This window comes from Muscardinus avellanarius (assembly GCF_963383645.1).
Source record: "Muscardinus avellanarius genome assembly, chromosome: 2".
In the NCBI taxonomy this organism is placed as follows: domain Eukaryota; kingdom Metazoa; phylum Chordata; class Mammalia; order Rodentia; family Gliridae; genus Muscardinus; species Muscardinus avellanarius.
In genome coordinates, this window is record NC_137787.1 from 141,218,489 (window position 1) to 141,290,244 (window position 71,756).

A 71,756-nucleotide genomic window follows, 5' to 3' on the forward strand; every position below is an offset into this window, starting at 1 on the left:
CCCAAACACAACAAAATGGATCATTTCTTCTTCTACCTAGAGAATATATATGCTTTGCATCATGACACCCTACAGGTAGTTTGTCAACTTGATCTATTTTGCCTCAGCACTTTAATTCAAAATTTTCAAACCTACAAAAATTGCAAGAATAATATAGTGAACACCTATATACTTTAAACACAGGTTCATGATTGGTTATCATCTTACCAGGGTGGATAGCAGAATAAATTTTTAGTTAATGCTTGCTCTTGTGGAGGAGGAAAAAATACGCCAGTGACACTAACATTACAATAAGCCGATTCGTGACTTGTACTTTTTTTTTTTTTTTTTTTTTTTGGTACTGGAGATTAAGCTCAGGGGCTGTCTACAACCTCTGAGCTGTATCCCTAGCCCATTTATTTATTTATTTATTTATTTATTTATTTATTATTTATTTATTTATTTATTTATTGTGGTTCTGGGGAGGATTCAACCTCCGAGCTACACCAGTGCCTTTTTTTCTTTTTTTTTTTTTTTTCGTGGTACTGGGATTCCTGGAAACCCTTCTATCCCTGGGCTATACTCCCAGACCTATTTTTTTTTATATATACTTTTTTATTTGGAAACAGGGTCTCTTAAGCCAGCACGACTGGCTTCAAACCTGCGTGATCCTCCTGTCTCTGCCTACCAAGCGCAGGGGTTACAAGCGTGTGTCCCCATGCCCAGCCCAGTTCCTTTTTATCTTTTTATTTTAAAACAGCATCTCAGAAAGTTGCTGAAGATTTCCCCTATTTGCTGAGGCTGGCCTGGAACCTATGATCCTGTCTTAGTTTCCCAAGTATTGGCATTACAAGCATGTATCATTATACCCAGCTTGTAAATTTTTAATGTTAGTATATTTTTGTTATACAGACTCATTTTTGACTAGTTAGTATGTTTAATTTCTATGGATTATGTCAATGAGTGTAACTTGTAAATTTTTAAAAAGAACACAATTCACCCATAAATGAAGTAGTTTAACCAAATATTCAGCAATTTAGTCTTATTTCTGCTTATCTTTAGAAATAACTAATGCACAGAAATGTAAACTCTGTGAATAAAGATTTTGGTCTGTTTGTTCACTGCCATATCACATTGCCTAGAATAATGCCTAGCTTACTTACAACAGACTAGTATATTTTTTAATGAATAAATGTCAAGTTAATGGGATCGATTATTATGGACAGAAATTCCTTATTTATTTATTTATTTATTTATTTATTTATTTATTTATGTTTGGTATTGGTAGTTGAGCCCAGGGGCATTCTACTTCCAAGCTATGCCCCCATCTTTTTTATTTTTTACTTTGAAACAGAGCATCCCTAAATTGCTAAGTGTCCAAGTGGCTAAGGCTGTCATTTTGCAATCCTCCTGTCTGAGCCTTCCAACTACTGGGATTACAGGTGTATGCCACCATTTCTGCCTTCCTAATTTATTTAAAATGGGGATGTTATATAACCAAATCACTTTTTAGATGTAGTTACTTTAACACAACCTGGGTGATTTTGTTGTTATATATATAAAATGTAATGAAATAAAAATTATGAAAATCACTTATGGTACAGTTTTTCAAATAAAAGTGCCCATATGTTGTTTAATTACAGGAAGCGGTATGGTTCCTTTCCAATATAACTGCAGGAAACCAGCAACAAGTTCAAGCAGTAATAGATGCTGGATTAATTCCTATGATTATTCATCAGCTTGCTAAGGTCAGTCATATTATGATTTCACCATGTCACTTAATCTGTGATAACCAAGACTTTTTGAATAAAGAATTCATTGTATGATTTCTCCTTTCACCTTCAGGGGGACTTTGGAACACAAAAAGAAGCTGCTTGGGCAATTAGCAACTTAACGATAAGTGGCAGAAAAGATCAGGTAAATTTGAAAACATTTTAACTGTCACAATTGTTAATATTGGAAAGTACACTACTTCTTAGATTTAGAAGTTGCTTATTGTCTTAAATCTCCATGCTGTTGTTTTTGGGGAAATATAATTACAAAAATAAAAATACTTCTTTTTTTGTTGTCTAGGTTGAGTACCTTGTACAGCAGAATGTAATACCACCATTTTGTAATTTACTGTCAGTAAAAGATTCTCAAGTGGTTCAGGTGGTTCTAGATGGTCTGAAGAACATTCTGATAATGGCTGGGGATGAAGCAAGCACAATAGCTGAAATTATAGAAGAATGTGGAGGTAAGAGGGGATTGAAGAAAGTATTTGAAGAAAAGTAGCTGAGCACTGGAACTCGAAAACATTACTTCCTTTGAAGTAATGTGTTAAAAAGAAGATTCCTAGGGTATATTGTTATCAAATAATCAAAATATGTTGCTCTTCTTCATTTGCTGTGTTAATATTCTAAAAATATTTTCCAGAAAATATTAATTCATACTTTGCTGAAACTGGTTGTAAAACATCACCTTCTAACAGATTGATGTTATTTTTAGGAAATGCTAATACTCTTTGTATAGTTTATTTTCCACTGTTATAATAAAAAAAAACCTGCTGGATATGATGGTGAGCACCTATATTCCTAGTACTTGGGAAGTTGAGACAAGAGGATCACGGGTTTGAGGCCAGCCTCAGCAATTTAGTGAGACCCTTAGCAACTTTGAAACTTAGTTTCAAAATAAAAATTAAAAGGTCTGGGGTGTAGATCAGATGTAAAATGCCCTTGGGTTCAACCTCCTCCCTCCCCCCAAAAAATCTTGAGGCTTAGATACTCATAAAGATAAAAACTTTATTTAGCTCCTGGTTTTGGAAGTTAAAAGACCTTTAAGACAAGTGATCTCATTCATTTGGCGTGTGGTAAAGGCTCGATGGCAAGTGTCATCATGGTGGAACACCAGTACAAGAGATCATGTGGTGAGTTAGGAAGCCAGAAATGGATTCAAGGTCTTTTATAACAAGTCAATCTCCCTGGAACTGACAAAGGTCCCATAAGAGCTATGTTAATTCCTTCTGAGGGCCATGCCTCAGTGACCTAACCACTTCCCAATAGAACAACCTCTGAAAGGCTTCATCAACTCCCATTAGCACCACACTGAGGACCAGGCCTCCCAACACATGAACCTTTGGGGACAAACCACATCCAAGCCATGATACTCCTCTTGAAGTTACGATGGGTGAGAGCAAAGCCCAGAACCACTACCATAGATAAAAAGCTTTGTTTAATCTAGCATTTTTCAAACTCCTAGGAAACAAAACACTTTATTTGCTGTTATACTATGTGGTGATTCTGTAGACCCCACTTTAGGAAATGTTATTATTCCATGTTGTTGGAAAAGGTTAATAATGATTTCTTAGTTATTAATATATTTTGTTTCAGTCCTATCAGTTGTATTTGTTCTTGTTATTGCTTATAGAACTACAAGCTGAGGTTATTAGAGAAGTTGCTTTCAAATTTTAATGACAAAGAAATTTGATTTGATATACCATATCTTTTTTTTTTCTGGTAATGACATATGAAGCATATAGTTTAGAATTCTTTTTTGGGGGGGGAGGGTGCTAGGGATTGAACCTAGGGACATTGTACTTTTTTTGTTGTTTGTTTGTTTGCAGTACTGGGGATGGAATCCAGGAATATTCTATTTTCAAACTATACCCCAGCCCTATTTTTTTATTCTTTATTTTGAAACAAGGTCTAAGTAGCCGAGGCTGGCCATGAACCTGCAAACCTCCTGTCTCAGCCTCTTAAATACTGGGATTACAGACATATTCCACTATACTAGCCTGGGATATTGTACTTCTGAGCTACACCCAAGCTTTTTTCTCTTTTTTTTTTTTTTTTTTTTTTTTGGTACTGGGGATAGAACCCAGGGGCAGAGTTCCATCCCCAGCACTGCAAAATACATAAATAAATAAAAGTACGTGTTGAATATGTACACAACTGTCCAAAACTTAGATGACCATAATGTGTGTGTGTTGCTGGGGGATTTAAACCCAGAGGATTGTCTATCTCTGAGTTACACCCCTAGCCCTATTTTTACTTATTTATTTTTGAAACAGGGTCTTCCTATGTTGCTGAGGCTGTCCTTGAACCTGCGATCCTCCATCTAAGCTTCCCAAGTACTGGGATTACAGACATGTGCCACCATATCTGAGTTTACTTTTTAAGAGAAAATGAATGCAATAGCATCATAGATTACTCAGACTGGCAGGTTGGTTTTTTTTTTTTGGTGGTACTGGGGATGGAACCCAGGGGCATTCTACCTCTGAGCTACAGCCCCAGCCCTATTTTTTTTATTCTTTATTTTGAAACAGGGTCTCACTGAGTTGCAAAGGGCCTCACTAGCTAGTAGCTGTGGCTGTCTGCCAACCTAGATCCTCCTGTCTCAGCCTCCCAAATACCTATTCTTTTTTTTTTTTCTTGGTGGTACTGGAGTTCCTGGAAGCCCTTGTACCTCCGGGCTACACTCCCAGACCTATTTTTACATTTTTTACATGTTTTTATTTGGAAACAGGGTCTCCTAAGCCAGCACGCGCGGCTGGCTTCGAACCTGCCTGATCCTCCTGTCTCTGCCTCCCAAGCGCAGGGATTACAAGTGTGCGCCACCACGCCCAGTTTACCTATTCTTTTTTTTAAGGAAAGTTTTTCAGAATAAAAGTTTTATCCTGTATTTGTATTAATAATTATGAAATTACTAAAACTTATTTTCCTAGTTATATAAAATAATAACATTCACAAAGCAAAGAGAAAGAAAAATACTATGAGACAGTATGATTACATTAAAATGGTCTGGGGAACAATACAGATCTAATACTGTCATTGACTTGCCACATAAATTTAAATAAATCCCTTTTCATCTCTGTGCCACACAATTCCTCATCTGTCAAATGGAGTGTTTAGGTGTTTTTTTAGACTGCCTACCTCAGGGACCAAAAGGCTTCTAAGGAGTAATAAATTAGTGGGGTGCTGATCAGGGTTTTTTTTGTTGTTGTTGTTTTGTTTTTGCGGTACTGGGGATGGAACTAAGGGGCATTCTACCTCAGAGTTACACCCCCAGCCCTGTTTTTAATTCTTTAGTTTGAAACAGGGTCTCACCAGGTTGCAAAGGGCCTCACTAAATAGCTAAGGCTGTCTGCAAACTGCAATCCTCCTGTCTCAGCCTCCCAAATGCTGGGATTACAAGCGTGAGCCACCACACCCAGCTCTGTTTTTTGTTTTTTGCGTTACTGGGGATTGAACCCAGGGGCATTCTACCTCCAAGCTGTACCCCCAGCCCTATTTTTTATTCTTTATTTTGAAACAAGGTCTCACTAAGTTGTGGAGGGCCTCATTAAGTAGCTGAGGCTGACCAAGAACCTGTGATCCTTCTGTCTCAGCTTCCCAAGTACCGGGATTACAAGTGTGTGCCTCATTGGGTGGTATTTTCCCATAATTAGAGTGAGCATAGTTTTGGGTGTTTTTGTTTTTGTTTTCGGTACTGGGGATGGAACCCAGGTGCATTCTACCTTCGAGCTACACCCCCAGCCCTATTTATTTATTTATTTATTTATTTATTTATTTGTACCAAGGATGGAACCTAGGGGCATTTGTACCTCTGAGCTACACCCCCAACCCATTATTTAGTCTATTTTTGAAACAGGATCTCAATGAGTTGTGAAGGGCCTTGCTAAGTAGCTAAGGCTGTCCGTGAACCACAGTCCTCTGGTCTCCAGCTTCCAAATGCTGGGATTACAAGCATGAGCCACCACACCTGGCCTCCTAGCCCTACTTTTTATTTCTTCTTTTGAAACAGGATCCCACTAAGTTGCAGAGGGCCTCACTAAGTACCTGAGGCTGTCTATGAACCATGATCCTCTTGCCTCGGCTTCCCAAATGCTGGGGTTACAAGTGTGCAGCACCATGCCCGGTTTAAAAGTAGTTTGGATTAGTATCTCCTTAATTATTTTGATTTTTTTTTTTTTTTAGGTTTGGAGAAAATTGAAGTTTTGCAGCAACATGAAAATGAAGATATATATAAATTAGCATTTGAAATCATAGATCAGTATTTCTCTGGTGATGATGTAAGTATATATTTATTAATATGACTTGTTTGTACTGTTCTGTTAGATATTTTATCAATCATTTCTCTTAATACTCTATCCAAATTTAATTATAACTTCTTTATGCATTTGTAAACTGTTAACTGGGAAGAAATAGTAATTATAGAAATGATATATTTTCTGATAGGTTAAAAAAATCTGCACATATAGAAACTTAAGAAAGGGACAGTATTTAAATGTGTATTCAATTTAAAATTATCAAATTTCTCCCTAAAAGTATTAATGATTTACCCAAATATTTCGGTAATTAAAGTAATTTATACAAGAATTCTTTTTCCTAAGAGGTAAAAAATTATTTCAGATGACACCATATGGAATATCATAACCTAATAAGGTTTTTTTTTTCCCAATTGCTTTTTGCAGATTGATGAAGATCCTAGCCTCATTCCTGAAGCAACGCAAGGTGGTACTTACAATTTTGACCCAACGGCCAACCTTCAAACAAAAGAATTTAATTTTTAAGGTCATTTGAGTGCAGCATCTTTCTCACATTCAACATGAAGCACCACCAGATGGCTACCAAATGATAAGAACAACAGCAACAAAAGGCTCCAAACACACATGCCTCTTCGTTTGATGCTTCTAAAGCAAGCCATGTCTCAGTCACTTTGCAGTTGCCAAAAGTCACTCTCACATGGACTGTAAATGCATATGCATGATTTCCTGAACTGTTTTAGAATTCTTCTTAACAATCTCAACTACCCTATTTTCCCCTGGTCCCTGGTGCCACATGCTGACAACTGCAGTCTCCAGTTTAGAACATCCCATAGTGGTGGCGGGTCAGCTGCCCGTTGGTATTCCTTTGGAAAATGGTGCACTGTGGATCAAGACACTTTGGTATGATGCATATTCACGTTGGAAGACTAAAGAGGTGCAGTCTGATCTGAGCCTCCATCATTGTCCTCCACAAACATATTTTCATATTCTTTATGTGGAAGAATAGATTTTAAAGTACAAGCCAAATGATTTTCATTGGTGGAACTGACACAAAAAAAGTAACTTAAAAACAAGAAACTTGGTTATTGATTAAACAGATAAGTTTTAAAAAACTGTACTTCATCTACCAGTAATTGATGTGTTTATTATCTGCCTCAGAAGCCAGGGTTGGAGGAAGAACTTTAGATACGGATGGTAATGCTTTTCACCATTATACCTAATTTTTGAGAACAGCAAACCCTATTTGCCCACTCACTTCAGCCTGTGTTCCTGCTGTTTTGAAATAATCAAATGCTGTGCATGGTATTTCACCTGAGCTGCAACCTGTTAAGGACTTGAACTTCTGTTTAAGTTGAAAGCAAGAGTCCCTGACTACAAAGGAAACAAAGAAAAAAAGAAAAGAAAAGAAAACGACAAAGGTCTAAAGTACTCATTGGTGATGTTTTAAAAAACAAATCTTGCTTTCAGCTTTCAGGAGTTAATATTTTTTGTTTTAATTTGATAATTGGATATGGTTGATTTATATTGGGTTTAAACTGTGGAGCTTTCATGTTTACTGTAATTTAGTCTTAAAACATTTTTTACTTAGTAACCAGTGCTTTTGATAATGTGGTTGGCAACAAACCAGCAACTCTTTAGAAGTGTTACAAGGCTTCACTCTTGGAGTATTGGGAAGATTTACTCAGATCCCACTCTCAAAGCATCTGCCCACAGTAAGGGTTTCAAACAGGGATCTGTGCGGAGGAATACTCTGCAGTTCTTTAACACAGCCTGATTTGCAGTGAGCTGTAAGTAGTTCTGCACAATCAGGCAGTACTCTGTAAAGTCATTGCTTTTGGTATATTGTCTGACCCAGTTATTAATGAACAAATATGAATTTGAAAACCTTTTAAACTAAATAATTTGTGGTGTCACAGAAATGGTTTTGTTGCTCTTGTTTACTGGGTATAATTTCTCAATGCATTGATGTGAAGGGATAGAATATCTAAGCTAATCTAGTTATCCGATGGGGGATGTATTTACTGTGATGAAGATAAGACAGATGCCATCAGAGCTGGGGTGTTTTCACTGATAAACAATACATAGCAGGTGTGCATTCATTACAAATATATGTATCTGCCAAGGTGGAGCCACTTTAAAGAGTGAGTTTTGTCTTGTATCCAAAATGGATACAAGCGTATGTTTAAACTGCAAGATTTTTACTTGCTAGAGAATCTGTTTTAATATAGTGGTTTGGCCTCTGATTATTTATAGGTTTTATAAATTTTAGAATCAATTTCTCTTTAAGGTGGCTCAGATTTTTCAACTCTTGTGCACATAAAATTGAGTTGAAGTTCATTGTGCCTTTTTTTCTTTACCCAATTTTTGAGTTAAAGCTTCATATGGTAACTGCATCCTGTTCAGACACTATTGTCTAAATTTTTCAAACTGTGTGGTGTTCACTAAAAGTGGAATAACAAAGTCAAAGCAAATTAAGGTCACAAATTTCAGTGAAACCCTTAAAATTCCAAATCTTCTTGATATTGTGAATTGTCCCCCTTCCAGTTTAGTTTCTTCCAGATTCTCCATACTTAACTGACAGTTACCTTTTAAGTTTTGCACACATTAAGATTAAAATTGGGCCTCTACTATGATTCCTATTTCCTCTTGTGTTTTAAGTGCAAACTAACATTTAAGTGAACATTAGCATCAAGTAGTGCAGACATATGTATGCATTTGCTTGATTCAGTTTGTTGTGACCTTACCAGTTTTGAATTGGAATTGCACCATTTCTTAGATAAAGAAAAAACTAAGTTTATTGCTGCACTTTTAAGTTTTCAAAACAGTGTTTAAAAATTGCATTGTTTTTATTTTTTTTAAACTCAGTTAAAATAGACTAAAACGTTCTTTCAAAAGAGGCATCTAAATGTGTTCCTAATTTTGTATATGGGCTTAGGTTTTGTAACCAATAAAAAAAAGCTGCTATCAAATATGATAAAACATTGAAAGACTTATTTTTGAAAATAACTAAATTGCTTAGCTTTGTAGCTTTGTTTAATGTATGGTTAAGTTTGAATTTGGGATTTTTCAAATAACAGTGAGATGACTCATGAATTACTTTCATTGTACTTTGCTATCTCCTTCCCACTATAACAAATGAGGATAGCCAATCACTATGCTAGAGAATATTTCGTGGCAAATAAGAAGTATCAACATCTATATTTATTTTTATTCTGCCCTAACAAAGTAACACAAACCAGGTGACTTCAAATAGTAGAAATGATTGCCATACAGTTCTGGAATCCAGAAGTCTAAAACTAAGTTGACAGCTGGACTGCTGACCTCTGCCTCGCTTCGGTGGTGGCTGGAGCCTTGGTGTTTCTTGGCTTAAAGTGGCATCACTGTATTCTCCACCTCTGGCATTACATAGCCCTCTCTTTATGTATCTCAGATTTAAACACTAACTTAGGAAAACACTATTTATTTCAGAAGGTGGTATGATTAAGACTTTCATAAAACAAGCAAATCAAACTTTAAGACCTGCCTAACGCTTGAAACTTGTAACATAGAAGATAGTAATTGAAGTAAATATGAAAGTTATACCCTGTTAGATAAGAGGTTGTGGCTCTAAATGAAATCTTGGATTAATTTTTAAAAGTAGCCCTACTTTTGAGTATAGAAATATTTTTACTTTTGTATAATGCCACTTCAAATTATTTTTAAGAGAAGTCAGTGTATAAGTAAATAAATGTGATAGTACTTATAATCTTGCCATTATTTCCTTCAGAAGGGCCATCCTTTATCAGGGGATTCAGTATATAATTATTGCAGGTAAACAAGAGTCACTGACATTATCAGTTGTCTTACCAGGATGGTTAAATTTTTTAGCCCTTACTAGAGGGAGTTTTATTAAACCTATTTGAGTAATAGAAGTATAATTTCAATACCTTAAGCTGGGAATCTTGGCTATAGGACCAAAAAAGTTATCTGTGGCTGGATGTGTTAGGATACACCTGGCATCTCAGTACTTAGGAGACTGAGAGGTTTGCCGCCAGCTTCAGCAATTTAGGCCCTCTGCAACTTAGTGAAACCTTGTTTCAAAATAAATTAGGGCTAGGGGTGTGGCTCAGAAGTAGAATGCCCCTGATTTCCCATCTCCACTACCACACACAAAATCTGTGTACCCACCGTTCTGTCCAAACTTGAACTCTTCATATAAATGCTGCACTTGATAGTTGTAACAGTAATAGAATGATTCTCAGGGAACACCATATGTCTATATCTGTTCTATAGATAAATATCTAATCAGAGAAAGTATTTGGCTAGAGATATAGCTCAGAGTTCAATCCACAGCACTACAAAATATATATAGAGAGAAATTATTTATGAACCCGGTGTGGTGGCTCACGCTTGTAATCCCAATATCTGGGAGGCTGAGACAGGAGGATCACAAGTTCTCGGACAGCCTCAGCTACTTAGGCCCTCCATAATTTAGTGAGACCTTGTTTCAAAAGAAAAGAATAAAAAATAGGGCTGGGGGGGTGTAGTTTGGAGTTAGAATGCCACTGGTTCAATCTCCAGTTCTAGAAAAAAAAAGTTAAGAAAGGATGTGGGAGCACAACCTGTGCCCACTGTTTATTTGCCTGAGAACTCCCTCAGCTAACTTTGGCTCATAACAGGCTTTCTCAATCCTGCATTATTGACACTTTAGATAATTATTTGTGTGGGGGTTGCCCTGTACCCTGCAGGATCAGTGGTGTCCCTGGGCCCTACTCCCCCACCCCCAAGTTAAGACAACCAAAAACCTCTAGATACTGCCAGATGTCCCCATGGGGGCCAGAACCTCCCTAGTGGTGAACTTAACTAAATCCCGGTAGAAAGCTGCTCAGATGTGGAAGCCCAAATCATGCTTTTTGTTGTATAAATAATCGGAAGAATTTCCTCAGATACATCAGATTAAAAAAGAGATAGAAATGTACCTTTTCAGCCGGCTTGTAATCCCAGCACTTGGGAGGCTTAGACCGGAGGATCGCACAAGTTCGAAGCCAGTCTCAGCTACTTAGTGAGTTCCTGTTTGCAAATAAAGTATAAAATAAGTCTGGGAGTGTATCCCAGAGGTAGCAAAGCCCCTAGGTTCCACCCTCAGTACCACCAAAAAAAGAAAGAAATGTGCCTTTTCTTCATACCAAGCTTTAGGGAAAATTAGGAACAGCCTATTGTGGTTTGGATCTCAAGGGACCCCAGGGCTGCAAGGGGAAGGCTTGGTCCCCAGTGCGGCAGTGTTCAGAGGCGGGGCTTTGGGGAGCCATGGATCATCCGAGCTCTGGCCTCACTGGTGCACTGATAGAGAGCTGATGGACTGCTTGGAAAGTGGTGAGAACCATGAACAGAGCAAATGAGGCATGGTTGGAGGGAGAATTCTTGGTCACTGGGGTGTGCTCTCGGGGTCTGTATCTTGTCCCTGATGAGCACACACTTTCTGCTTCCCAGCTGCCATGAACTGAGCAGCTTTCCTCTGCCATGCCACCGCCATGATGTCTGCCTCTCCTTGGGCCCAAAGTGTAGAGCCTGCCAACCATGAACTGGTGAAACCAGGAACCAAAATAAACTTTTCCTCCTCTAAGTTGTTTTTCTCGGATATTTGTCTCAGCCACAAAATAACCTATGCCCTAACCTCATTTCCCAGATCACCCGTCAGTGCGAGCTGTGGGGGTACTGTACCCATGTAACGTGCAGACTAGAAAGGGGTTTTGAATACGGAGTATTAGTCACCTTACATTTGTCCTGTGGCTAAAAAGCAGGGTAGTGGGAAATAGTCAAATGTGTGCATTGCCCAGATCTTAGCACTGACCTGTAGCAATGTTTTTCAGACACTTTTAGTTTTAAGTTCAATGGAGAAATCTGGGGTTGGACTAGAATATACTAGCACAGTTTAAAAGATATTTCTTAGTACATTGTGAGAAATTGTCCCTTTCAGAATTTTGTTAAATTAAAAGCAAGGAAGTGGGCTGGGAGTATAGCTCAGAGGCAGAGCACTTGTCCACCTCTGAGCTTTTGAGGCAATCCCTGGAAGGGGAGGGAGCAGGGTATGGCTGAGCTATTGCTATAAGGGGAGTGTTCCCTATAGGGAATTTCTTCTACAGTGTCCCCTTCCCTACCCTAGTAAATTGCCATCCAACTTCTTGATTAATTCTCTTCTCAAATTGTGGTACCCCAAGATACATGGGGCCTAATGCCAGTTAATGTGTGAAGCCATAGATAAGCAAGGAATAGCTTGGGACAGCAGTAAAACACTTTTGTGGTAGGACAATCCTAAAAGAGGGTAAAATATATATAATGGGTGTGTGTGTGTGTGTGTGTGTGTGTGTGTGTGTGTGTGTGTGTTTGCAGTACTGGGGATGGAACCCAGGGTACATTCTACCTCCAAGCTACACCCCTAGCCCTATTGTTTATTCTTTATTTTGAAACAGGGTCTCACTGAGTTGCAAAGGACCTAAGTAGTGGCTGAGGCTGTCTACAAACCGTGATCCTCCCATCTCAGCCTCCCAAATGTTGCAATTACAATCGTGTGCCACCACACCCAGCTTCCCTTTTTTCTTTTTTTTTTTCTTTTTTGGTGGTGCTGGGGTTCCTGGAAGCCCTTCTACAACCATGCTACACTCCCATACCTATTTTATTTTTAGAAATAGGGTCTCATAAGCCAGCACAGCTGGCTTCGAACCTGCACGATCCTCCTGTCTCTGCCTCCCAAGCGCAGGGATTACAAGCGTGCGCCACCACGCCCGACTTGGCTTCACATTTTTTAATGCTTAAAGACAAAATTGAATTTTTGAGGGAGGCTGTTTTATAGAACAGAACTCAGAAAAGTTTGCAAAGTAGATGAGGTACTCACACCAAGAAACCTTGTTCTACTTTGTTGGCTAGCTTTATTTGCTATAAATTTCTCTCCTAGCCAGATGTGATGGCATACACCTATAATCCCAGTACTTTGTAGGCTGAGACAGGAAGATTGCAAGTTTGAGGACACCCTCAGCAATTTAACAAGGCCCTTCACAACTTATACATTGTTTCAAAAAAAAATTCCTTTAATCCTGAACAAAAGTCACTTTTTTTCCCCCAATACTGGGGATTGAACCCAGGGCCATTTCCCTGAGCTACACCCCCAGCTCTATTTTTTATTTTGAAACAGGGTCTCACTAAGTCTTGGGAGGTCCTCACTAAGTAGCTGAGGCTGACTACAAACCTGCAATCCTCCTGTCTGTCTCAGCCACCCAAGTACTGAGATTACAAGTATGTGCCATCATGCCCAGCGAAGTCACTTCTTAATGTTCATCATTATGAATGAACTGTGTTTGGGACCAGAATTTTGTTACTTCTAGAGTGCAGAAGAGACAGGTTTATCATCTCCCTGGCTCAGCCGGGACACCTCATACACTTTCTTCTTCTTGCTTATAATGTTGTTTCCAGGCCTGGTTCTTGTCAGCATATGTACTGAGTATGGTGTGATTTGTTTCTGGGTACCATAGGATGGGACTATTCCATTATCTGGACCCTTCTAATATAGGAGAGAACACAGGAGTTACTTTACCAGATTCAGCATCAAAATTCAATTTGCAATCAACCCTTTTTGCCCCAGTTTATAGGTATCTACCCTTTTTAAGCCTAAAATAAGAACTCATGAATTGCATACTGTTTAATTCAGCCCAGTTTTACTTTGCTTATACTAAGACCATATTCTACTATCTTCAGTGTCTTTAGTCTTTTATGAGTAGGACTTTTGATTAAGCTTTTAGAAACATTCAAATGTTTATTGAGCACCCTATCCCGTGCCAAGTACCATGCTAGGACACAGGACACTTTAAAATATCACAAGAGCCAGGAGTAGTGTCACACACCTGTAACCATAATATTTGGGAGGCTGAGACAGGAGGATTGCAGGCTCAAGGCTAATGGGGAGAACTTAGACCCTGCTTCAAAATAAAAAAGGTGGTAGGTGCCAGGCGTGGTGGCACACGCTTGTAATCCCCGTGCTTGGGAGGCAGAGACAGGAGGATCGCGCAGGTTCAAAGCCAGCCGCGCGCGCTGGCTTAGGAGACCCTGTTTCCAAATAAAAAATATAAAAATAGGTCTGGGAGTGTAGCCCAGAGATAGAAGGGCTTCCAGGAACCCCAGTACCTCCAAAAAAATAAAAAAGGTGGTAGGTGTAGTTCAGAGGTAGAATGCCCCCAAGTTCAATCCCCAGCACCTTAAAAATCATAGGAAAAGCAAAAAGTTGTGATAGTTAAGGGAAAGAAGGTACAGTGATACTAAAGGAATGCTAGCGGGAATTGACCAAGTCAGGAAGATGATGATCAGGCAGATGGCAAACCCTAAGTGCCAACCACCAGTAAGAGTGGTTTTCCAGTGCCCATTTAGTCCTCCCAGCAACTCAGGAAAGGGGTTCTGTTATCAGAGAGAAGTTAAATTTTTCCAAATTACACAATTTGCTGTAAACACACTTGTACTGAAAACAGGAGTTAATAGGTAGACTGGCTGGGAAGCTTTCTGGCAGTGGGAAGAGTATGTACAAAGGCCATGGGGGTAGTGCCATGGGAAGGCCAGGGAATGAAAGCAGTACTGTGGACCAAAGACGGGGGGAGCAAAGGAGCAGTGCGAGCTGAGCTCAGGAGATAGCCGGGCCAGCCCCACACCTGGCATCTTTAGAGCAATGGGAAGTGATTAAACGAGGGATAATAGGATATGTTTAATAAAGTAATAAGGATGAAATGTCCTTGGGGTTCAGTACATAGAGGTCAGTGAAACACCAAGGATGGTGTGCAGCTTGGTCCATGAGGTGCGTAGATCAAGAGTGGAATTGGTGACACCTTAGATTCAGGGTTTGGGGAGAAGGAAGTATCACGAATGATTTCTGAGTCAGGCGTGGTGGCACACACCTGTAATCCCAGTACTTGGGAGCCTGAGACAGGAGGATCACAGATTTGTGGCCAACCTCAGCAATGTGGCAAGACTCTCCCCAGCCTACCAAGACCCTGTTTCAAAATTTAAAAAAAAAAAAAAAATTAGGGCTGAGGGTGTAGCTCAGAGGTAGCACGCCTCTGGGTTCAGCCTCTAGTACACATATATATATTTCTAGGCTGCTAGATATAGCAACTGAGTGATGGAAGCCACTGAGATGAGGGAAGAGGGTCGGACTCGGAGGTGGAAGGGATGAGCTCAGTTGGGCTGCACTGAGTTGAGATGGCCAGGTGACCAGCAGGCAGCTAGAAACACGAGTTTAGAGGAAAGGCCTGGGCTGCAGATCTGTGCCCTCTGCCTGTGCGGAATGCTATTAAAGCAGGGGTGAGGATACCACTGCCTGGGCCCAGTATTTGGAGTGAAAACAGGGCTTTAGATAATGTCAAGGAGTTCCCAGGCCCAATGGGCACTGTTGGAAAGGATGAGCTTGCAAGAGAAAAGCGGGAATGGCCAGAGACGCAAGAGGACAATCCTCGAGTCTTCTCAGGAAGCCATAGGAAAAGAGATGTCAGTGCCGGGTCGTGCTGCTAAACAGTCAAGCAAGGGAAGGACGTGAACTGTCCCTTGGGTTTAGTGATATGAAGGTCACTGTCACTTTAGTGCTGTAGCGGTATGGTATGAAAGTAGGCAATAAACAGGACTGCAGATTGCCAGGCACGGTGGTGCATGCTTGTAATCCCAGTACTTGGGAGGCTGAGATAAGAGGATTGCAGGTTCGCAGCCAGCGTCAGCTATACTTAGTGAGACCATTTGCAACTTAGTGAGACCCTGTTTCAAAATTTAAAACAAAAGTACTAAAATAGGGCTGGGCGTGTCTCTCAGAGGTAGAATACCCTTGGGTTTCATCCCCAATATGGACTGCGGGGCAGGGGCAGAAGATGAAGATTGTGAATCTAATCAGTTTTTTTTTTTTTAATCAGCTTTCTATTTTTGCTTGGAAAGGGAGTTGGACAAGGTGGTTGATAAAGGATGATGTGAGAACATTGGTGGGGGAAATGCAGTTGAGAAATACATTGGATATTAAAAAGAGTAATCGCAAATTTCTAAGTTACAGGAGAGAATTCAAAGTAGTAAAGGTGGCAGGATTCACCAAGCGCCTTCAGTCAGTAGCTATTTAACTAGGTAATTTGTATATGCCAAACTCTGTAATAGGAGCCAATAATAAATACAGCAGTAAGCAAGCAAGTCACAACCCTGAGCCTTGTGGAGTTTATATTCTGGTGTCAAGAGACTAGCAATAAATGTGTAAACAAAAGGTAATCTCAGCAGGGAATGGGGTCACATACCTCTAATCCCAGTACTTGGGAGGCTGAGACAGGAGGATCACAGGTTCAAGACTAGCTTCAGCCACTTAGCATGACCTTATTTCAAAATAAAAATAACAATAATAAAATAGGACTGGGGATGTAGCTCAGAGATAGAATGTCCCTGGGTTCACTCTCTAGTTTATTTAAAAAAAAAAAAGTAATCACATTACTTTTTTTCTGCTACATAGAAATGGTGTAGAATTGACAAAAAGGGAACATTTTTAACTTGTGTTGGCAATCATTGTTACGGTGGAGGGAACTATTCCGGTGCTGGAACTGTTCCGGGGACCCTGTGGGCTCCTGAAATTGTCCCAGTTACCGTGAGAGAGAGAGAGAGAGAGAGAGAGAGAGAGAGAGAGAGAGAGAGATGTAGCCGCGGGTTCTTGTTCTGAACTAGGTATAGAAAACTCTAGTCCAAACTCTGCAAGCTTAAGCCACTTTATTATTACAAAGATAGAATATAGATTAAAGCACTATGCTACAGAGAGAGTGATATAGTGGGATGACTTGAAAACAAGTCACCGAAGATTTATGGATACAGAGTATTTTATATCAATAATCTTCTAGCCAGACTAGATCTGCCCGTTTTCCGGGGCAGGTCTTTTAATGTGGAGATTCCTCCCTGTCGACCTCCCCTGTCTCAGGCACAGACCCCACACCTTTTGTCACACTCCAAAATGTGTTAGTTGCTTATCAGGAATTTGGGATCTCTTGGAGGCTCATGGCATTCCCCCACATCCTTGAGGAAGTCCGCTTCTCTTAGAAGTATAAAAAGACCCTCGGCTTTTGGGCTTCTTCTGTTCTCTCGCTAATTACCCTTGGTGCCTGGAAATCTGCAGCCCTTTCCTAGAAGCTCCTGGCTTTTTTCTACCAAAGTTATTTTCAGATATATTTTGAAAATTGAAAATATTTCCCAATACTGGTACATTAAAACATTTTGACGCCTCTTCCCAATACTGGTACAATCATCTTTTACAAATTCTAAATACACTTAACACAAAATCTGCCATCTTAACCATTTAGCCGTGTTATGTATAACAAGGCTGTGCAACCAGTCCCCAGAACTGAAACTCTGTACCTGTTACACAACTCCCCGCTCTCCCTTCCCCGATCCCGGGTAGACAGACATCAGCATGCATCTTGCTTCTACAAATCTGATTACTTCAGACATCTCGCATAAATGGACTCCTGATAATGTTGGGGTGAGTTCTCGGCTCAGGAACTCTAGGTCTGCAGGGTCCTTGCTAACGTGACGGAAAAGAATTTCAGCAGGCGCCAGTTAAAGACATAGACAGGTTTATTGGGGGAAAGGGGAGGAAATACACATTCAAGAGAGAATGCAGGCCCCTCAAGATGAGGAAGGCATATTGGAAAATTCAGGGTTTTCTTCTTCTTTTTTTTTTTTTTTTTTTTTGTGGTACTGGGGGTGGAACCCAGAGGCTTTCTACCTCCGGGCTATACTCCCAGACCTATTTTCTATTTTATTTGGAAACAGGGTCTCACTAAGTTGCTGAGAGCCTCACTAAGTAGCTGAGGCTGGCTTCGAACCTGTGCGATCCTCCTGTCTCAACCTCCCAAGCACAGGGATTACAAGCGTGCGCCACCACGCCTGGCCATTTTTTTTTTTTTTTTTTTTTTTTTTGGTGGTACTGAGAATGGGACCCAGGGGCCTTCTACCTCCGGGCTACACTCCCAGACCTACTTTTTATAGTTTATTTGGAAACAGGGTCTCTTAAACCAGCTGAGGCTGGCTTCGAACCTGCGCGATCCTCCTATCTCAGCCTCCCAAGCACGGGGATTACAAGCGTGGGCCACCATGCCCGGCTCAGGGGTCTCTTCTTATAGGGGACTTTTGTGAGGGGTGGGCTAGAGACGGTATGTGAGGATGAGCTCAGTCCGGTAGTCCCAAGGTGGTTTATGGTGGGTAGGTGGTCTGGTCGGCCTTAGGGTGGATGATCTTGGGTTGATTGGGGTCCTCATTAGTTGATTTACAAATAAGCTATGATATCCTAAATTATAGGTTTTCTCAGAGATAGTGTTAACTCTAGGATCTACAGGTTTTCCCAAGAATTTATGGTAGAGTCAGGCCTGGGAAAGAGAACTGGTTTGTGGACTAGAGGCAGAAGCACTTCAGCTCCAGGCTCTTATATCAAAGTTATATTTTTACTTTTCCTTCCTGTCTGTCTCCTTTCTACCCACTTATTCCTTCTATCCTACATCATAAGACTTATTGCTTCCTTCCCCAATGCTTTTGCTGCTTTTCTGGATTTTTAAGAAATGGAAAGGAAATAACCGCATGGTGTGTGTGTGTGTGTGTGTGTGTGTGTGTGTGTGTGTGTGTGTGTTACTGAGGATTGACCCAGGGGCATCCTGCCTCTGAGCTACACCCCAGCCCTATTTTATTTTTATTTTGAAACAGGGTCTCACTAAGCTGCAGAGGGCCTTACTAAATTGCTAAACTTGCCCTGGAACCCGCAATCCTCCCGTCTTGTCTCAGTCTCCCAAGGACTAGGATTATAGGCATGTGCCACCACACCATGCTCTACAGGGGCTTTTAAAAGATTGCGGATAGCGGGAAACACATTTGCCTGGTGTCTCTCCGGCTAGACTTTCAAGGAAGGACTAATTAGAACCTTTGGCTGGGCGTGGTGGCGCAGGCTTGTAATCCCTGCACTTGGGAGGCAGAGACAGGAGGATCGCGCAGGTTAGAAGCCAGCCGTGCTGGCTTAAGAGACCCTGTTTCCAAATAAAAATATAAAAATAGGTCTGGGAGTGTAGCCCGGAGGTAGAAGGGTTTCCAGGAACCCCAGTACCATGACCAAAAAAAAAAAAAAAGAGCCTTTAGTCAGCTGAGAACCCAAAATTTATCCCCTGCCTCTTGGCAAAATTTCCACCATCTAGACTTCACTTTGTACCTTGAACTTTGTTGAAAATCAAACCGCAGCCTGGCGTGGTAGCGCACGCTTGTAATCCCAGCATTCGGGAGGCTGAGACCTGGAGGATCGCAGTTTGTGGACAGCCTCAGCTACTTAGTGAGGCCCTCTGCAACTCAGTGAGACCCGGTTTCAGAATAAAGAATAAAACAAAGGGTAGGGGGTGTAGCTCGGAGGTCGAATGCCCCTGGGTTCCATCCCCAGACCCGCAAAAAAAAAAAAAAAGTAAAGTAAATGAAAATCAAACCGCATCCAAATGTGTGGCCCTATTATTGGCGCTTTGGGTTTGATCTGGAAACCGGTTTAGTGGGGGCGGTAAAGTTGGTTTGTAGGCGTGATCCTGATTTCAGGAACCTGCAGCGCCGGTAGAGCTCCGCAGGCCCGCGGACAGGGGGCGGAGCATCCCGCGGCCCCGCCCACAGAGACCACGCCCCGCGCCCGGCCCGCGCTGGCCTGCGGGGCGGCGGCGGCGGCATGGATCCCGGCGGGGCGCTCGGCCGCTCGCTGCTGCTGTGCGCGGCGCTGCTGGCGCTGGGCTGCGCGCTGGGCCTGCGCCTCGGCCGCGGGCTGGGGCGGGCGGACCGCGCGGCGCTCGCCTGGCTCTGCTACGACGCCCTGGTGCACTGGGCGCTGGTAAGTGGCTCCCGCGCTGGGCCCCGCCGCCCGCGCCCAGGGCGCCCGGGCCTGCCAGGCGTGGGGTGCGCGGGGCGGGGCCTGGGGGCCCCCGGCCAGGGGCTGCACCTCCTGATTCCAAGTCTGGGAACCCAGCGCGCCGCCTTCCTGCTGCTGCCCATTCATCCGCCCAATTTAAAACTAAACCAACCCCTTGAAAATTGCTGGAGGGGGCGAGGCGGCACACGTCTGTAACCCCAGCACTGGGACAGGAGAATCGCAGGTTCGAGGACAGCCTCAGCAATTTAGCGAGGCTCTTAGCCACCTATCAAGACCCTGTGCCAAAAAAAATATGTGAGACCCTGTTTCCAAATATAAAATAGGTCTGGGAGTATAGCCTGGATATAATGCCTCTGGGTTTCACCCCCAACTGACACACACACACAAGTAAGTAGAGCTGGCGGTGCAGCTGGAAGGTAGAATACCTCTAGTCTTGAGAGAGAGAAAAGAGATGAGATCGGTTTTTTTGTTTTTTTTTTTATTGCAGATTGCACCAAGACAAAACTCGGTGCCTTCATAGTAATCACCATTTATTGGGCACTACTTACTACTGTATGCCTGGCACAGTACCGTGTTTAAAATTTCTTAACTTTACAATATCCTATAAAGTAGTTATTGTCCCTATTTCACAGAGGAAAACAGGTCCTGAAAAGTTAAGTGGCTTTCCAGTGCCACACAGCTGGTATGATTCTTACTCCAAAGCCCACATTTATTTGTATCACTCCAGGCTTTAGGAAACGTGTGTCCTTAAAAATTCACTCCAACATTTAAAATAGCATTTAAGGAAACTTACTGAAATGCCTTTCCATACTTTTTTTCTTTTTCTTTTTCTTTTCTTTTTTTTTTTTTGTGGTACTAGGGTTCTTGGAAACCCTTCTACCTCTGGGCTACACTCTCAGACATATTTTATATTTTTTATTTGGAAACAGGGTCTCTTAAGCCAGCAAGGCTGGCTTCGAACCAGTGTGATCCTCCTGTCTCTGCCTCCCAAGCGCGGGGATTACAAGCGTGCACCACCACGCCTGGCCTCTCCATACTTTTTAAAAAGTTTTTTAAAAACGTATTTTATTTTTAATCTAAGCTAGCTTAAATCTAGATACTTCAGTTGATGATGTGAAGCCAAACTGCATAATATTGAGAAAGAAACAGCAAAGGTCTTGTTGCTGGAATGATGATTTTTTTTTTTTTTTTTTTTTCGGTACCAGGGATGGAACCCAGGGGCATTGTACCTCCAAGCAACACCCCAGCCCAATTTTTTTAGTCTTTTTTGTTGTTGTTGTTTTTTCTTGCGGGTCTAAGAATGGAACCCAGGGGCATTCAACCTCCAAGCTACACCCCTGCCCTATTTTTTATTCTTTATTTTGAAACAGGGTCTCACTACGTTGTGGAGGGCCTCACTAAGTAGCTAAGGCTGTCCTTGAGCTGCAATTCTCTGGTCTCAGCCTCCCGAATGCTGGGATTACAAGTATGCGTTACCAAGCCTGGCCTAGTCTTTTTGGTTTTATTTTTATTTTTATTTTTTGCGGTGCTGAGGATAGAACCTAGGAACCTTCTATCTCTGGGCTACACACCCAGATCTATTTTATATTTTATTTGGAAACAGGGTCTCACTAAGTTGCTGAGAGCCTCACTGAGTAGCTGAGGCTGACTTTGAACCCACACAATCCTCCTGTGTCAGCCTCCCAAGTACTGGGATTACAAGCATGTAACACCATGGCCATCTTAGGGGTTTTTTTTTTGTTTGTTTGTTTTGTTTTGAAACAGGGTCTCACTGATTTGTGAAAGGCCTCACTACGTAGCTGAGGCCCTCTGCGAACCCCAATCCTCCAGCCTCAGCCTCCCAAATGCTGGGATAACAAGCGTGCGCCAGTAGGCCCAGCTGAAATGCTCTTTCCTAATAGTCAAAGGGGAGATAAGAAACCATGAATAGTTCCCTCAATAGGCACTTATAGAATTTATTATTTTTTATTTTTTTGGTGGTACTGGGGTTCCTGGAAGCCCTTCTACCTCCGGGCTACACTCCCAGACCTATTTTATATTTTTGAAACAGGGTCTCTTACGCCAGCGCAGCTGGCTTCTAACCTGCGCGATCCTCCTGTCTCTGCCTCCCAAGTGCGGGGATTACAAGCGTGCGCCACCACAACGCCTGGCCTATAGAATTTATTTTTAAGCTATCCCTTGAACACATGAGCTGCCCAAGAACAGAGCAATAAACTAGGTTGCTAGGTCACGTAAAGAATAATTTATCATAACACTTCTACTTTTTTATCTATTTTTCACAAAACTGGGGATTGAACCCAGGGACATTTCTACCTTCAAGCTATAATCCCAGCTCTATTTTTTTATTCTTTATTTTGAAACAGGTTCTCACTAAGTTGCTGAGGGCTTCACTAAGTTGTTGAGGCTTGCTGCAAAGCTGTGATCCTCCAGTCTCAGCCTCCCACATCCTGGGATTATAAGTGTGTGCCACCATGCCCGGCTAAGATTTCAGACATAGACAAAAAGGTATGAAAAGACTTAAAATATATGCCTATATGTCCACCTGCTAGTTTTTAAAATCTACTTCGTAAGCACAGATTGCTACAGATAATCCCCCCCCATTTGTGGCTCCTTGATAAAGTGTGGAATTATGGTTCTTCTCTCCCTGTTCCCAATTCTGAAGGAAATGACCCTCACACCACACCTTCCTGGGTCATTGACCTGTCCCAGCTACAAATTGTTCCACTGTGAGCTCACTCACTCCACCTTGGTTCATCAAGTCTTAAGATGCATATCTTTTTCACATATTTCAACATCAGGGATCTTGTATAACTACTCTGGGCCATCTGACAGACATTTTAATGCCTCTGAAATTGAGATATATTTTGCAAATTTAACCAACTCATACTTATGTACACATTTTTATTCTGCTGTTACAAACAGTGCTTATACCATTGTGCCCACACACTGAGAACCAGGTAAGGATTATCCTGGGTCATTCTACCTCTGAGCTGCACTTCCAGCCCTATTTTTTATTTTGAGACAGGGACTCACTAAGTTGTGGAGGGCCTTGATAAATTCCTGAGGTTATCTGCAAACCTGCAATCCTGTCTCAACCTCCCAAATCCTGAGATTACAGGTGTGATCTACCACGCACACCTGTTCCACCACTATCTTTATATATGTCTCTCAGAGCTATCTCTAGACCCTAGAATTAAGCAATTGAGGCCTGCAAGGAAAGGGCATACCTATATTATCTTTGGTTGGGAGTTTATTGCAAGAATACCCAGAAATATGGGATGAGCTATACTGGAAGTGGAGCTTTGAAAACAACCTACAACTCACCTGCATGTGGAAGATGCATGAGTTTGCTGGTGGCTACCAAACTCAGAGCTCCCCTGTTAGCCAGAGTGCCCCCAGCACTCGCAGAGGCAGTTCACCTGGCAGAAATCCAATCAGGAAGCCGGGCACTTATAATCCCAGTACTTGGGAGGCTAAGACAGGAGGATTGCAGGTTTACAGCCAGTCTCAGCTACTTAAATGAGGCCCTCCGCAACTTAGTGAGACCCTGTTTCTATATAAAGAATACAAAATGGGGGTAGGGGTTTTACTTAGCTTGGAGGTAGGACGTCCCCGACTTTAATCCTCCATACGCCAAAAAAAAAAAAAAAGTTCAACCAGCGTGTTGACCGTGGACTCCACCTGGTGTTGGTCTTCACTCAGTGTGACCAGATGGGGGCAGATGCACTTCCCACGGTGCACTGGAGGAGTCTGTCCAAAGCCCCCCGGGCGTGTCAGGTCCTGGTGCTTTGCGGGTTTTCCCTCTCCCGCAGTCTAGTGAGCATGTGGGAACCTGCGTACAGGGAGCACCCCAAAGTCCAGATCCCTCGGAGCACTGGGTTCCCGTGACGGGTGGGAGGTCCGTCTGGGAGCTTGACAGGAAGGGAAGAGTCTGGATTTTACTGTGTAGTGGGGAGCCGCTGAGGGGTTTTGAGCAAGGACGTTGCACGGTTGCGATGATGTGTGTATTGGGGGTTTTGTCCACATTTCCTGGTTTGTAACTCCCATAGCCCTTGTTATTTCCTAACTGACTAGAGCAATGTGCTTATCTTTTGTCAAGGTATTTGCTCTTTTGTTCTTCTTCCTCAAACAACTTTGGGAAAGCCTTCAAGCAATAAAGGTACAAGGACAGTGGAGTCCTTCACTTCAGGCCTCAGAAAGCAAGGTCTCTCCCTCTCGGACAGGCGTGGCGGTGTGCAACCTCACCCGTAATCCCAGGATCGCGCAGTTCACCGCCAGCCTCAGTTACTTAGGCCCTCTGCAACTAAGTGAGACTCTGTTTCAAAATAAAAAATAAAATAGGGCTGGGGTGTAGCTCAGAGGTAGAATCACACACACACACACACACACACACACACACACACACACACACACACACACACACACCTCTGACCCTACCCTCCTTTCCCTGCTCCTTTTTCTCCCCAGTGTTGGCCAGAGAAACTAGAATTTCTCTTCCCCAAAATGAGTCATAGAAACTAAAAATATACTTGAATATTTCCTCGCCTTTCTGTCTTGAAGCTGGCCATAAAGACATTGTCTGATAGATGGTAAGAGGCCACTTCAGAAAGGGGAGAAGACTCCAGGGAAGCCAAGAGGAACGCAGTGGCCTGTGGGGCTTCCTGTCAGGCAGGAGCCGGGGATCGCACCCTTTTTCCAGTCGCCTTTCTCTCAGTTGTCCGTGCTTCCTGTGGTGCCTATTCAATGAAAGATCCATAACCCAAAGGGACAGGGCTTGGGAACTCCAGACAGCTGGACAAGCAGCACCACTGCAAAAAGAAAGAAACGTAAAGACGAAGGTGCCTGGAACTAGGCAAGTCTCCCAAGAGGGTGGGTGTTTGGACAGGGGCAAGCTGAGGCCAGCAAGGGGGAGGGTCAGCCCATGAAGGACCGGGTGGAGGGAGAGAAGGAGGAGAACATGGCAGGATGGGGAAGGACTGGGGCCTGGGCTCTGTAGAAGACAGGGAGGGCTGAGCGCTGCATTTGCCAGCAAGAGGAAGAGCCGGGAGGGGATGTGCCGAGGGAAGGTGTTGACCTGAATCTCTGAAAACTTGTCCTCTGATAAATCCCCCTGATGGTCTGTACTACTTTGTCTTTTCTCTCCATTTTTCCTGGTGGCTCACGCCTATAATCTGAATACTTGGGAGACTGAGACAGGAGGATCACAGGTGCAAGGCCAGCCTCAACAATTTAGTGAGATTCTCGGCAACGATAGGGAAAAGGGTGTATGTTAAGAGGTAAAATGTCCCCAGGGTCAATGTCCAATACAAAAAAGAAAAGGAAGGGAAGGGTGCAGTGGCACATGCTTATAATTTGAATACTTGGGAGGCTGAGACAGGAGGATCACAGGTTCAAGGTCAGCCTCAGCAACTTAGCAAGAACCTGTTTCAAAATAAAAAATAAAATAGGTCAGGAGTATAGCTCAGAGGCAGACTGCGCTCTGGGGTTCAATCCCCAGTATAAGGAAGGAAGGGAGAGAGGGAATCTAAGGCCCAGTGTCTGCGTCAGTCCCAATTATATATATAACTTATATATATATAATTGTATATTTTGCTCATTGTCGTTTCCTGGTTAACATCATCGTCTGCCCCCCTCACTGTTACCATTTCGGCCTCTCTCCCCCACCACTCCATCGCTGGGTCTAAAGCTGCCTTTCCATTTGCGGCCTGGCACCCGCTCCTGTCTCCCCTCCCTTTGTCTGGGCTGTGCCCCTCGTCAGTTCTGCTCTCAGATGCCCTGTGTGGTAGTTGCCTCTGGTCCTCCTGTGACTTGTCAGGCCTGGCGAGTCACAGTTGGTTCAGCTGTGTGTTGATGTTGTAAAGCTTGAAAGTGCTGCCAAGTTGAAAGCTCTCGTAAGGACCCACCACTGTGTGTGTGTGAGGGAGGGAGCTGGTACTTCTGCAGATCAAAACCCAGTCTTTTTTCTAGCATTATGAACAAGACAGTGTCACCTGGCAAGAGAGATGGTTGTATATGTAGCTGAATCTCAGAATAGTATCCTATTCTTTTTTTTATTCCTCATTTCCACCAACTTTTTTTTGGGGGGGTGGGATACTTGGAATTGAACCCAGGGGCATTCTACCTACCTCCGGGCTACACTCCCAGACCTATTTTATATTTTCATTTGGAAACAGGGTCTCACTAAGCTGCTCAGCCTCACTAAGTAGCTGCAGCTGACTTCTAATTTACGTGATCCTCCTGTCTCAGCCTCCCAAGTACTGGGATTACAAGTGTGCACCAGCATGCCCAGCACCCTTTTTACTTTTAATTTTAATTTTGAAATAAGGCCTTGCTAATGCTGAGGCTAACCATGAACCTGAGATCTTCCTATCTCAACCTCCCAAGTACAGAGATTATAAGCAAGCACCACCATGACTGGCTCCACAAAATACCTCACACACACACACACACACACACAAAAAAAAAAAAAACACACAGAAAAGGTTCATTTGGACTCACAGTTTCAGAGGCACAGTCCATGGTTGGCTGACTCCAGGGCAGACATCATGGCGGCCCAGCCCGTGGTAGAGGACTGGTAATGTAAGAGGAAGACCAGGGACAGATAGAGGGCTCAAGGCCACACTGCCAGTGACCTGACTCCTCTAGCCACGCCCACCTGCCTAAGTGACCACCCAGTAAATCCATTCAAAGTATTAATCATTTGATGGTTTTATCCATTGATGAGATTAGATCTCTGGTTCAGTCATCTCACCGCTGAACATTTAGATTGCCAATACCTGAGCTTTTCCAGGAGACTATTTTCAAAACATAACACATGCCTGCTTGGGTATCAGGTGCCATCCCAGGCACAGACAAAATAGATGACCCTTGTCTTCTTGGTGCTTATTAGAATAGCAGAATTTTCCTCCTATTTATATAAAAGAAAGTAGTTATTAATGTCACTATTAATATGAAATCCATAAGGACTCTCTTGCAGGTAGGTGTGAGGAGAAACTTAGTTTCTTCTAAACAATTAGTTTGCGGGGCGTGGTGGCTCACGCTTGTAATCCCAGCATTTGGGAGGCTGAGACTGGAGGATCACGGTTCGCTGACAGCCTCAGCTACTTAGTGAGGCCCTCTGCAACTCACTGAGGCCCGGTATTCAAAATAAAGACTAAAAAATAGGGTAGGAGGTGTAGCTCAGAGGTCGAATGCCCCTGGGTTCCATCCCCAGACCCGTCCCCTCCAAAAAAAAATGAGTTTGCTTATTCCTCTCTGATAGCAAGAATAGCAAATTTTTCTTCCTTTTCACTTGGCCTGCCTGGAAACTCAGAACTACATTGAAGCTCTAGAATAAAAGGTGGCCTGTGTGTGTATGTTAATATTGGTGTCTGGTCTATGTTCTTACTCTCTTTTATGGTACAAAGGATGAAACACCGCATCATAAGGGTTCTTTTTCTGTGTCAGACAATTATGGTCTTTTAAAAACAAACTTTGAGCGAGGCATGGTGGTGCACGCTTGTAATCCCAGTACTTGGGAGGCTGAGAAAGGAAGACTGCAGGTTCACAGACAGCCTCGGGTACTTAGGGAGGCCCTCAGCAACTTAGTGAGAACCTGCTTCAAAATAAAAGAGTAAAATCAGGCTGGGGGTATAGCCTGGAAGTAGAATGCCCCTAGTTCTATCCCCAGTACCACACACACACACACTCACAAGTTGCATAAATTGCATGTTTCTGGCTGGGCATGGTGGCACATGCCTGTAATCCCAGTACTCGGGAGTCTGAGACAGGAGAATTGCAATTTCGAAGCCAGCCTTGGCAATTTAGTGAGGCTCTCAGCAACTTTGTGAGATACTGTTTCCAAATAAAAAAAATAGATCTCCCTGGCCGGTTGTGGTGGCGCATGTTTGTAATTCCTGCGCTTGGGAGGCAGAGACAGGAGGATCGCGCTGGCTTAGGAGACCCTGTTTCCAAATAAAAATGTAAAAATAGGTCTTGGAGTGTAGCACAGAGGTAGAACCTTCCAGGAACCCCAGTACCACCAAAAAAAAAAAAAAAAAAAAAAAAAAGAATAGGGATGAGGGTATAGCTTAAAGGTAGAATGCTCCAGGGTTCCATCCCCCCCCCCTCACACACACACACAAATGTACAACATTTATGGGCAGAACTTGACAACCAATACCTAACTAGCCTGCTCTCAGTGGCCAACACTCTGGAGAACTCCTTGGGGAAAGTTAATCTTGCCAAGCAGGGCTTCTGCAAAGCAGTGCCATTGGAGGTCTGGTTTTCAGTGCCCCAGCAACCTCAACACTCACTAGGTGGACACCTCCTTAATAGTCAGGTCAGAGGCGGGGCCAACAGGAGCGCTTCTTACACCCTCCTTCCCCCTGACCTTCATCTCCTACCAGAGGGCAGCCACCTGGGGCTCCAGGACCTGAGGCTACCCACTCCTAGTGTTCAGTCCTGCTAAGGAGCCTCCTACTATGATTGTCTTAGTTTTTAAACAAATGAGGGGGAGTTGGAGAGAGAAAAATACCAAAATTTTTAGTTTTGGAGGAATGATCAAGTAGAAAGAAAATGTTTTGATTTTGTGTAAGAGTAGATTTTAAACCATGTGTGGTGGTACACACCTGTAATCCCAGTACTTGGGAGGCTGAGACAAGAAAATTGCAAGTTTGAGGCTAGCTTTATCAACTTGGGGAGGCCCTGTTTTAAAATAAAAAGCAAAAAATAGGGCTTGGGGTGTGGCTCAGAGGTAGAATGCTCCTGGGTTCAATGTCCCATACCAAATAAATAAATAATAAAGTGGCTCACACTTGTACTTCCAGTACTTGGGAGGCTGAGACAGGAGGATCACAGGTTCCCAGCCAACCTCAGAAACTTAGGAAGGGCCTTTGCAACTTAGTGGGACCCCATTTCAAACTAAATAATAAAACAGGGCTCGAGGTGTAGCTCAGAGGTAGAACACCCTTGGGTTCAATCCCCAGTACCACACAAAAAAATAAATAAAGTAGACTTTATTTGATTGCTGTAAATTATAGATAGACCCAAACTGGAGCGGGGGTGGGGATCGTCTTTGTATCTGGGAAAGGAAACAGAAAACAATCAGCAGGGCCTTCTTCGTGGCACCTCTTGGTGCAGGGCAAGCGCCTGCCACCCAGCAAGATAAGAGCAGCCAGGGCCCCCTGTTGGCAGTGCTATGCAGTCCATGGGGCCCCAGGCCCAGGGCGGCTGAGCCAATGGACAGATAGGACTGCAGAGCTCGGTGGGGACCTGGGGGGGGGGGGAGGCTCAGGCCACTCTGTGTTCAGTGACAAAGGCTGCTGGGGCGGCTGCCATCAACGGTGGGGAGTCATTCCATTAGGAGATGGAGGCTCCATATCTGCAGTCGCTGAGGCCTCCTCCTGGGGAGCGGGAGGAGGCTGCAGCCGCCTGTTCCAGAAACAAGGATGTGAGCTGTTGCATGACGTGGAAAAATCCGGCCTGATTAGGCTGAGGTGTTTTTGTGAGTCAGACTCGAAAATGCTGAAATGCTAATAAGTGTTGACTGGGTTTACGCGCGCTGGCTCTGTTCCCACCCCGCTTTCTTCTCCCTCTCTTCATAACGAATGTTGCACGGTTTTGTCTGGGTGTTCATTCAAGCACGCTTTAAAAAAAAATCATGCCACTTTAGCCTCATTGTGTATACTTTCTCTTTTTCTTTCTATACAGTCATCATTCTGCTCAGTTTTTCTCCAAGGATTGAAATGAGTACATTGGGGGCTCCGTAAATCGGTCACTTAGAGGCAGCAGTCACTTGCACGGCCTGGACATTTGTTTTCTCTGAGCTGCAACTTGCAGCCGTCTTGAAGTCTCCAAAATATATTACTAAAATTACAGGTCTGGAACATCTTAACAGAAGAAAATGAGACAGCCTTTGTCACTTAATTTTATGTGTCATGATGCATTATAGTTTTGAAGCTGGTTTTGTTAGCAGCTCAGTTAAGTAGATGTAGTTGGGTCATGTTTTAAGCATCTAGTAGGAACTTTCACATATATATGTGTGTGTGTTTCTTTTATATATATGCACATAGATCTATCTACCTATTTGTAGGGGCTTTTCTTTGTTTTTGCAGGGCTGAGGATTGAACCCAGGGTTTCAGGTACACTTGGCAAATTGCTCTACCACTGACCTACAACCCCAGCCTTTTTTATTGTATTTTAAGACTGAGTCTTGCTAGATTGAGGATGGCCTTGAATTTGCCATCCTCCTGCCTCAGCCTCCTGCGTAGCTAGGAGTGTAGCTTGTAGGCATGCACTACCACAAGATAAGCTACCAGAAGAAATATTAGAAAAGTCAAGAACAGCTGGGCGTGGTGGTGCACACTTGTAATTCAGGAGGCTGAGACAGGAAGATCATGGTTCTCGGCCAGCCTCAGCTACTTAGTGGGGCCCTCTGCAACTTAGACCCTGTTTCAAAATAAAGAATAAAAAATAGGGCCAGGGGTGTAGCTTGGAGGTAGAATGTCCCTGGGTCCCATCCTCAGTACCGAAAAAAAAAAAAAAAAGAAAGCAAAGTCCAGAACAACCTGCTGCAATCTCAGCATGCCATGGGTGTGCCGGGGCCATCAACATTGTCCAGGACAGCAGAAGGCCAGAGATGGTCATCAGGAGACCCGTCACAAGCTCACCGCCGCCCTTGTGCCATCTACCTGCACAGCAAGAGAGTTTGCCCAGCACGTTCTCCCAGAGCAGGGGGACCAGGGCTGACGTGGTGAGGCCTGATCGTCTACCAAGGGGCACAGGCAGTGTAAAGAGGGAAATAGGATCCCCGAGCATCCACTTGGGGTCTTAGCAGCTGGCTCTCCTTACTCTTCATCCAAGTGTCTATTTTTACCTTCTACTAGCTGCCAAACTCAAATGTGAAAAGTCCTGTTGGCTCCCATCGGGGAGTGCTTTGACAGTTGAGGAGTGTTGGCCAGGCCCAGCCAGTTGAAGCCCTCCCTCCTGGGTCCCACCCGTGTACCACCCACATGCACTTGTAATGCTAACAAGCTCCCAGCATCCTCTGCGGGAGTGCCTGCCCAGGGTAAGTAGTTGGCCCTGTGGTTGGTTGAGGCGGAATCATCAGCGGACTCACAGTAACAAGGGCATTCCACTTCCAAGTCATACCCCCAGCCCTTTATAGTTTTTTTATTTTTGAGACAGGGTCTTGCTAGGTTGCTGAGGCTGGTCTCAAACCTGCCATTCTCTGGTCTCAACCTCTTCTGAAATACCTCTTTGACAGACGTGCATCTGCCGGGCAGATGAGGCGCTAACAGCTTGCTTTTGGGGGCTCGGCACCGCAGACCTCTGTCCCTGTGCGTGGTTAGGCTGGTCAGACCCACACACCCTGGCAGAGGCAGCTTTGGGTCTGGAGAGGACCCTGGGAGGAGGGAAGCCTCTGGTAGTCTCCTGGCGCACCAGTCTTCCCCGCTGTGGTCTGAGACCCCAGGGGTGAAGCGTCTGGAGGCCAGAAGAACAAGGAGCACTCTTGCCTGAGCTAAGTGCCAGTGTGAGGCTTCTCCACGGTATAGCCTTGGACTTAGACGAGTTACTCTGTATCCTTTTAAATTAAGTTTTACATTGAGCAATTTCAAACAAGCACAAATATAGAGACTAGTATAGAAACGGAGCCATCATTTTCCAATTTTGCTGCACTTGCTTCATTTATCATTCTTCTCCCCGTATGTCTCCATTTCTTCTTTCTTTCTTTGTTGCTTCCTTCTTTCTCTGCTTATCACTGAACTATTGAAAAGCAAATCCATGAGCCAGGCGTGGGAGTGAATGCTTGCAATCCCAGTGCGTAGGAGGTTGAGACCGGGGGATGGAGGGTTTGAGACCAGCCTCAGCAACCTGGCAAGACCCTGTCTCAAAAATAAAAACAATAAAGGGCTGGGGGTGTGACTTGGAAGTAGAATGCCCTGGGCTTAATCCCCAGTACTACCAAAAGAAAAATAGAAAATCCAGACCTGTCACTTCACCCCTATGTACTAAGTCCCAGGTACTGATGCCCCCTCTCAGATCATCATAGGAGTGACAGATCCATAGTTCTCAAAGACCTCATCATGACCGTTTGGCCAGGGAGTCTACCTGGCAGCCCTGACCTTGACCTCCCCGTAGCCTACGGGTATTGGCCAGTGTAGGACCCATGGCCCCTGCCCATCCGCAGTGCTGAAGCAGCTGCTGACCCTCCCGCCTCCATGGCCCGCCTGCCGCACCTGACACTCTGATGTTAGATACTCTACCTGGGCTACTGTTCAGGGTCCTCACCATCCTTTAAACAAGCAGTGTTGAATAGCACAGGAGCCATGCTCAGGGAGAGTGTCGAATGCTGCAGCTGCAGCCTGATGTAACTGCTCATTGTTCATGCACTCATTCCGTGGACAGCTACTGGACTTTCTCAGCTTTTTTATTTTTTCTTTTTCTTTTTTTCTTTTTTCTGCTTATGAAATTGATGCCCAGAGGGGTCAAAGTAGCAATGAGTACAGCAACACTACCTGCTGTTCAGCTGTCCCTGGGTATCCAAGGGGATTGGTTCCACAAGGAATCCATGGATCCCCAAGTCCCTTATATAAAGTGGTATAAGGCATGATATACCCCTACACACATTGTTTTCTATATTTATCTATTTACTTATGGTGCCGGGATTGAACCCAGGGACATTTTGCCTCTGAGCTATACCCATAGCCTTATTTTAATTTTTTATTTTGAAATAGGGTCTTGCTAAGTTGCTGACAGCCTCACTGAGTTGCTGAGGCTGGCTTCGAACCTGTCCTCTCTTTGCCTCCCAAGTGCTGGGATTACAGGCATGTACTATCACACCCGGCTTATTTTATATATTAAAGTCATCTCTGGATGACTTGTGGTACCTCATACAGTGTGAACACTATGTAAACCTATCATTAACAAGAAAAAAGGTACATGCCCGTTCAGTAGAGTCACGACCATTGTAGGCCTAACCATGGTTTCATTCTGTAGCTGATTGAATCTGAGGCTGCAGGACCTATGGACACAGGGCTTGCTGTGCTTGGTTTTACTCAGCTTAACTGTATCTCAGTGTCCATCAGCACACTCACAGCTACACCTCTCCCAGCCCTGCCATCCAGTTGTAGCAGTAACCTCCGGGTGGCCTTGGCTAGGTGCCACTCTCCTGGCTTCTGAGCCCCGGAACCTCAGTGTGTAGCTTACACGTGTGACTTCAGTCCCACAGGGCTGGGTCTTAGCCTCACGTATGATAAAGGACTTTTAGAGCTGATAACCAAGTTAACATGCACTTCATGCTCCAGAGCCTAGAAATAACGTTAAGGGGGAAGAAGAAAGCACTTACATATAAAGTTCCTGCATGGAAGGAACTGTATCTTTCTCAGCTTTCTGTGATTTTACAGAAGATTTTGGCCCTTGGCCAAAATAACAGCTGATGTTTTCCATTCTGGGTCTCTGTGGGTAGCACAGATTTGGTTCAGGAGCCCTCAAGGGCTCTTAGAACCATCATCTGGTCTCTTCCTGGAGCTGGGGCTCCTCCTCCTGCTCCACATTTGCTGGGTTTTGCATTGAGTCTTACTGGTGGGAAGGGAGGTACAGATCGTGCAGTCTGTAGCCAAAGCCTGTGCAATGGATTTACATTTCTCCTGAGTTCCTTTAGGATCAGAACAGGCCAGTCTGAAACAGAGCCTTTCAGAGATGTCATCTAAAATGTTGCTGTTGAACCCTTTTCCCTACGTTGGTTTTTTTTTTTCTGACTTTCATCTGAAGGTCCTTCCTATAGGGGGACCCTGTGGGATTCCACCAGGAGCCACGGTGGGGCTGCTCTGGTCTAGCGTCCAGCGAAGGCCCACGCATTGGTCCCCAATGCACAGGCATTGGGAGGTGGTGGAACATTTTAGAGGCGGGGACCCCTGTGAGGTCCTTGGGCCATTGTGAGCACTGCCCTCCACATGGATTATGGAGCCAGACATGGCGGCCTCATGCTTGTAATCTCAGTATTTGGGAGGCTGAGACAAGAGGATCACAGGTTTATGGTCAGCCTCAGCTACTTAATGAGGCCCTCTGCAACTTAGTGAGACCCTGTTTCAAAATAAAGAATAAAAAATAGGGTTGGGATGTGACTCAGAGGTAGAATGCCCCTGGGTTCAATCCTCAATTCCACAAAAAAGGGGGGGATTATAGAGCTGGGTGTGGTGATGTATACCTATAATCCCAGTACTTAGGAGGCTGAGATGGGGTGGGGGATCACAGGTTTGGGGACAGCCTCAGCAACATAGCGAGACCCTGTATCAAAATAAAACAGTAGGGCTGAGGTGTAACTCAGAGGTAGAATGCTCCTGGGTTCAATCTCCAGCACCAAAAAAGTGTGGGGGTGGGGAGCAGTTTATGGTACTTCTTGTGTGACCCCCGGGCAGTTCCCGTGAGAGGGCTGTTGTAAAGGACCAAGCCTGGCTCTCCTCCTCTCTGCTTCCTAACTGGAGCTTGCGCCATGTCACCATTTGGTCTTGCATCTTTCAAAACTATGAGTTAGTCAGCGTGTGGTGGTGCAGGCCTGTAATTCCAGTGCTTGGGAGGCTGAGACAGGACAATCGCAGGCTCGAGGCTTGCCTCAGCCAAGGTAGTGAGGCCCTCAACAACTTAGTAAGACCCTGCTTCAAAATAAAAAATAAAAAGGACTGGGGTTGTAGCTCAGATGTAGAACACCCTGGATTCTGGGTTCAATCCCCAGTACCACTAAAATAAAGCAAAAAGCCTGTTGAGCTGAATAAACCTCTTTCTTATAAAGTTAGCCCATCTCAGATATTTAGTTATGGCAGTGAAAAGCTGACTAATACAGTGGTGGACAAGTTTGGTGGTGTCGGAATAATGTTGCTTTCTTCATGAAGAGAAAGGCCAAGTGTCCAGGGATCTGTTTGACGCCTTTTTTTTTTTTTTTTTTTTTTTTTTTTTTTACTTAAAACACAAGGGCAGTGTCCTTATGAGGAACCACTATACCACCTAGGGAAAAAGGACCTACCCGTCCACACTCACCCCCCAGACCTGCCCATGTCTGCGAGGGTCCTCTTTCCCTGACCACCTACAGCATTTCTCCATGCACTGAATGCTTCTGCCGAGGACCTTTGCACACTACGCCTTCGGACCCATTCCATCTCTGCTAGAGCTATAAAAAAATTTCTTTTGAGGACAAAAACAAAACAAAACTAAGTGAGCCCGCTAGTGCCATGTGGTTCAAGGATACCTGTGCAGAGCCGGGAGAATCAGCCTGCGGAAGTGCACAGGCATGGAGCGCGCTCACTGCCTGTCACCAACATGACCCTGCGCTCAGGGACTTTAGTGAGGAGATGGATGGAGAAACAAGTCATCCCGTGGCTGAGCAAGCGGTGAAGCCCTGCCAGGTCTAGGGGTGGCACAGAGAAGGGAAGGGTGAAGATACTGGGCAGTGAGGGGTGGACACTCAAGACTCACCACAGGCCCTTTGCTCCTCCAAGGATTGGCAGGGCCTGTTCTCAGGTTTGTTTGTTTGTTTGTTTTTGTGGTACTGAGTATTGAACCAGGGGCTTTCGGCCTCTGAGATACACCCCCAGGACTATTTTGCTTATTTTGAAATAGGTCTCACTAAGTTGAGGAGGCTGGCTGCGAACCTGTGATCCTCCTTTCTCAGCCTCCTAACTACAGGGATTACAGTCCTGCACCCCACACCCGCCTTCTCGGGTTCTCATGAAAGCGGCTCCCGCCCTGCTTTACTCAGTGCTTTGCCTTTATCAGAATTATTTTTTAGAGCGCCTGTGTGTCCCTATCACCATGAACTGCATTATGAGGTGAGACTATAATGCACCAAGAAAAGTACAAAAAAAGAATTATTATTTGCTAATCTTGCCCGTGGAGCAGTCTAGCTGAAACAGGAGGATTACAAGCTTGAAGCTGGCCTCGGCAACTTAATGAGGCCCTCCACAACTTAGGGAGACCCTATTACAAAATAAAGAATAAAAAGGACTGGGAGTGTGGCTTGAAGGTAGCATGCCCCTGGGTTGAATTCTCAGAATAAATAAATAAATAAATAAATAAATAAATAAATAGGACTGGGGTGTGGCTCAGAGGAAGAATGTACCCAGATTCAACCCCAGTGCAAAAAAAAAAAAAAAAAAGTTGCCAAGCATGGTGGCATACAATGTAATCCCTGCGCTTGAGAGGTGGAGACAGGAGGATCGCGCAGGTTCGAAGCCAGCCACAATGGCTTAAGAGACCCTGTTTCCAAATAAAACTATAAAATAGATCTGGGAGTGTAGTCTGGAGGTAGAAGGGTTTCCAGGAACCCCAGTACCACCACACACAAAAAAAAATCTGTTGTGAACATTTGTGTTGTGTTTATGGGTGAACATAAATTTTTATTTTTCTGGAATAAATATCCAAGCATGCAATTACTGGGTCATATGATCACTGCAAATTTAATTTAGAAGAAACTGGCAAACTCTAGTTTTCCAGAGTGAGACATTTTCTGCACGTCTTTGCCAGCATTTCGTGTTACCATTATTTTTATTTTAGTCATTCTAATAGTAGTGGGATGATATTTCACTATGGTCTTCATTTGTATTTTCTTGATGGCTGATGACATTGAATGCCTTTGCATGTGTTTATTTGCTATCTACATATCTTCTTTGGTAAAATGTCTCATTTTTCCACCCTCTTTTTTTTTTTTTTTTTTTTTTTTGCAGTATTGAGGATGGAACCCAGGGGCATTCTACTTCTGAGCTGCACCCCCAGCCTATTTTTTGTTTTTTATTTTGAAACAGGTCTTCACAAAGGAGCTGAGGGTATCTGTGAACCTCAAACCTCCTGTCTCAGCCTCCCAAGTACTGGGATTACAAGTGTGCGCCACCACGCCCAGCTTACCCTCTTTTTTACTTTTTCTTTCTTTTTTTTTTTTTGGTGGTACTGGGGTTCCTGAAAGCTCTTCTACCTCCAGGCCACACTCCCAGACCTATTTTATATTTTTTGAAACAGGATCTCTTAAGCCAGTGCAGCTGGCCACGAACCTGTGCAATCCTCCTGTCTCCGCCTCCCAAGCGCGGGGATTACAAGTGTGCACCACCACACCCAGCAGCTTCCCCTCTTTTTAAGTGGAGTATTTGTTGCCTTTTTAAAAAATACTCTTTTTGTTGTTGTTCCTCTTTTTAAATTTCCTTTTCTTCTTTTTTCCCCCATAGGACTAAGGATTGAACCCAGGGGTGTTCTACCTCTGAGCAACGTCCCCAGTCCTATTTTAATTTTTATATTTTGAAATGGGGTCTGAGTTGTGGAGGGCCTCACTAAGTTGCTGAGACTGGCTGCAAACCCATGATGCTCCTGTCTCAGCCTCCCAAGTACTGGGATTACAATTGTGTGCCACCTCACCCAGCTAGTGCGCGTGTGTGTGCATGCGTGTGTGTGTGCATGCGTGCGTGCATGTGTGTGCATGTGTGTGTACGTGCGTGTGTGCGCGTGCGTGCGTGTGCGTGCGTGTGCATGCGTGTGTGTGTGCGCGTGCGTGCGTGTGCATGCGTGTGTGTGCGTGTGTGTGCATGCATGCATTGTCTTTATATTTAGGACACAAATATGGTAAGAAATATGTAGTACATTCTGAATGCCTCATCAGGGCATCTCTTTTAGGTAATTCATGCTATGAACTTGTCATTGATTCAAGATTAGCAAACACAGTGTTCCAGACCCCAATGACACTTGGACTCGGGGGGCTGAAGACCCACCAGCATCCTGCAGCGTTGGTCACACACGGCATGTAGTGACACGGGAAGGAGAGGGGACCACACTGGAGGTTTAGGAAGGGCTTTTGGAAGAAGGGTGGTTTGAGCTGAAATTTGAAAAATGAGAACTTCAACAGGTGGCTATAAACAGGAGCACATTCGTCTTCCACTTGTAGGTCCCAGGTCATTAGTCCCAGGGCTCCATCTTGCCCTTACCCACAGAGCTGCTGCTGCGGAAAGGCCCTCCACCTCCTGTCAGAATCTTTCTTGAGCTGGTGGTGATTCACACCTATGATCTCAGCGCTTGGGAGCATGGGACAGGAGGATTGCAGGTTTTGCGGCCAGCCTTAGCAACTTAGGCCCTGTTTTCGAATCAAAAATAAAATAGTGCTGAGGGTATAGTTCAGAGGTAGAATGCCCCTGGATTCAATCCTTAGTACCTTAAAAAAAAAAAAAAAAAAAAAAAAAGCCCTGTTTGTTCTTTGGCCCCAGTTAAAGAGATTGCTGATGGAAGTCACATCGAGTTTTTGGATGAGATCCACAATCTAATTTTAGCAAGTCTTTATCTTACTAATTGATACCCCAAGGCCTAGAGAGGGTCAAATTCAACCCAGTAGTACTTGGTCTAGAAAGTTCCCAGGCCAAGCCGAGGACGCACTATGACTCTGCTAAAAATAAAAAATTGGCTGGTAAAAATAATGCATTGCACAGTAAGCGGGCTGGAGCGCACTTATTTATGTAGAAATATTGTTATGTATCTCATATATAATCTTCAAAATCCCTTAAACAATCTAATTTTAATATATACTTAGATAAACCACATTTCCCAATTGATGTTTTACAAAGAGCTTTCAGGAAAGATAAACCAGCTCCAAAGCCTTTGTTCAACAGAGATTAATATGGTAAGAAGCTGGGAAATATGAGATGAAGAGACCAGTTTCTTTTCTCAATCAGAAAAATAAAGGCAGTTACAAATTTTAGGATAAACGAAAATATTCTACAAGTAAGTCGTGGCCCAAATGTGAAGCAAACTGAATGATAGCATGATTCTGAGAGACTCATGAAGTAAGAAAGTTTATTTCATTTGCAACATTCTCCTTTGTGAAACAAGAGTCTGGGTGATACTAGATCTATAGAGAAAGGAATTGTGGCCCATTGCAGTTTTTCTCTTTTTCTCTTTTCTTTTCTCTCTCTTTTTTTTTTTTTTTTTTTTTTTTTTTTTTTTTTTTTTTTTTTTTTTTTTTGCGGGTACCCAGGGGCATTTGAACCTCCGAGCTACACTCCCTGCTCTATTTTTTATTCTTTATTTTGAAACCGGATCTCACTGAGTTGCAGAGGGCTGTCCGCGAACCGCGATCCTCAGGTCTTAGCCTCCCAAATGCTGGGATTACAAGCGTGCGCCACCACGCCCGGCTTTCCAGCCCAATTTTTAATTCTTAATTTTAAAACAGTGTCTTGCTAAGTTTTCAGAGGGCCTCATTAAGTAGCTGAAGCTGGCCTCAAATCTGTTATCCTCCTGTCTCAGCCTTCCAGCTGCTGGGATTACAAGTGTGGGCCACAATGCCTTGCTAGTGAATTATATTTCTATAATCACAGTATTATAAATGTTAAGTGCTTTTTAGTTTTTAGAATTCACTTGCAGATAAAATAGGGAAGACATATGTTTACAGAACAAGAATGGAAATATACTTAATCTCAACAATGTCAGTACAAGCAAAGTGGACAGAGGTTGAGAGTTTGACATGAGAAGGAGAGGATGAAGTCACATGGTGCTCCTGTGATTTTCTTACATGTTAAGAAGTCAGGATACTGCCAGGAGTGGTGGCACACGCCTGTAATCCCAGTCCTTGGGAGGCTGAGACAGAAAGACCACAGGTTCGAGGACAGCCTCAGTTACATAGTGAGACTCTCATCAACCTAGTGAGACTGTGTTTCAAAATAAAAAATAAGATAGGGCTACGGGTGTAGCTGGAAGACAGAATGCCTCTGGGTTCAATCCCCCCAGTGCAGATAAATGAATGAATGAATGAATGAATTTAAGAAGCTGGGCTTGGTGACACACATGCCTATAATCCCAGTATTTAGGAGGATCTCAGGTTTGAGGTAAGATTCAGTGAGGTTCTCAGCATTTAATGATACCCTGTTTCAAAAAAAAAAAAAAAAAGGTGACACTTGGGTTGTAGCTCAAAGATAGAGTGCCCTTGGATTCAATTGTAGGTACCATTAAAAAAAAGATTTGCCAGGCGTGGTGGTGCACGCTTCTAATCCCAGCATTTGGGAGGCTGAGACAGGAGGATCGCGCAGGTTGAAGCCAGCCTCAGCTACTTACTGAGGCTCTCAGCAACTTAATGAGACCCTGTTTCCAAATAAAATATAAAATAGGTGTGGGAGTATAGCCCGGAAGTAGAAAGCCTCTGGGTTCCACCCCCAGTACCACCAAATAATAATAATAATAATAATAATAATAATAATAATAATAATACAAAGAATAAAAAATGGGGCAGGGGGTGTAGCTTGTAGGTCAAATGACTCTGAGTTTAAACCCCCAGACCCACAAAAAGAAAGAAAGAAAGAAAGAAGAAGAAAGAAAGAGAAGGTAAGGTTTAAGATTCCCAGGATAATCTCGAGCTTATCTACAATCTAGTTACTTAATTGGTGCTGGTATTGAACCCAGGAACACTTCACCACTGAGCTACATCCCCAACCCTTTATTTCTTTTTTGAATTCTGAGACAGGTCTCACTGAATGGCTGGAGCTGGCCCTGGATTTGCAGCCCTCCTTGCCCCAGGCTCTCATAGAGCCTGTCTATTCCATACAACACTTAAGCCCTTTCCTTGTGTAAAATTCTCACTTTTTTTTTTCCACATAGGAAAACACCTCTGATTTCGTAATGCCAGTCATTGAAAACTGATGTTCATCTACATTGGCTTTGGACGTATCATTTCCAAGCCCCAGGAGGCCAGGGCCGCCCGCAGCTCACAGGGCAGTGACGGCGGACTCCGGGGAGGCTGCGCTGCCGTTCTGTGGCGCCATCCTGTGGGCGTGACGCTAAACGAGTTCTCTTCTTTCTAGGAAGGCGCTTTTGTGTACTTGTCCTTAGTAGGAAGCGTGGCAGATTCAGATGGCTTGATTGCCTCTTTATGTAAGTAATTAAAAACATTTGCATTTGAAATGTCAGAAGAGATTAATTGCAACCGTGGCTGCCCATTAAATGAATGCCTATATCACAGATTCCATTTCAATGAAATTCCAGAATAGGCGAATCTGTAGAAACAGATGATAGAGTTGTGGCTGTCGGGGGCGGGGCGGGGGAGGTATGGGGATGACTGCTAATGGGTAGGGGTCTCTCTCTCTCTCTGTCTCTCTCTGTCTCTCTCTCTCGCTTAATTTCCCCTTGTTCCTTCTGACATTAAGTTTTTCACAGGACATGAGCACATCAGAGCTCCTTTGCTTGCTTTACTTTATCGAACTTCCTGTGAAATTTTTTGAACCAAGAAGCAATTTTCATTGGTTGATGAGAAAAAAAATCACTGTAATATTAGCAGATCTATTTTTCTCACCCTGTTGCTTAAGATATTTAATTGCTCCTCTGACGATTTTCTTTCTTCTTCCTCTACCTTCTACTTCTCCTGGGGATTGAACACAGGGGTACCCTTCCACTGAACTACACTGCCCCCCTTATTTATTTGTTTTTGCATGCAAATTTTTTTTTTTTTTGGTGGTATTGAGGATGGAACCCAAGAATATTCTACCTCTGAGTGATACCCCCAGCCCTGTTTTTTATTCTTTATCTTGAAACAAGGTCTCACTGAGTTGCAAAAGGCCTCACTAAGTTGCTGAGGCTGTTTGTAAACTGCTATCCTCCTGTCTCAGCCTCCCAAATGCTGGGACTACAAGTGTAATCCCACCATGCCTGGCCAAATTTTTATTTTTTTTATTGGTGCATTGTAGTGATACATCTTACTGGAGATGGTAGAGACATACATGCACACATCACTCATTTAGCCCTTCCCCAATTCCCTCCCCATTCCTTCCTCCCTCCCTCTTTCTCATGTTTGGCTTGTGATTGACTTTGACATGTTTGTGATAGTACATTAAGGAATTTCCCTCTTCCCCCTTCCAACCCCTTCAGTTAGGTCACCTGATTTGCTCATCTATGGTTTCTTCTCTCTTTTTTTAATCAGAGTGGTGGTGATTCAAATCTGTGAATATACCAGTGCACATTTTTTCAACAGGTGAGGTACATGGTACATGAATTACATCTCCGGAAAGCCATATACTAAAAAAACTCTTTGTGCACCAAGCATGGTGGTGCACACCTGTAATCCCAGGTACTTGGGAGGCTAAGACAGGAGAATCACAGGTTCATGGCCAGCCTCAGCAATTTATCAAGGCCCACAGCAACTTAGTGAGACCTTGTTCCCAAATAAAAAAAAAAAATAAAATAGGGATGGAGCTATAACTCAGAGGTAGAACATCTCTTGATTCATTCCCAGTACCCACAAACACACATAAGGTGGCTGGAATTGTAAGTTAATGGCAAAACACTTACCTAGCATGTACAGAACTCGGGGTTCAATCCCTAGGACTTGGGGTTCAATCTCCAGCACCAAAAATGAAAAAGGAGAAAAAGAAGAAATGTCTATGTACTTGCAGAACTTAGTCTTTAAACAGGGTAGAATGTTCACTTAATTTCAGCTTTCTTTTTATTGTACATCTCTATCTGGATTTTTGTTTGTTTGTTTCGTTTGTTGTTTGTTTGTTTTGTACTGGGGATTGAACCCAGGGGCATTCTTCTTCTGAATGTATATATACCCCAGCCATATATATGTATATATGGCTTTTTATATATATTTTGTTTGTTTTTGTTTATTTGTTTTGGTGGTACTGGGGTTCCTGGAAACCCTTCTACCTCCAGGCTACACTCCCAGACCTATTTTATATTTTTATTTGGAAACAGGGTCTCTTACGCCAGCGCGGCTGGCTTCGAACCTGCGCGATCCTCCTGTCTCCGCCTCCCAAGTGCGGGGATTACAAGCGTGCGCCACCACGCCCGGCTATATTTTGCTTTTAAATGAGGTCTCACTAAGTTGCTGAGATTGACCTCAAACCTGCAATCCTCCAGTTTTAAGCTCCCAAGTATTGTAATTATAGGCCTGTGCCACCATCCCAAGTGCTCTATCTGTATTCTTTTCTCAAGCCCCTCTGGTTCTGCAGAGAGATTACCTAGTTTTCCCCCTGTCTTCATGCCAACTGTAAATCAGTCAACATTCAATCAGTCTCAGCCTCCCACCATGTAACGTGTCAATACTGACAAATAAAGGAGCTGTGCAGCAGGGTCTTTGCCACTTTTGCAAAACTGCCTTCTCAGGATAACTGCTTTCAGATTTTGCCTCTGTAATTCTGCATTGCTTGTCACCCACCCACCTACCTACTTCCTCCCTCCCTCCCTTCCCCTTTGTTTCTTTCCTGATGCCAGGGATTGAGCCCTGGCCTCCCATGCTAAGCATGTGCTCTACCGCTGAGCTGACCCCCAGCCCCATCACATTTCTGAAGTTTCTGAAATCATATTCTCCAGCCAGGGTTCCTAGTCTCCACTAGTGTTAGGAACCTGCTAGAGAATTGAATCAGCTACAGTCAATGCCTCTGAAGATAAAACCTGGGTCATGTTAGACGCCTCATGTCCTATCCAGTGGTCACTTGGGATTGAGCCCCTCGGCCTGCATCCTGCTGCTTCGGCTCCAGGGTGAGATGCAAGCTCTGCACACCTTTGGTGAACATTGGCCTTCAACTTTGCTTGAGGATGGCTGGGGAAGCCCAGAAGCAGCAAGTCCCTGGCCGAGTCCCTCTCCTTTCCTGGGGAGCTTCCCTCTGATCTCTTCTGTACGGCCCTGCTTCCCCACCTGGCATCAAGGAGAATCCCCCTGGGTTCAATCCCCAGTACCACAAAAAATAAGAGAAAGATGAAGTGGGGGAATTCATTCCACCCCCACTTTCAATGCTGGGGATAAACCCAGCACCTCACGCATATTCTGTCCCTGCAGGCACTCTACTCTGAGCTCCTCCACCAGCAGGTGGCACGTCCCGTCTTCGTCTACCTTTTCACTCTCTTCATGTGTCTTCTTAGGATCAGCATGGATAGCTTTTATAAACTAAAAATAATTAAATAAGCCAGGTGTAGTAGCACAGGCTTGTAATCCCAGTACTTGGGAGGCTGAGACAGAAAACTCACATGTCCATGGCCAGCCTCAGCGACCTAAGGCTCTACTCAATAAGACCCTATTTCAAAATAAAAATATAATAGGGCTGGGTATACCTCAGAGGTAGAACGCCCCTGGGTTCCATCCTCCAGTAACTAACACACACACACACCACACCACACAGCAACAATAATAATAAAGTAAGGAGAGAGCTGGGCGCGGTGGCACACGCTTGTAATCCCAGCCCTTGGGAAGCTGAGACAGGAGGATTGCATAGGTTCGAAGCCAGCTTCAGCAACTTAGTGAGACCCTGTTTCCAAATAAAGTATAAAATAGGCCTAGGAGTATAGCCTGGAGGTAGAAAAGCCCCTAGGTTCCACCCTGAGTACCACACTAAATAAATAAGTAAGGAGAAAGTGACCTCCACAGTGCATGACCATCCAGCCAGCTCTAAAAGACTTCCTGATCAGTGTAAACAAGTAAAAAGGGCAGCTAGGAGTGTGTAGATCAGAGGTAGAATGCCTCTTGGCTCAGTCCCTGGTAACAGAAATAAATAAATACATACCTACATACAAACTTCCTAACTCATGGTACATTCCAGAAGAGACATTCTGATCATGGGTCTGCAAAGATTCTTAGACAGTCTTGCTCCACAGTTGGCATAACTAAGCATGTGTGGTGGCTGTTCTATGGAGCCCTCTGTCACCAGGCCTGGCTGCAATGTCCCCTCTGTCCATTTTGGAGTCACACCATAGTCCAGGGTATGTCATCCCTCACCACACTGTCTATTCAACACTCACTTTCTCTTTAATTAAAAAATGTGAGCCGGGCATAGTGGCACACGCTTGTAACCCCCACGCTTGGGAGGCTGAGACAGGAAGATTGCACGGGTTCAAAGCCAGCCTCAGCTACTTAGTGAGACTTTCAGCAACTTAGTGAGACCCTGTTTCCAAATAAAAAATATAAAAAGGGTCTGGGAGTAGAAAGCCTCTGGGTTCCACCCCCAGTACCACCAAAAAAAAAAAAAAAAAAAAAAAAGTGAATTCAGAGCCGGGCGTAGTGGCGCACACTTGTAATCCCAGCATTTGGGAGGCTGAGACCTGAGGATCGCGGTTCGCGGACAGCCTCATCTACTGAGTGAGGCCCTTTGCAACTCAGTGAGACCCGGTTTCAAACTAAAGAATAAAAAATAGGGCAGGGGGTGTAGCTTGGAGGTCAAATGCCCCCTGGGTTCCATCCCCAGACCCGCAAAAAAAAAAAAAAAAGTGAATTCGGGCGGGATGGTGCATGCTTATATGTAATCCCAGCATTTGGGAGGCTGGGACCAGAGGATCACGGTTCGCAGACAGCCTCAGCTACTTAGTGAGGCCCTCTGCAACTCAGTGAGACCCAGTTTCAAAATAAAAAATAGGACAGGAGTATAGCTTAGAGGTTAAATGCCCCTGGGGTCCTTCCTAGACCCACAAAAAAGTGTATTTACTTACTTATTTATTTATTTGTTTGTTTATTTTGATACTGGGGATTGAACCCAGAGGTATACTACCTCTGAGCTCCCTCTCCAGCCTTTAAAAAAAATTTTTTTAAACAGAGTACTGCTAAGTGCTGAGGGCCTCACTAAATTGCTGAGGCCCGCCTCAAACCTGAGATTCACTTGTCTCAGCCTCCCAAGTACTGAGATTACAAGCATCACCACCATGCGCGGCAATAAATGTAGTTGTTTTGGTGTGTGTGTGTGTGTGTGTGTGTGTGTGTGTTACTGGGGATTGAACCCAGAGGCATTCAGCCTCCAAGTTACAGCCCCTGCCCTGTTTTTTATTCTTTATTCTTTCTTTCTTTCTTTCTTTCTTTCTTTCTTTCTTTCTTTCTTTCTTTCTTTATTTTTTGTGGGTCTGGATGGAACCCAGGGGCATTTTACCTCTAAGCTACACCCCCTGCCCTATTTTTTATTCTTTATTTTGAAACCGGGTCTCACTGAGTTACAGAGGGCCTCACTAAGTAGCCAAGCCTGTCCACGAACCGTGATCCTCCGGTCTCAGCCTCCCGAATGCTGGGATTACAAGTGTGCGCCACCACACCCGGCTTTTATTCTTTATTTTGAAACAGGGTCTCACTACCTTGTGGAGGGCCTCACTAAGTAGCTGAGGCTGTCCATGAACTGTGATCCTCCTGTCTCAGCCTCCCAAATGCCGGGATTACAAGCGTGTGCCGCCACGTCTGGCTAATAAATGTGTTTTTAGTTTTTTTTTTCTTTTTTCAGGTCTAGGGATGGACGCATTTGACCTCCAAGCTACATCCCCTGCCTAATTTTTAATTCTTTATCTTGAAACAGGGTCCCACTGAGTTTCGGAGGGCCTCACTAAGTACCTGAGGCTGTCAGCGAACCGCGATCCTTCAGTCTCAGCCTCCCAAATGCTGGGATTACAAGCATGAGCCACCACGCCCGGCTAATAAATGTGTTTTTATTTTTTAAAATTTATTTATTTATTTATTTATTTATTTATTTATTTATTTATTTATTTATTTTTGGTGGTACTGGGGTTCCTGGAAGCCCTTCTACCTCCGGGCTACACTCCCAGACCTATTTTTACATTTTTATTTGGAAACAGGGTCTCCTAAGCCAGCGCGCGTGGCTTGCTTCGAACCTGCGCGATCCTCCTGTCTCTGCCTCCCAAGCACGGGGATTACAAGCGTGCGCCACCACGCCCGGCCAATAAATGTGTTTTTAAATAAACGTTTTTCTTTGTCTTCCCACATCCATGTTATGCCTATAGACTTCATATTGAAATTTCAAAGTAAGGAATTAAAATGCTTTTACCAAGCTTGTTATTAAAGATTGTCATTGCAAAGTCTGTTGAATTAATTTATTTAGTTCTGCAACTTACAATGCAGAGGACAAAGGGTAGAGAGGGCACAGATGTGCAAACACTTTGGAAATTAAATCGATAGCGTGATGTTGTTCTTACTGGTGTCGGGAAGAAATGCACGTTAGTCGCAGGGCGCCTTTGCTTCCACTCAGGAGTTAGGAAAGAATGTGGGGAGTAGTGAGTAATTTCTTCATCTTTAGGGAAAATGGTCATTTCCATTAACTGTCATAAACAGACCTGCCAGATGAGTAACAACAGGTGTTTTATGTCTAGGGAAAGAATATGGCAAAGCGGATACAAGATGGCTTCACTTTGATCCAACCATCGTGTCTCTGGAACTGCTGACTGTGGTCCTGGATGGGTTCCTGGCACTGTTTCTCGTGTATGCCATAGTCAAAGACAAGTATTATCGGTAAGTGCCCTTCTGTCCTTCTGGAAAGAGAAACAACTGTCCTGATGCTCAGGTGACATTTGGAGTCGTTTGTAACCACATTGATTTGTGAGATAAAAGGTAAAATGGAAATGAAGATTGTTTGGTATTAAATAGGGGTCATAGTGCCACAAGGATAATTTTAGAAAATTCAGAATAAAAAATAGAGCCAAGCCAGGCATGGTGGCACACGCTTGTAATCCCAGCGCTTGGGAGACTGAGACAGGAGGATGGCACAGGTTCGAAGCCAGCCTCAGCTACTTAGTGAGGCTCTCAGCAACTTAGTGAGACCCTGTTTCCAAATAAAATATAAAATAGGTCTGGGAGTATAGCCCAGAGGTAGAAAAGCCCCTGGGCTCCACCCCTAGTACCACCAAAAGAAAAAAAAAAATAGAGCCAAGTGTGGTGGCACACAACCGTAACCCTCAATATGTGGGAGGCTGAGACAGGAAGATCGCAGTTTCAAGGCTGGCCTTAGCAACTTAGTGAGACCCTGTTTCCAAATTAAAAAAATAAAATAAAAATGACTAGGGTATAGCTTGGAGGTAGATGCCCCTGGGTTCAATCTCCAGTACCAAATAATAATAATAATAATAATAATAACAATAATAATAATAATAATAATAATACAAAATAAAAAAGGCCAGGTGTGGTGGTGCATGCTTGTAATCTCAGTACTTGGGAGGCTGAGACAGGAGGATTGGAGTTCATGGACAGCCTCAGGTACTTACTGGGGCCCTCTGCAACTTAGTGAGACCCTGTTTCAAAATAATGAATATAGCTGGGTGTGGTGGTGCATGCTTATAATCCCAGTGCTTGGGAGGCTGAGACAGGAGGATCACACAGGTTCGAAGCCAGCCCCAACTACTTAGTAAGGCTCTCAGCAACTTAGTGAGAGACTGTTTCCAAATAAAGTATAAAATAGGTCTGGGAGTGTAGCCCAGAGGTAGAAAAGCCCCTGGGTTCTACCCCCAGTACCACACACACACACAAAAAAAAAAAAATTAATTAATTAATTAATTAAATAAATAAAATAAAAATTCAGGCTAGGGATATAGCTCAGAGGTAGGCATGCCCCGGGGTTCAGTCCTCAGCACCACACAAATAAGTAAATAAAAATATATATAAATAAAAAATTTTAAAGTATGAGAAATAAGATTCTGGTAGCAAGCCAGGCATGGTGGCACATGCTTATAATCCCAGCATTCGGGAGGCTGAGACCGGAGGATCATGGTTCACAGACAGCCTCAGCTACTTAGTGAGGCCCTCTGCAACTCAGTGAGACCCTGTTTCAAAATAAAGAATAAAAAATAGGGCAGGGGGTGTAGCTCAGAGGTCAAATGCCTCTGGACCCGCAAAAAAGAAAAAATAAAAAGGATTCTGGTAGCAACCTTGTCTCTGTAGAGGCAAGAGTGATGTTTTTTTCTTTTTTTCTTTTATTTTTTCCAGTATTGGAAATTGAAACCAGGGACATTCTACCTCTGAACTACACCGTCAGTACTATTCTTTATTTTGAAACAAGGTTTCACTAAGTAGCTGAGGCTGGCCACCAGCCTGCGATCCTCCTGTCTTAGCCTCCCAAGTACTGGGATGACAAGCGTGCGTCATCATGCCCGGCTCAAGAGTGATGTTATTGGCTAATTGGCCAGCAATATTTTGAAAATTAAAAGAGTAAAATTTTAGCCAGGCATGGCGGTACACATCTATAATGCAGTAGTTGGGAGACTTAGAAGGATCATAGGTTTGAGGCCAGGCTCAGTATCTTAGCAAGACCCTGTTTCCAAATAAAAATAAAATAGGTCTGGGAGTATAGCTCAGAAATAGAATTGCTCTAAGTTTAACCTTCAGTACCAAAAAGCAAGCAAACAAACACAAAAAATGGGGTTCCACTTTTCTCTCCCCCAAATTACTCTCGAAAACTTCTACTTGACATGAAGTAAAGACTCTTCTGTACTTCTTGGTTAGACTTGCAAGCTGAACTTGCAAGCTGTGGGGGTGGAGAGAAAAGTTACCACCCTCTAGTGACTCTGAGAGCTCAGAGCTCTCCGCCTCTCTCCCTTTTCTTCCTCTTCTTCTGAGATATGAAATGACCTGGGTGACTTGAGAGCAGCTCTTTTGAAAGTTCCCTAAGACAACAGCCAGTAGACACAAGTGCATCCCTTTCTCCTACCTTGTGCTGACGAAGTCTTGCTTAAACCGTCATCATAAAGTCTCAGGCTTAAAAAGGACCCTAAAATCATTTAACCTACTTTTTCTAACACCCCCCCCCTTTTTTTTTTTTGGTGGTATTGTGATTGAACCCTCTATCTCTGAGCTACACTCCCAGCGTTCATTTTTTTTTAAACAGAGTCTTGCAGGCTTGCTGAGTATCTCACTAGGTTGCTGAGGCTGTCCTTGGACCTGTGACCCTCCTGTCTCAGCCTCCCACATACTGGGATTACAAGCATACACTGCCACACTTGGCACTCACCCAATTTTTTAAAGATAGTTGGCCATCGACACTAAATTTCTCAAACCAGGTAAGGTGGCATATTCCAGTAATCCCAGCTACTGGGGAGGCTGAAGCAGGAGGATTGGAGGCCTGAGACCAGCCTGAGCAACTTAGCAAGACATGTCTCAAAAAATAAAAAGCATAGGGGATGTAGCTCAGTAGTAGGGTGCCCCTGGGTTCAACCCCTAGAATCGAAATGCATAAAAGTTAAATTTCTCTTTGATACCTTTAAGTTTTTGCTTTATGACCATGGTTATCTACTTACCAAAAGCACCCATGTTTTGATTATCTTGACCAATTATAACATTTGTATCACAGGATGCTTACTGTGTGCTGGGCATAGTACTTGGCCCTTTATCTACATTTCTCACTTAATCTCCACAACATTCTTTGAGAAAGGGGCAATGATTTCACAAGTGGAATTGTGGTTCAGGGCCAGATTCATATCCAGGTCTTTTTTTTTTTTTTTTCTTCTGGGCCAGGTATGTCCTAAGTGTTTCTTGGAATATCCCAGGATATCTAAGAATCCTTATTTAACTTTGAGAATAATCTGCTACAAAGGGCAGTGTTGCTTCTCCAAGGAAGGAAGGAGTCTTTGCTAACTAATTTGACTTGCTTCATCAAAAGAGCACTGCGCAAGCCAGGTGCGGTGGCGCACGCTTGTAATCCCCGCATTCAGGAGGCTGAGACAGGAGGATCACGGTTCGCGGACAGCCTCAGCTACTTAGTGAGACCCTGTTTCAAAATAAAGAATAAAAAATAAAGCAGGGAGTGTAGCTCAGCGGTCAAATGGCTCTGGGTTCCATCCCCAGACCCACAAAAAAAAAAAAAAAAAAAAAAGCACTGTGCAAAACCCGAGGCTCAAATTTTTCAAATTTGTGAACACAATTAATGCTGGGCTCTGTATCAGAACCACGCAATGAAAAAATGCACTTGTGACTTTATTCCTGGTCTCGAAGAGGTGAGAGGGGAGAAGACAAGAGAGACTGACTCCCCGAGTGAAACCCAGCTCTTCCTTTCATTGCAGGCTTAAGTTAAGACCAAGTTAAGAGTTAAGGCCGGGTCATTCAGTCCGTCTCCTGCCGTCTCCTGCTCGGGAGTAAGCGTGGTGTTGGGAATGCTTTAGAAGAGCGGATGTTCCTGGCAGTTTTGCAGGTGCAGCAGAGTTGCTGTCTTCAGCTCCCTCCTTAGGGCGGTTTCCACCCTAAGCAAAGCTAGCCAAAGGTGTAGTGAAACAGGAGGAAATGGCTTAGACGAAGGGGCATCACTGCCTTCAGCTCCCTCAGGAAAGGCAGCCTTCTGCCAGAGCAAGCAAGAAGCTATCCGTCCTTGAGTTGATGCTTTTTAAACTTAGACCGATTTTCCACAAATCAAAAGTACAGTAGGAACCTGTGAGTATGTGAACGTTGGGGTCCCACACAGACAATCAGTTGCTCTTTTTCAGGGAGGCAGGTTTGAGATACCTTGTAGAACTATATTGTACATTATGATAAAAATAAACCTGGAAGTAGGGATGCAGGGGAAACAAGAGTGAAAAATCACTGGTGAATGCAGAGTTAACCTTGCAAAGTGCACGCCCTGACACACCGCATCAGCGAGAGGAGCGGACCGCAAGGATAGTCCAGAGGCTTCCTGTAGCAGACACCGCGCTGATGCTGCCCTTCTAGACAAGATGTCATCATGTGGGGGTCCGCGTCGGGCCCGCGCGGCCTCACTCTGCTTCTTTCTCTCTGACAGGCACTTCCTGCAGATTTCCCTGTGTGTGTGCGAGTTGTACGGCGGGTGGATGACCTTCTTCCCAGAGTTGCTTATTGGAAGCCCCAACCTCAGCACCAACAACTGGCTCCACCTGTGGCTGTATCTGGTGTTTTTTAATGGCGTGTGGGTTCTGATTCCAGGACTGCTGCTGTGGCAGTCATGGGTAGAACTCAGGAAGATGCATCACAAAGGAACCAATTTAGGGAAAAAGTCTCGGTGAATTTTCAGAAATCATCAACACTACTATGATCGTGCTTTGTGAGCCAGAATGGAGCAGACATTCCAGTCTACACTTTTTCTTCTTATGCTGTTCCTGAACAACCTGTTTCAAACTGGTTGTGAGATGGCAAGTTTTTGTTGTTTACTTTTGTTGAAAGTATTTTTTTAATTAAACGCTAATATAAAAAAAGAGAATACTGAGGGCTGTAGCTCAATGGTAGAGCACTTGCCTAGCATGTGTGAGGCTCTGGATTTGATTCCAACACTGAAAAAGAAAAGAAATGTTTACTTGTAACAGTTACACATTTAATTATACATTTTTATGCCTGGCACTAATTGTTCCACATTAATAAAGCCAATTATCTTAGAATACTCTAGAGTGTTAAATTAATTTTTCATTCAGAAAATCCAACATGTTGCTTCCTGTCTTAATCTTCTCAACAGTCTCTTTTGCTTGCTAGTATAAAACCAGAAGTGAAATGACTGCTTCTGTTCTACATTTATACTTTTTCAAGTTTGTGAACTCAGTAAAAATGACAGTAAGTTTGGAGAGGGTGCTAGGGATTGATCCCAGGGCACTATACCTCTGAGCTATACACTCAGCACTATTTTATTTTTTTATTTGGAAACAGGGCCTCACTAAGTAGCTGAGGCTGGATTCAAACGTGCAATCCTCTTGACTCAGCCTCCCAAGTACTAGGATTACAGGTGTGTACCACCACACCTAACTCTGATAATCAGTTTATATCTGTCCTTTCTCAAAAAGGAAGGTTTGAAGTACCTCACAGAAGTATATTGTCCATTATGATAAAATAAATCAATGGGGCATGGTGGCATAAGCCCATAATCCCAGTACTTGGGAGGCTGAAACAGGAGGATCACAGGTTTGTAGCCAGCATCAGCAACCTAGTGAGGCCCTCTGCAACTTAGTGAGACCTGTTTCAAAATAAAAAGAAAAGAAAATTGGGCGGGGGTGTAGCTCATGGTTTGAATGCTTCTGGATTCAATCCCCAGGAAAGAAAGAAAAAAGAAAAAGAAGAAAGAAAGAAAGAAAAGAAGGAAGGAGAGAGGGAGGGAGGGAAGGAAGGAGTAGGGATGCAGGGAAAATAAAAGTGAAAAAATCATAGATAAATGTAAAGTTAATATGTACGGTGCATGCCCTAACATCTAAGAGGAAAACCTAGCCACATCGTGTTTCCAGCACTAGAGCCAGGAGAGGATCAGAGTGGTCCTCTCAGGGCTGGGCAGCAGGTCCTCACACTGATTTGTTCAATACCTACCTCTGGGCTTCAAGCTCACAGATGTCTTCTCTATCTAGAAAAGTACTCCAGACATTGGCCTGGGTACAAAGCAGCCCACACTGAAGCGCAGGCGGCTGCACCTGTGCCCTGCCCTCCGCCCAGGCTGCCTTATCAACCTGTGGCTCCAGGTGGGCCTGGAGCACCCAAGGCCAGGTGTTGAGGACTTGCTCGCCAGCCTGTGGCACTCCTGGGAGGCAGTGGGACCTCGAGGAGGCGGGGCCTAGTGGAAGGAAGTTAGGTCATTGGGGGGGTATGCCCTTGAAGGGAATTTGGACCCTGGCCTCTTCCTTCTCTCTCTCTCTCTCTCTCTCTCTCTCTCTCTCTCTCTCTCTCTCCCTCCCTCCCTCCCTCCCTCCCTCCCTCTCTCTCTCTCTCTCTCCCTCCCTCCCTCCCTCCCTCCCTCCCTCTCTCTCTCTCTCTCTCCCTCTCTCCCTCCCTCCCTCCCTCCCTCTCTCTCTCTCTCTCTCTCTCTCTCTTTCTCTTTCTCTCTCACCTCCTGGCTACCATGAACTGAGCATCTTTCTGCCACCACATGCTCCCCACCGTTATGTGCTGTGCTGCCGCAGGCCCAAAACAACCATGCCAGGCATCCACGGACTGAAACTTCTAAAACTGTGAGCCAAGATGTCAGGGGAGAAGGGTTAATTCCTCAACTGAGGATATGCAGGATCCTTGGATTTTATAACAGAAAAGAATTTCAGCATGTGCCAGTCAGACACATAAAAGTTTGTTTAGAAAAGAAATGCATGTTCAAGAGAGGATGTGGGCCACTCTGCAAGGAGAGAGAGGTGCCCCTCAGGAGCAGAGGGTTTTTTTGGTGTTGGGGTGGGGTTACTGGGGATTGAACCCAAAATTATTCTACCTCTGAGTTACATCCCCCACCCTACGTTCCTTTTCCTTCCTTCTTTTCTTTCTTTCTTTCTTTCTTTCTTTCTTTCTTTCTTTCTTTCTTTCTTTCTTTCTTTCTTTCTTGAAACAGGGTCGCATGAAGTTGCAGAGGCTGGCCTCAAACCTGCGATCATCTTATCTCATCCTCCCAAGTACTGGTGCTTGTGCACCACCACACCCAGCTAGGGCTCTTCTTTCACAAGGGACTTTCCTGATGCATGGGCAAAGGTGAGCATGTTGAGGGGGCGAGCTTGCTCCTCTTGATTTATTGGACCTTTTAAGAATTTAGGCCTAGACTCTCTTATCAGCCTCAAATATATTCTGTAAGCTCACAAAATATATGTACCAATTAACTGGATGTGTAGTGCTCTAAGACTTATTGAACCTTTTATTTACTGGACCTTTTAGGAATTTAATATCCTGTCTCTGTCTCTGTCTCTCTCATTTTATACCAACAAGATTGGGCTTTGTGGGCACTAAGAGACCTTTGGGGGGGGAGCAGGAATAAAGGGTCTGTGGGCCGAGGGGCCCCAGTTGTGGCCTCAATAGCAGAGCCTCCCTTTGGGGCGCCCACTCTGTGGCCAACTGGGAGGCATCCCTAGATGCTTAGCCAAGCACTTGTACCCCGTAACCCAGCAATTTTATTTCTAGTTACAGACCTTTTATAGAAATGGTTAATGTGTAGACCAAACTAGCAGTGTAATTCCTGATAACTGCACACTGGAAATAGCCTAAACGAATACATACACATATGGTATATTCACGTAATGGACAACTATACAACAAAGAAAGCCCTGTGCTATTTATAACAACCTGGAAGAATTTCACAGACATAACAATAAGTGAAAGAGACCAGACCAGAAGAATGCACACTGTATGATTCTATTTATGTGAATTTCAAAAACAGAAACAGGTTGAGTATCCTTTATCTGAAATGTTTGGGACCAAAAGTATTTCAGATTTTAGAGGGTATGTTTTCCAGATTTGGGGATGTTTGCATAGATCTCAGGGTGAGCATTTCTAATCTGAAAATTCAAAATGCTCTAAAATCTCTTCAGATTTTGACCAACCTGTGTAGTTAGTTGATGGTGTGAGAATGAGGACAGATATAGCGGGCATGGTGGTGCACGCTTGTAATCCCAGTACTTGAGAGGCTAAGACAGGAGGATCACAGGTTTGAGGACAGTCTCAGCAAGGGGTGAGACTCTCATCAACCTAGCGAGACCCTGTTTCAAAAATAAAATAAGACTGGGGGTGTAGCCCAGAGGTAAAATGCCCCTGGGTTCAATCCCCAGTGCCATACACACACACATACACACACACACACACACACACACACACACGCATGCACACGCAAAGAATGAGGGTAGATAGTGACGGGCAGGAGTCATAAAGCTCATGAGATGCCAATGGTGTTCCATTTCTTCTCATTTGAGTGGTAGTAACATTTGTGGTAATTAATTTGGCCACACACTTGTGTGCTTTTCTGTATGTATCCTATTCTTAAATTGGGAAAGATTAGTTTCAGAAAAGATCTCTAGTACCAAGACCCCAAAAATGCCTGCAGTGGATTCTTGTGAGGACCCACTGGGCTGTTTCCAGGGATGCTGGCGGGAGAGCCTGGCCATGCCTCTACCACCTGGTGGCCCAGCGTTTCCTGCCCTTTACTCTCTGCTGATTTAGCTCAACCAGGGGTAAAAACCAAAGTACACAGGATGGGCTGAGACCCTGCAGACACACTGGAAACATGATTTCTATCAACTGGGTTTTTGCTGAGCATTGAGTGGGAGAGAAATGGGGATTCTAGACTGGCAGGAACTTAGAGAACAGATACACTCTACTGCCAAGTAGCAATAGATGTAAAGGTTTTCACAATTAAGGGAGTTGGAAGAAGGGCTGGCATCCCTCCGGACAGTTAAGGAGCTAACAGTTCCCTGGGAGGCTATCACAGGAAGGTGGGACAAGCCTGGGCAACACGGCAAGGCCCTGTCTCAAAAGAAAAGAAAAAAAAGAATTCCTGCTGGGATCATCAGAGGGGATTACGATTACAAACTTAGTTTTTATTTTTCAAGTATTTTTCTGCACTTGTATTAACATTTGGGGGAGACTCCTACAGAAGCATTTTTAATGTCTTTCTCTCTCTCCTTTGTTCTAAAGTTATCATTCTGCAAAACAGTGGCTCTGCATGTATACACAAAACCCATTGGGGTTACTATTACAGAAAATGCCTCCGTTCAGGAAAAATTCATGCACTTACAAAGGTTGGTTGGTAGCAGTTATCATTTGTTTTGGGAAACCAATTTCCGTAGACGATTGTGTTGACGGGAATCAAGTTGACATCTCAAGCGTTTCTTGGCCCCTCTCAGCTCTGCGAGGCTCAATACTGCCTATCGTGCAGTGTTTGGGTCCCAGGTGTTCAGTCCTTCTCCTACCAGAAGCCTTCCCTTCCTCCCCTGGCGTCCGGAGGGAGGGACTCTGAGTTCTCAGTCTTGTCTGTGGCACACAAGTGGCTCTGGGCGGCTGGTGTTCCATCGCAATATTTGGACATCTGCCTTCCCAACTGTACAGGAGTTTCTCGTGGTTGTGCTTAGAGTCTGTGGTTCTTACATAGCTTAAGGGGCTTTGGAGAGTCCCGTTTAGACACGGAAACACACACACAGGGGCAGATCCCCTGCCTAGGGCCACATGGCTTAAAAGTGCTTTTTCTATTCCAACAGTAAGTTTCAGACTAATTAGACACATTCCCAGGAGCCTATAAATTATGAAAATTACTTAACTGTGTGAGGCTTTTTAGTGCTTTGTAACAGTTAACCTAAGCACATTTCTGGCCATGTGGCTACTTAAGTAGACAGTCAGTTTCATTGTCTGGTTGTGTCTGTGTGGTCCATCCGTTTGTATTTTTCACTCGTTGGGCTGAGTGTCGAGCTGTCAGTTACTTGTAACGTAGTGGCTTTTTGGGGGTCTACTCTCAGGGGTCCCCACCTTTTCAGATGTGAGCAACACACGCTAGAGTATCCTCCTTCCGTCCTGTTCCCCACAAATATGTGCCTGCTGGTGGGTTTTAGCAAAGAGTGAATTACACATTCTTTCTTTGCCTCTCATTGCTAACTTGTGGGATTTTGTTGAGAGAAGTGAACCAATCTTTGGCATTTCTTTTTCTTTTCTTTTTTTAAAGGGTACTGGGGATTGAACCAGAGGCATTCTACCTCTGAGCCACACTCCCAGCCCTATTTTATTTTTATTTTGAAACAGGGTCTCTAGGTTGATGAGTCTCACTACTCACTCCTTGGCTGTCCTTGGTCCTGTGACCCTCCTGTCTCAGCCTCCCAAGTACTGGGATTAAAGGCATGATCTTTGGCATTTCTTGGCTGTATTTTGGAGGTCAGGCTGATTTTAGCCATGGGAGTGGGGTTTAATTAGTAAGAACTGGAAGCAGAAAACAGATCTCACCATTGTCTCCATGAATTTAGTTCAAGTCTTGGGATCTGACCACAAATATCCATGCTCCTTGTAACAGTGACATCTGCTGGCCCTGAGGGAATAGAGCAGCAGTTGGATGGTTACCTGGGGATCCTGGAAATGACCTTAATTCTCTACAGTAAAGCAGTTGCCTGTCAGGTGTAACACACACACACGCACGCGCACACACACACACACACACACACACACAATCACCTTCTTCTCTGATCACCTCATACGCAGTTAGCACCTCAGGGCCAGAACCTTCAGTGCTGGCCTCCTCCTCTGTGCACCCTCCTCCCAGTGGCTCCAGCAGGGGGCCGGGGGCAGGGGGTAGGGGGAAGGAAGCAGGAGGCAGGGGGCAGGGGGCAGAGGGCAGCAGGCAGGAGGCAGGCTCTGGTGTCTGCCTGGGTGGTCAGTGAACTTGACTCAGGCCAGACCTGGCCCAGATTCTGGTGCTGGAAGGCCAGCAATTTACTGTCCCCTGAGCAGCAGGTGGCCAGGATATTTTTAGCATCTGTAGCTTTGGGGGGGGGGGGCAGGGACAGCGGTGAGGTCTGAGGGCTTCTGCTTCCAGGGTCTGAGCTGAAAGCCTCCAGATTGGGGGTCATCCCCAACTCCCTTGGGGCTTTCCGGCTCCTGGTACATGCAGGGCTGCCTGCTTTAAAAGCCACACACCTGACTTATCTGTCTCTTTTCCTTTTCCTAAGCAGTTGGTAACCAAGCTAGAGAAAGTGATGGCTTTGGGAGGCCGGGTTGTTGGCATCCACTGGACGTCATTAGTGTGCAGAGCAATCCACTTCCAAACCCTCTTCTGTTCATTCTATCATGGGCCCTGTGTTAATTCTGTAAACTCCATGGACAAAGGTAACCATCTGCTTTCTTCCAGAGAAGAACCTGTAATGGAAAGGGAATAGGAAATATTCTGCCCAATCAGGGGCATTTTTAATTTTAATATATACAAATGTATGTATGTATGTATGTATGTATGTATGTATGTATGTATTGCAATACTGGGGCTGGAACCCAGGGGCATTCTACCTCTGAACTGCATCCCCAGCCTGATTTTTTAATTTTGAAACAGGGTCTCACTGAGTTGCAAAGGGCCTCACTAAGTAGCTGAGGCTGTCTGTGAACTGCAATCCTCAGGTCTCAGCCTCCCAACTACTGGGATTACAAGCGTGCACCACCACGCCTGGCGACAGGGGAATTGCATGATAGAAAAGGAATCCAGGCTGCCTGAAAGGGACGGGGCGGGCCAGAGCCCCGCTCCTCAGAACCACTGTGTCGTTCATGGGAGACTGGCCAAGGTGAGGAACTGCCCTGATCCTCGGCCTCCTTATCCAAAACCTGTACTCCTAGCGCTCAGCACTTGGAGCGTGAGAACCAGCAGGCTTTAAACACTCAATACATTGTTTTTGTCTTGTTCGTTTTTGCATTAAGGATCAAATCCAGGGTGTTCTACAGCCAAGATATACCCCAGCTCTATTGTATTTTTTTTTTTTTTTGAAGCAGGGTCTCATCAAATTGCTGAGACTAGCCTTGAACCTGAGATCCTCCTGTCTCAGCCTCTGAAGTACTGAACTTCCAGGCATGCGCCACCATGCCCGACTCCATATACTCTTCTTAGCTATTGCAGCTCACACTTACTCACCTGGAGTCAGTCCACAGCCAGGCTCTGGAGAGCTGCCTCGTCACTGTGCCCCTGGAGGGGCAGTCTCAAAGCCAACTGTAAAACGTGCCAGTGTGCCAGGCGTGGTGACACACGCTTGTAATCCCAGCATTCGGGAGGCTGAGACAGGAGGATTGCGGTTTGTGGATAGCCTCAGCTTACTTAGTAAGGCCCTCCGCAACTTAGTGAGACCCTGTTTCAAAATAAAGAATAAAAAATAGGGCAGGGGTTGTAGCTCGGAGGTCGAATGCCCCTGGGCTCCATCCTCAGATACACACACACACACACACACACACACACACACACACACACACACACAAATGCCAGTGTGCTGGGGCTAAAGCAGAAGTCATAAGAACTGGCTGAATGGAACCAGAGCTTCTGAGCCAAACACACCAGAGAGAATAAAATAGAAAAATTTAAAAAGCCTCTGTGTGCTCAGAAGCTCTGTCTCTCAGACACATGAGCCCGGATTTGAGTGACTCAAAAGTGCTTTGTGATCCTGGGACCTGGCATCCTTTGTTAACGTCCCAAGGAAACTTCTGCCTGTGTGTCAGGGAGGAGAGGCTTTGTCAGCACCTGGATGGCGAAAGGGAACCCCACCTGAGGCCCAAGGAGTTGGAGTGACTTCAGTTCTCCCTTCTGAGCCCCCTGCAGAGAGAGAGAGTATTTGTAATATCGTAATTTATCAATGCTGCTTTCACCCCCACCAGCGGGGTGGAGGCCCTGCAGTCGCCCCCTGCCCTCCACCCCTCACTTCCAGCACCTGACCAAGGTGCACTGCTGTGAGCTCAGCTCTGGCCAGGAGAGAGGAGGGCTTCCCCAGCTGGATCTTGGTTTGGTGGGGCCTGCAGCACATGAGGATCTGCGAGCCCGCCGACTCCACCAGGGGCCTCTCCCCCAGGCAGAGCCCTGTTCAATCCTCATTTCACCTGAGGCCCTCCCGTCTCACCCCAAGTACTGAGATTACAGGCATGCACCACCACACCCTGCTGTGTTAAGGCTTCTGTTGACCTTGAAGCCTGTTTAGACCTAATCAGTGGTGTGGTAGTGGTGGTGAAGGTGTCAAAGTACAAGAAACCTGATCCTTTTCCTATTAGTGCCAGCTTCCAACTGGTGCCGCACCCCTACTCCAGAAGTGTCCTGCGTAGATTTCTTCAGCGTCCTGTGTAGGAAGATTTTCACGGTCATGATTAAACACTGTACCAGCCAGGCCTGGTGGCGCACACTTCTAATCCCAGCCCTTGAGAGGTGGAGACGGGAGGATTGCCTCAGCAAGAGTGAGGCTTTCACCATCCAAGTGACCCTGTTTCAAAATAATATTAAAAAAATAGGGCTGGGAGTGTCACTCAGAGATAGAATGCGCCTGGGCTAAAGAAAGAAAGGGGGGGAGAGAGGGAGAGAGAGAGAGAGAGGAAGCGGGAAGGAAGGAAGGAAGGAAGGAAAGAGAAAAGAAAAAAGCAAAAGAAGAGGAAGAAAAGAGGAAAGGCTGTACCATCTCCCCTGCTGGCTATCCCTACCCTCACGTTAAAGGTTTATATTTATTTATTCTTATTTACTTCTTATTCATTATTTTTATTTATTGATTTTGTACTACTGGGTTTGAATCTAGGGGCATTCTACCTCTGAGCTATACCTGCAACTCTTTTTTTATCTTTAGTTTTGAAGCAGGTTCTCATTAGGTTGCTAAGAGTCTCACTACATTTCTGAGACTGTTCTCAAACCTGACACCCTCCTGTCTCACCCCAAGTACTGAGATTACAGGCATGCACCACCGCGCCCTGCTGTGTTAAGACTTAGAAAATGTCCTGCAGTGGGGAATCCTGTTTAATGCCAGTGAACCCAGCATTTCCCAAGCTGGTTGGACCACAGAACCCTCTTTTCAAGTCAGCAGCTCTACACATCCTTCAGCACTAGGGCTTTACACAAATCACCTTGGAAAGCAAGGCCCAAAGCAGGCGGCAGCCACTGTGACAGCTGCCGGTGGCAGCGGCTAGCTACACTGTACCCCGGGGGCATCTCCTTGGACACTGAGTGCTGGCTGAAGTGATCCTGAGCTCAGCCCTCCCTGAGCCAGCCCAGTCTGACCCATCTCCCCAGCCCTAATCCCACCTAGCCCTGGCAGCCTCCCATCCCCCACCAGTTGGCCTGTGGCAGCGGAGAAGAGCCCTCTAGGTTTTCACATCCGCCACGCGCGTTCTCTGTCTGCCACCACATCCACGCCCAGAGGGTGCAGCTGACCCGAATCTAGAAGCCCATCCTTGCTTCTCACCTTGGAAGACAAGAGTTCAACTCTTACTCCTCATCCTCCATTCATACATATATTTCCTTTCTTCCTTCCTCCCAATATACATATTTTGGTTAAATGAGAATTTAGTATTTACATTATTATGACTATTTATAGTCACACCACAATGGAGCCATTTCAGATACCATGGCTGTACTTGTTTTCAGTACAACCTTTTGTTTTCCGAGGAGCTAATTGTCTCCCCCCCCCAAGTTTCTTTGCCTGGTTTTCTACATACTTATCAATAATTCAACCCCAAACTCTGTCAAAAGTGAAAACTCAAGCGGGACATGGTGGAACATGCTTGTACTTAGGAGGCTGAGATAGGAGGATGGTAGGTTCGGGGCCAGCCTCGGCAATTTAGCAAGACCTTGTTTTCTAAATAAGAAATCAAATTGGGCTGGGGGTGTAGCTCAGAGGTAGAATGCCTCTAGTTCAATCCCCAGTGCCACACACAAAAAAAATAATAATAAAAACTTCATTGATATAACCTAATAAATATGTAAAGTATTTTAGTTGATTGTTGGCATCCTTCTTCTGGGAACCATCATTCTCTTATTCTACCTACACTGATTGTGCTAGAGGCCTCTGCACAGCCATTGTGCTGAAAATTATTTTGCTTTTCTTTGGTGATGAATTTTACATTGCCTGGATGCCATATCTTCATCTTGGTTTATTCTCTCACTCACTCTCTCTCTCTCTCTCTCTCTCTCTCTCTCTCTCTCTCTTTCTCTCTCCCTCCCTCCCTCCTCTCTCATACTGGGGATTGAACCCAGGAGCATTTTATTTCCAAACTACATCTCCAGTTGACCTCTGAGCTACACCCCCTGCCCTATTTTTTATTCTTTATTATGAAACAGGGTCTCACTGAGTTGCAGAGGGCCTCACTAAGTAGCTGAGGCTGCTCGCGAACTGCGATCCTCCGGTCTCAGCCTCCCAAATGCTGGGATTACAAGTGTGCGCCACCACACCCAGCTTGATCTTTTATTTTAAAACAAGGTCTTGCTACATTGCTGAAGCTGATTTTGAACTTAGGATCCTCCTGTCTTAGCTTCCCAGGTTTGCAGGGATGACAGGTGTGCATACCACACCTGACTTGTTTTATTCTTTGAAGGAACAATTAACTATAGTAGATTTCTAAAAAATCCCTTGCATGTCTGAAAAATTCCATTATTCTTTCTCTGTTTTTGTTTGTTTGTTTGTTTGTTTGGTTGGTTGGTTTTGGTAGTACTGGGAATTAAACCCAGGGGAATTCTACCTCCAAGCCACACACCCCTAATTTTTATTCTTAATTTTGAAACAGGATTTTGTTAAATTGCAAGGGCCTTACTGTCCCGTCCTGCGGGACAAGTAATTCGGGGGGGCGAGGAGGACCCCAATCTGCAAATAAAAATGGGCGAAAAAGAGAGACGAGACCAAGTAGGTAATCCTATCAAGGTCTGTTTATTTCAGTGATAAGCGGTAGTTTATATGGAGAGTAAAAGAAGGAAGTAAGTGAGAAGGGGAGGAGGTAACAGTGTTGTAAAAATTCCAATGATTACAGCTGCAGGCTCCTTCCTGCTACAGTTGATCGATATCGCTTCTCGAAAGGTCACGTAGGCCTTCAGGAGGTGGGCTTAGTATTTTTCCAGTCTGCCACATTTCCCCCTTAGTTTTTTCATTAACGAAGGGTGGGAAAAGGAGGTCGGTAAAGCGCCTGTCTTAGGCTATTTGGTATGCCTCCAAGGTCAGAGCCCCTGTCTTAGGCTAAATGAGGTGCCCCCGATTCCAGCACCATAAACGGTGGGACTCTGGATCTCGGCCTCATTCTATTCCCGTCATTGGGTAACTCTGTAGCACCTAGCAACATGCCTCTGATCCTTGGTACCACAAAAATCCCGTCATTGGCAACTTTACAGCTTATTGATAAGTAAAATAAAAAATTAATGCGAGTAAAATAAAAATAATGTGAGTACGGCGGAGTGTGAAAAACACGAGAGAGGTCCGGTACACATGGCATGTAAAGTTTTAATGGCACGGCTCTCCCGGGGATCAGGGCAAGGCACCGTGGGGCCCGCGCGCCTGTCCGAAGCTTGAGGACGCGGGCTCTCCTTTTCAAGGTATGCATCTCGCGAGATGAGGGTTTACTTGCGGGAACGCCCAATTCTCACGGAGGTTTCAGCCCCTCCCTTGCCCTGCAGAGGTCATGTGACACAAAGTCACATGAGTGCAGGACCCAACTTATCATCCCAGCCTTTTGATGGTAGGGATAACGGATGACGATTGGACCCTCTAGCTTCTTCCTGCTGTCAAGGGGCGTCGTCAGGGGCCCCAGGCCGGGAGGAGTCGGGAGTCCAGTCCCCCAGAAGGGGGTGCAGGTGGGTGCATAGCTGCAGTGCGAATTGGAGGTTACCCTGGACAGCTTAGTGATGTGCGCTTGAGGAAGCTTGAACAGGCAAGGGCTATTAAAGAAAAAAACAAATCATGAGATTGAGCAGGAGACCAAAAAGGAGACTGGCTTACTCAGTACCTGGAGAGCTACCCTGAGCTGGCAAAGAGGATGGAGGTTGAGGGATCCAGGAGCCGTCAGTCTTCAGCCAGGCTGAGTAGGGCCAGCGGCGGGGCCTGGTCTGGAAAGGTGCTCCCCCTGTGTTGAGGCACCTGGGGCTCATCCTTTTCCAAGGACACTGTTCCAGTGGCCCTCCTGGCCACACGCCAGGCACAGTCTGATTGGTGGGCGTGGCTTCGCCCCACTTCAGGCAGGCTCCTGGAGGTAGTCGTCGTTGCAGTCCTCCACACCTAGGTGGCACTCCAGAGGGCTGAGCCGCCACCGCCAGCCAAAGGGCAGCTACCAGGGATCTGCTTTTTGGCAAAGTCAAGAGTGTACGCTCCATCTCCGCCTGTTTCTCTCTGGAATTAAAACTCTAGATGCCATGTTAAGGTTCTGTCAGCTGTGATGGACCTACATTCACACACAAAGAGCACGTCCCGGGGCAGGTGTCCGGCAAGAATGGCAACGCAGACTTCCAATGGGCAGACAGAGGGTGTCGCCCCAGCCCTGGCCTGGCCCCGGCGTTTCCCGCAGCACCTAGGGCGTTCCCAAGCGGGCCGGAAAGGGAGCCAGAAGCCGAGTGCGTTTAGGACCGTGTGGAGCGGCCGGGCAGCTGCCCAACAAAATTGCAGTCTGGTGGGGGCCAAGATGGCGACTGTGATGTCACCAGGCAGCGACTGCGCGCCATCACAAAATGGTGGCTGGTGGGAAAATAAATGGCAGCTGATAGAGGAGAGCATTTGGAGGGATACCAGACCGCTTAGAAAAGTTCCTAACTATTCCTGGGCCACCGCAACCCATTTCCCAACTCGTATCAAGGCAGACAGGCGCTCAGGGCATCTGCTAGTATAAAGGTTCGACTTCCCATAATTGGTTCGCGGGCAGAAACGAAGAACAGGAAATGGGCGTCCCCGATTTCCCTGCTCAATCGTTCGGAAACGGAGGTTAAGAGATAGAGAAGAACGTCTTCATCCCTTCTCAAAACCGGAGGATGACCTGGTCATCCGGAGGGTGGTCCCAGTGGACCGGGGGACAATGGGTCACCAAGCGCTTGGATTTTGGGGTCCCAGTGGACCGGAAGACCCAAGTCCGGAACCCGCTAACCAAGGGAAGGAGGCAGTTTACCAGAGTGAAGCGTTGCCGGCCAGTGCTGGCTGCAACAGAAGCACTGAGAAGCTGCTGGGGGCGCGGTGGAGCTGGGGCACGCAGATGCTGGTGGCTGGTGTGGACGGCACTGACGGCTGGCCCAGGCGGGATCAAACGGTGGCACGCAGGCGGCATGGCTTGCCGGGTTTGCGGCGTGGAGACAAAATGGCTTCCAGGCATGCGGCAGTCGCTGAGGCTGGGCCCCGAGGAGCACCACCAGTGAGCCTGGCTTGGGCGGGCGAAACGGAGCAGCAGCAGCGAGTAGAGCTACGCCTGGCATGGGTGACTGTGGCAGACACCGAAGCCGGCTGTGCGCCGCCCAATGAGCCTGGCTCGGGGCAGGCGGGGCAAACCAGCCAGAGGTCCCGGCGGTGACCGGCGCGCCGAGCTGGAATGGCGGTTTTAGGAGGTCCAAGCGGCAGGCAGAGGTTCTGGCCCGTGCAGGAGGTCGGCAGGCAGAGCAGGTGCCAGCATTACCCAAGGAGCCTGGCTCAGGGCGGGTGGAACTGGCAGCCTGGCGGCTGGTGGAGCCTGCACGCCCCAGTGGTGGTGGCCGCAGCCGCGGTGGCAGGGGAAGATGGCCGCCAGCGCTCCGGAAGAGAGCATGTGGGTAGGAAAAGATGGCCACTGGCTCTCAGCAGAGCGCAGGGCCGGAAAGATGGCTGCAGACTCTCAGCAGAGTGCGGGATCAGAAAGATGGCCACCGGCTCTCAGCAGAGCTCGGGGCCAGAAAAATGGCCACTGGCTCTCAGCAGAGTACAGGGCCGAAAAGATGGCCGCGAGCTCTCAGCAGAGCTCAGGGCTGGAAAGATGGCCGCGGACTCTCAGCAGAGCCCGGGGCGGGAAGAAGGCCGCCGGCTCTCCCGGAGAGCGCGGGGCTGGGGAAGAAGGCTTACGGTCCGGGTAGGCACGGGGTGGCAGCGGCGGCAGTGGCGGGAGCAACACCTGCAAGCGGAGCGCTGGTGTGGGACCTCACAGTCGAGCTGCTGGCGGGTCGGAGAGTCCGGGGCTCAAAAAGAGAGTAAAAATAAAAAGAGAAAAAGGAAAAAAATGGGGAGGGACCCAAGAGTTCTCCCGGTTCGGCACCAAATGATAAGTAAAATAAAAAATTAATGCGAGTAAAATAAAAATAATGTGAGTACGGCGGAGTGTGAAAAACATGAGAGAGGTCCGGTACACATGGCATGTAAAGTTTTAATGGCACGGCTCTCCCGGGGATCAGGGCAAGGCACCGTGGGGCCCGCGCGCCTGTCCGAAGCTTGAGGACGCGGGCTCTCCTTTTCAAGGTATGCATCTCGCGAGATGAGGGTTTACTTGCGGGAACGCCCAATTCTCACGGAGGTTTCAGCCCCTCCCTTGCCCTGCAGAGGTCATGTGACACAAAGTCACATGAGTGCAGGACCCAACTTATCACTTATGGCCTCCAGTTTTTATATTGTGAGCCCATCGTGACCAGAAGGGTGATCTGGCAGAGGTAAGTTTTGAAAATTGTAGGCCGTGAGTCGTGACCGGGATCGAGGTATGATCGTCTTCTTTGGTGGCTATTTGGTGATAATGCACAGAGACGGTGTTTTTGAAGGCGGAATCGACCTGTGACTTGACAAAGCGTGTTAGACGATTGAAGGCCCAGGGTCCAAATGATAAAAGTAAAAAAATACTCATGAGGGGGCCTAGAAGACTGGGCAGCAAGGTAGAAAGCCAATGAGAGGAAGAAAACCAGTTTTGGTACCAAGATTCTTGTTTTTCGCGTTCTCTTTTTCTTATTTCTAGGCTTTCTTTAACCTTTTCGATGCTATCTTGAACTAAACCTGTTTTATCTGCATAGAAACAGCATTCTTCTTTAAGAGCAGCGCAAAGCCCTCCTTCTTGTAAAAAAAGTAAATCTAAGCCTCGTCTATTTTGTAGCACTACTTCAGATAAAGAGACGAGGGAATCTTTAAGATTTTCTAGCCCTTTTTGTAATTCTTGGATGTCTTTATCGATAGCTAGGCTGAGTTGAGCGTACTGTTGTTGAGAGGTAATGAGGGAGGCAATGCCTGTTTCTGCTCCGGCAGCCCCTAGGCCGAGAACCACTGCTAAGGTTATAGCGGTAAGGGGTTCTCTTTTATGTCTGGGTAACAGGGTGCCTTTTTCCCAGAATCCTAAGAGATCCTCAGGTTGATGTATAGTAAGTTTGGGGAGCAATTGTATTATGACACAATATTCTTTATAGGCTAAGAACGTAGCAGAAACAATATATGTGGTCAATCCACTGGTACAGGCTAAAAAGGTTCCTGTAGGAGTAGTATAATAAGTATAATTGGTCTCTACAATTATAGTATCATTACATATAGGTACTAATTCTTTTGGAGGGAGCATATTGGGTCCTAGGAGGCACGTGCCTATCCCAGTCACCCTGCTTAATGTGATACCTTGTTGTCTAGGGGCCCATCTGAGATCATCAGCATTGGAGGTTTTATTAGGGGTTCCAAAAAGGGCAAATCCTTCATAAAGGGGTGGCTGGGAGGAATAGCAGACCCAGCATGTAGTAAATTGGGAGAGATTGGACTGATGTAGAGTTCGAATGGAGGCATTAACCATTTCTATAATTAAAAGAGCAGAAGATGGGGATCCTTGGGGCAGGGTTGGCTGGAAAATAGGAGTGACCTCAGGAGATATGGTAGATAAAAGAGGCATCTTTTTATTTTTATTAGGTTTAGCAGGGTATGGATGTAGGGCAGTGTTAGGTCCTATGGCGATAGGTTGTGTACGAGGGATTTCTTTAATAAGTTTTATTTTTAAAAGTGAGGCCAAAGTCTTTATTGTCCTTATATAATCGAAGGCCCCATTCTGCTCCCCGGGGGGAAGCCCAATTAAAATTTTTTCCTGCTGATGTAAATGTAATAAGCAAGGGGTTACACCAGCCATGGCGGGCGCTATCTGAGGAGCATTCAGAGTTTAAGGGCTGTTCATCAGCAGAATAAACTTTTTTAGGGGGATATTTTCTTTTAACAGTTATGAGGTCCCAGGAGGAGCTAGGATTCCAGTATGTATCTCCAGTAGTCTCACATCAGCCTTTCTGCTCAGCTCATAGACTTCCCTTCCAGTGTCCTCTCTTCATGGGTGTCTCCGCATTCTTACCTGAGTAAGGCCTCTGGAGAAGAAATCTACGGCATTGGCTTAGGCTCAAGGGAGCAGCTGCCTTCCACAGTAAAATGGAGAAGGAGAGCCAGGCATGGTGGCGCACACTTGTAATCGCAGTACTTGGGAGGCTGAGACAGGAGGATCACAGATTTGAAGCCAGCCTCTGCAGCTTAGTGAGGTTCTCAGCAACTTAGTGAGACGCTGTTTCCAAATAAAATATAAAATAGGTCTAGAGGTGTAGGTAGCTTGGAAGTAGAAGGCCCCTGGGTTCCATCACCACAAAATAAATAAACAATAAATAAATAAATAAATAAATAAATAAATAAATAAGGAAGGAAGTGTGCCAGTATGGGGAATGACCTAGGAAGATTTGGGAAAGCTCTGATTATTAATATATTTCAAAAGGAAATAATTAGTATATTTCAAAATAGTTGTGTCAAAATGGAGGCAGACATGGATAAAGAAAGGGCTCTGTTTCAGCCTAACAACAGGCAGCTATTCCAGTGTAAATCAACCTAGCTCAAAGTACTTAACAAGTCAATAGAGGAGAGCTAGGGCTTCCTCTTTCTAAAGACATCTACATGATCTAGGGGAGATGGGGCAGGGTTTGACCTTGCCCTTTATGAAAGGAGACACCTTGCTAGGGGAGGTACCTTACAGGGATGTTCATGTCAGAGTCACGCAAACAAGATGGAGGTTATGGGTATAAAAAAGGCCAAGTCCACGTGTAAGCCCTTGGGTGTACTCATTCGAGTCATCCCCTCATGCCATCTTGGCATGGGGCTGTATTTTTATTTTCTGTATTTCTATCTTTCTAATAAACTCCTTTAAATCTTCAGCAGCTGTCCAAGCGACGAATACTTATTCTTAGCTTAGGACAAGAATCCACGGTTTTTCTGTTTGTCTGTCTGTGTGTGTGGTGGTGGTGGTGGGGGAATTACTTCTCCCCACGCACACACCACGCACATTTCCCCCAACCTATTCCCGCAACAGGAAGGAAGGAGTCCAAGGGTCTGCTTCCATACAGGCTTCCTGCTGGCTCTGTTTCCAGCCCCACTCTGGTGCTCCTTGATATTCCAAGCCCTGAAAACCAGTTTTAGTGCCTAAATCTTGTATATAGGGAGGAGGTCCCTGGAGCCACACCTCTGCAGAAGTTCAAGTGCAACGGTGTGACTTAGGGCAAGTACTGAATCTCCTTGTGCCTTGTCTCCAAAATTAGAGCACAAACTTCTGGAGTTTGTGGGGATTGGATGAGATAATACATGGTCAACCCTTAGAATAGTGTGTGGCCAGAGGAAGCCCCGTGAGACACACACACACACACACACACACACACACACACACACACACACACACACACAGGCTCGCTTTTCTGCTTTCTCTGAAGTGTGAGCTGGCTTTCCATCCTCTGTTATTTTGTTGCTATTTCAAGCCTACTGCTCTTCACCTGCTTTTTTGCTCTTGTGAGTTTTGGCTTTTTGGGGTTTTGTTTTGTTTCTTTTGTTTTTGGCACTAGAGATTGAAGCCAGGGGTATTCTACCTCCTAACTACAACCCCAGCCCTGTTCATTTTGAAATAGGGTCTCGCTAGGTCACTGAGACCCTCACTAAGATCCCGAAGCTGGCCTTGAACCTGTGATCCTCCTATCTCAGCCTCCCAAATACTGAGATTACAGGTGCACTCCACCATCCTCAGCTGAATTTTGGCTTTTTATTTTTTATTTATATTTATTTAGCGGTACTGGGGACAGAACCCAGGGGCATTCTACCTCTGAGCTACACCCCCAGCTCTATTTTTTAGTCTTTTATTTGTCTTTTATTTTATTTTACTTTACGGTCTGGGGATAGAACTTAGGGGCATTCGACCTCCAAGCTACATCCACTGCCCTATTTTTTATTATTTATTTGAAACAGGATCTCACTAAGTTGCAGAAGGCCTCATTAAGTAATTGAGAATGTCCGCAAACCACAATCCTCCAGTCTCAGCCTCCCGAATGCTGGGATTACAAGCGTGCGCCACCAAGCCCGGCTGAATTTTGGCTTTTTAAAAGAATTCCTTTAGCCTGGTGTGGTGGCACACACCTATAATCCCAGTACTTGAGAGGCTGAAACAGGAGGATCGCAGGTTTAAGGTCAGCCTCAGCAACTTAGCGAGACCCTGTTTCAAAATAAAATAGGGCTGGAGGTATAGCTTGGAGGTAGAACATTTCTGGGTTCAATACCCAGTATAAAAGAGAAGAAGGAGAAGGAGGCGGAGGAGGAGGAGGAGGAGGAGGAGGAGGAGGAGGAGGAGGAGGAGGAGGAGGAGGATTACTTTGTCTGGTGGGTTTTGTGGGAGATGATAAGGAGATGGCATGCATGTCACAGCAGTGCACCACAGGTCTCAGGGGCGGCCTTGCTCTGTCCCTCCTAAGGTGCAGCAGTCACAGCGCTGTGGCCCGACCTCGGGGCACAGTAGGCAGAGCCGCCTACACTTCTGAGTCAGGCCTGGCCCCTGCTCCTGATGTTACTAGAGGCTGCCTGAGAAGCGCGCAGGAAGGGCCTGCTGGGGCAACGTTCTCTGAGCTTCTTTCCAAATCCTCCCGAGTCATGACCGGCTAAGAGGAAGGAAGGGCACGTGGTGGAGTCGCCACAACGTTTGTGTAAGAACCTTGTGACCCAGGCTGTGGCAGAACAAATCAACCTCAGGCCTCTGCCCGCTGCTGACTCTGGCTCCTGGGACCATGTGATCGCCCTAGAGAGCTGATCCTATCTTGAAAACGATTGGAGGGGATGACCGCAATGACTTGCTCCACGAGTCTGGAAGCAAGGAAAAGGGAGAATAAAAATTGTAAAGTAATATACTGTCATGTTGGGATGATAACAGCCTAGAGATCCTTTCTAATTATTATTTATTTATTTATTGGTGCACTGTAGTAATACTTCTTAATGGAGAACAAGATGGTAGAGGCATACATGCACACATCACTTATTTAGCCCTTCCCCAATTATTTATTTATTTATTTATTTATTTATTTATTTATGTTTAATACTGGGATTGAACGCAGGGGCATTCTACCTCCAAGCTATACCCCAGCCTTTTAAAATTTTTTTGTTTGTTTGTTTTGAAACAGGATGTGTCTAGGTTGCTAAGAGTCTCACTCTATGGCTAAGGGTGGCCTCAAACCTGGGGTCCTCCTGTCTCCGCCTCCAGAATACGGGGTAATGGGGCGTTACAGGCATGCAGCATGATGTCCCTCTATGATACCTTCTCTTTTTTGAAGAATTAAAAGTGATTCTACGAGCAGGGCATGGTGGTACACTCCTATAATCCCAGTACTTGGGATGCTAAGACAAGGAAAATTGTTGGTTCAAGGACAGCCTCAGCAACACAGCAAGACACGCAGCAACCTAGCAAGACCTGTTTCAAAAACAAAAAATAAAAAGCACTGGAGATGTAGCTCAGAGGTAGAATCCCCCCTGAGTTTAATCCCAAGTACCTGTCTCCCCCCTATACAGTGCTTTTAAGAGAATTAGTTTGTTTAGGTTTGCAATTTCATGCTTGAAGTACCCTGCAAAAATATCCTTGGCCCCAGGCTGGGGACAAGGAGGAAGATTCACGATCAGGTTTTAGCTTGAGCTCTGCAGCAGAGTAATGGCATTTCAGAGGGGGAACTTTTAAGTAGCCATGATCTGTAGCTGTGTAGCCAAATTTCCTTGGGGGTGAATAGGTCAGAAGAGTCAAAATCAAAACAATGATTTCCTTAGCAAATTACT

General features: G+C 45.1%; 2 protein-coding genes across 2 annotated transcripts in view; both read left to right on the forward strand.

The window, feature by feature from the left end:
- The window catches only part of KPNA3 (karyopherin subunit alpha 3), a gene marked incomplete at both ends in the record, with an annotated part of 86,258 nt that extends 79,729 nt beyond the window's left edge, over positions 1-6,529 (forward strand). The window contains 5 exons of the mRNA XM_080688977.1: positions 1,623-1,727; positions 1,825-1,896; positions 2,053-2,215; positions 5,934-6,028; positions 6,431-6,529. Of these exons, the coding sequence (XP_080545103.1) occupies positions 1,623-1,727; positions 1,825-1,896; positions 2,053-2,215; positions 5,934-6,028; positions 6,431-6,529 (534 nt within the window). The remainder of the gene's footprint in view (positions 1-1,622; positions 1,728-1,824; positions 1,897-2,052; positions 2,216-5,933; positions 6,029-6,430) is intronic.
- Positions 6,530-19,712: 13,183 nt separating this feature from the next.
- Positions 19,713-51,596, forward strand: EBPL (EBP like; the record flags this gene model as incomplete). Its single annotated transcript, XM_080688833.1, has 4 exons — positions 19,713-19,871; positions 40,706-40,775; positions 46,971-47,109; positions 51,356-51,596. The coding sequence occupies 4 exons, from the start codon at positions 19,713-19,715 to the stop codon at positions 51,594-51,596; spliced, it is 609 nt and encodes a 202-aa protein (XP_080544959.1).
- Positions 51,597-71,756: the final 20,160 nt, after the last annotated feature.